We start from the raw sequence: 72,089 nt of genomic DNA on the forward strand, positions 1-72,089 counted from the left end.
CTTTCAACCACACTAGACAAATTGCGTCATGGTAAAGTCTTAGATTGGGCAGTTGCATTCCGCCTCTTTCTTTTGCATCTTGTAAAACTTTCATTTTCACTCGAGGCTTCTTGCCTGCCCATACAAAGTCTGATATTTTCCTCTGCCATTTTTCAAATTGCTTAGAGTCTCTGATGATTGGTATTGTCTGTAGCAAAAACATTACTCTTGGTAACACATTCATCTTCACTGCTGCAATCCTTCCCAACCATGACAAATTCAGTCTGTTCCATTTGATCAGATCTCTCTCTATCTGAGTCCATAGTTTTTCATAGTTGTTTTTAAATAAGTCTATGTTCTTTGCAGTCAGTTCAATTCCCAAATATTTCACCTTATTTGTTACTTCACATTCCGTTATTTCCATTAGCGATTGTTGTTTTTGCTTAGTCATGTTTTTGCATAATACCTTTGATTTCTTTTTATTGATATAAAAACCTGCCAGATCCCCAAACTCCTTAATCTTATCTATCACTTTTGGCATGTTCTCCATTGGGGCAAGATATATATATATCTTGCAGGCACAGGGCGGGTTCCATCAGTTAAAACGTCATACAAATTTATACATCACAAAAGCAATACAACATTTTTAAAAATTCAAACAACACATCATACAGTCTAATATAATAGATGGCAAGGTGTAGTCTACTCTGTTCTTCTCCCTGCAGGCACAGCTGTGACAGAAATAGAGAAGGCAGAGAAACAAACGGGGAAATAGAGGACAAGAGAGGGTAGGGAAGAAAACGGTGCTGCTTTTCTTCCTTCAAGTTTTATACAGGCACCCAGAGGTCCCCCCTCCCTTTTTACATTATTTCAGAAAAAAGGCTAAATGCTTTTGTTTTGGAAGAATGAATCTCATTTCATTCAAATGGCTTTCAGATCTGTAATAAGTAAGCTGAGAAATCACAACTGTTATTTAATAAGAAAGGGTACTTAATAGAATAATGACACAAAAGAGGACGTCTCCTGCGGTGATCGAAGTTGTTTCAAATAATCTTGACTGAAGACAGCAGATGAAGTCTGCATTCCTTATTGTTTGGCACTGAAATCTGCCAGGGAAAAAAAGAGCTTGGGAGCGGCGGTGCCAATTGGAAAAGCATTTCACTACACAAAGCAAAGCGGCAGCAGGTTTTGATATTATCTAGCCTGATCCTTTGTGAGGTTGAAATTGCTATCTATATGCTGGTGTGGCTAAGAGAGGAAGTGGCTGGTTCATGCCTTCTCTGAGGGCCAAGCTACAAGTGACGAATGACACTTGAACAGCAAGTGGATTGAGTGGAGGGCAAGTGAACAGGGAGAAATACACTTGCCGTTCAAGTGTCATTCGTCACTTGTAGCTTGACCCTGAGATGGCTCTGGGGACTTTTCTATCGAGCCCCAAAACACAGTAGAACATGTGAAGCTACCTTATATTGTATCAGACCCTTGGTTCTATCGAAGTCAGTATTGTCTAGCAACCATTCTCCAGGTAGAATTCTTTTCCACCTGGATGACCATTTTCACTGGTTTGAAACTGGGACGATCTGCACGCCAAGTAGAACAGATGACACTTTGTATTAGACTGTGCTTTTAAAAGGATGTGGACAAAATCGAGAGGGTACAGAAGAGAGCAATGAGGATGATCAGGGGACTGGAGACTGAGACCTAAGCTACAAGTGACGCCTTACACAGGTTGAACACTTGTCAGCTTCCCTCAAGTTTTGATGGGAAATGTAGGCGTCCTGGTTTACAGCTTGGCTCTCTATTACAGCTGCAAGACCAGGATGCCTACATTTCCCATCAAAACTTGAGGGAAGCTGACAAGTGTCCAACCTGTGTCAGGCGTCACTTGTAGCTTAGCTCTGAGCCCTACAAGGAAAGACTGAGAGCCAAGCTACAAGTGATGCCTTACCCAGGTTGGACATGTGTCAGCTTCCCTCAAGTTTTGATGGGAAATGTAGGCGTCCTGGTTTTACAGCTTGGCTCTCCATTACAGCTGCAAGACCAGGATGCCTACATTTCCCATCAAAACTTGACGGAAGCTGACAAGTGTCCAACCTGTGTCAGGCGTCACTTGTAGCTTGGCTTTGAGGACCTTGGGAATGTTTAGTTTGGAGAAGAGATTGAGGGGGGACATGATTGCTGTCTTTAAGTATTTGAAAGGCTGTCATTTGGAGGAGGGCAAGGAGCAGTTCCAGTTGGCAGCAGAGGATAGGACCCGAAGCAGCGGGCTTAAATTACATGCAGAAATGTACCGATTGGATATTAGGAAAAACTTTTTCATTGTCAGAGTAGTTCAAAAGTGGAATCAGCTGCCAAGGGAGGTGGTGAGCTCCCCTTCACTGGCAATTTTCAAGAAGAGGCTGGATGAATATTTGTCAGGGATGCTTTAGGCTGATCCTGCACTGGGCAGGGGGTTGGACTAGATGGTCTGTATGGCTCCTTCCAACTCTGTGATTCTGTGAAACCAACCTCTCTTCATCACATTCCCCCCAATTCATGCTGTTCTGTTGTGACTACTGGATAAATCATCAGCTTAATGGATGTGTACACTTGAATATACCTGAAGAAGGAAGCCCTGACTTACGAAACCTTACCTGAAATCAATCATGTTATCCATTAAAACTCCTATTTTAAAAGAAGAAGAAGAGTTGAAGAAGAAGAATGAAGTTGCATCAATCTAAATAATGAAGATTTGAAACAAATACTGATGAAGGTTAAAGGAGAAAGAGCCAAAGCAGGATTATAGCTGAACATCAAGAAGACAAAAATAACGACTACTGTGGAATGACACAATTTCAAAGTTGACAATGAGGATTGAAATTGTTCAAGATTTTCTATTTCTTGGCTCAATCATCAACCAAAAGAGAGACTGCAATGAAGAGATCAGAAGAAGACTGAGACTTGGAAGAGCAGCTGTGAAAGAGCTAGATAAGATCCTTAAAGATAAAGATGTCTCTCTGGGTACCAAGATCAAGATAATCCAAACTATGGTATTCCCCATTGTCACGTATGGATGTGAAAGTTGGACAGTGAAGAAAGCTGACAGGAAGAAGTTTGATTCATTTGAAATGTGGTGCTGGAGGACAGTTTTGCAGATACCATGGACGGCCAAAAAAATAAGCGGGTACTAGATCAAATTTCCCCTAGAAGCTAAAATGACAAGACTAAGGCTATCGTAATTTGGTCACATCATGAGAAGACAAGATTCTCTGGAAAAGTCAATAATGCTAGGAAAAGTGGAAGGCAGTAGGAAAAGAGGAAGACTCAAAATGAGATGGCTTGGCTCAATAAAAGAAGCCACGTCCTCCAGTTTGCAGGATCTGAACAAATCTGTTAATGATAGGACGTTTTGGAGATCTTTCATTCATAGGGTCGCCATAGGTTGGAGGCAACTTGACGGCACAGAACACACACAAATCAGACCATTGTTCTGTCTCCCTAAGACAGCAACTATTCAGGGCCTTGCTGAGATCTCTTTAACTGGGAGGGTTAAACACGGCTGGGCCTTCCTACATGCAAATCACATGTTCTGTCTCTGAACTGGAGCTCCTTCCTAGATGAAGCTGAGATTTTCCTGAGCTGGAGAATGGGCCTTGCTGTTCCTTGTCCCTGAATCAGGATGCCATGTCTCTCCCTGCAGCCAAGGACACAGTTATGATGGCTCCGCAAGACACGCCGATGCATCTGACTTGAGTGTGACCTGTGGGACCAAACCCATCAACAAGCGTTTTCTTTTCCTGCAATGCACAGCAAGTACTTAGCATCGAGAGTGGCTCTTGCGACACCGTGTGTGAGCGAGTCAGCAGTTGCCTGTAGACTTTTGGCATCCCAGTCTCTTTGCTTCTTCCCACAGGGCCAAATGATAAATGAGGAGATCTGACATAACATACTGCGCACAACTCCTCGGGCTATTGCAAGCTGGCTTTGTGACTGTCACGAGGCCCACTGCGTTTCCAGCTTTTTTCCTTTTTAATGCTGAATGTCCCTATCTGAGCCCCACAGAGTATTTGTTGGAGACGGCTAATCCTGATTAATGGAAAACCAGTGCCTACCAGAAAGAAAGCTTTTATTTAGGGCTATACTCCCCAGTAAAATGTGTGAGCAATTAAAGAGTGAAATGTGCAACTGTCTCTACCAAATACTGACATCACAGAAGATAATTTCTTCACACAGTATTTATCAGTTCTCTAATAAAGCCTCGCCAGTGTTGTTTTTAAAATATTAAACCCAGTTTGGTGTAGTAGAGCAGCAGGACTCTGATCTGGAGAACCGAGTTTGATTCCCCACTCCTCTGCATGAAGCCAGCTGGGTGGCCTTGGGTCAGTCACAGCTCTCTCTCAGCCCCACCCACCTCACAGGGTGATCATCAAGAGAATAATAATAACACACTTTGTAAACCACTCTGAGTGGGCATTAAATTGTCCTGAAGGGCAGTATATAAATCAAATGTTGTTGTTGTTAAAGATAGCACTGGGCTTTGTTTTTTCAGGCCTGAACTCAAGGAGACCCTCTTCTTCAGCCATTTTTTTTTACAGCGCATAACATTATTAGTGTAATCTGGCCATCAGCCAATACAAAACACCTTTGGGTTTATTACAAGGACCTGAGCCATTAGCAGTCCCATCTCTCTCAAATCTCAATTGGCCTCTGGCTTTTTAGTGTATTTACAGGAGACAATCAGTTTCTCCTAATATCCGTGGCTTGCTATGGGTGAAGTGGACATCCTAGAACATCCACCTTTTGTAGATGCTCTAGGATCTGTTTCTCTTAGATTCAGTGGTATGCCATAGAGACTACAAACTGCCATTTCCGCCAGGGGAACTGATCTGTGTAACGTAAAGGTCTGTTTCAGTTCCAGAATTCGAGACTACACCTGGAGGTTAGTTGCTCTTACTGCTCATTCTCCAAGAATTACTTTTAAAGCAAATTGTTACTTAATGTGCCCTGACCTGGATGGCCCAGGCTAGTCCAATCTGATCAGATCTTGAAAGCTAAGTAAGGTCGGCCTTTGGTTAGCAATTGGATGGGACAGCAACAAGGAAGAACAGGGTCGCTAGGCAGAGACAGGCAATGGCAAACCACCTCTCCCAAATACATTGAGGACAATATGGATCAATTGCAGTATTGGACCCAGTACTGCATTGTCCCGTGGCAGTCTCGGGTCCAGTATATGACCAAGTGCTACTGTGGCTAAAAGCATATTGTAGGTCAATTTTAATTGGGGAAATGGCACGGGGAAAAATAATTAACTGCTCCTTCCACAGTCCCATGATCACAATTTATTTGGCCTTCTCTGGAAGTCTGAATTATTCATCATGGATCGCCAGCATCCTGGTATATTTTGTCGCTCTCCTCGCACTCAGCGCTGGCTTGCAAATCCAGTGACAGGGTGTGGGCAGCAGACATGCTTTTCTTCTCCTTCATTATAACCTTAAAACAACCCTATGAGGAAAGAGCAAGAGTCCAGTAGCACCTGTAAGAGTAACAACATTTATTGTAGGGTGTGAGCTTTCGTGAGACCCAGCTCGCTTCTTCAGATACAGCTAGAATGACATCTGAAGAAGTGACCTGTGTCTCATGAAAGCTCATACCCTACAATAAATTTTGTTACTCTTACAGGTGCTGCTGGTCTCTTGCTCTTTTCTACTGCTACAGACAGAGAAACACGGCTACCCATCTTGATCTATCCCTAGGAGGAAAGTTAGACTGAGACAACATCACCCAGTCTGTTTTAAGGCTGTGATGATAGGTTTCAGTTTGGGGCTCCTGATCTAGTGCTCTAACCACTACACTACATTGGTTCATTTTAACCGCAGCCATTATCATCAAAACAGTGGTCCGGTGGGAGAGGTGTTCCAGGAATTCCAGTAGAATTCTAGAGACCTTTTCCTTTCCATTCCTTGTATCTCATTAGCAAGTTCAGCGTCTTATTTTCCATTGTGGTTTGCTGGTGAGTTTTAAATAATGTTTAAGCTGCACCTCTTTTATGCCGCTACAATTATTTTCCGAGCGCCCATATTTTAATCGGCGTTTCTCCTCCCGTTTCTTAACCAGCATTTCCAAACAGCTGTTCCTTCCTCTCTCAATTGCTCTTGTTTTATAATCATCACTAATGAGCCGACAAGATTCCCACTGTATCCCCCCCTAGCGATAATAAACAACGAAACAGAGATTTCACACTTACCTTCCCTTAGATGCCTTATAAAGCTTCAAACCAAGAACAGGTGCAGCTGCCTCCCTTGTCCCCTAAAGGAGGGAATTTGCTGCCATTTATGGACTGCAGTAACAATTGGCAGTTTATGAATGCCCAGGGAAAGGGGTGGAAGGAGGGCGACCATGCCTAGGAAACCCTATATTCCTCAAACACATCTGTTGCTTACATCGCCTTCTCTGCTGTGATCCTCGTAACTTTCTCATCATCTCTCTGCTCAAATGCTGCTGCAAAAGACCAGTTTTTAAAAATCTCTTTTAGAGATGTTAGTAAAGTTTGCTTCAGTCATTCTTGACATGCATGTGGTCACACATGAAACTGCCTGATATTGCATCAGACCATCAGTCCATCAAGGTTCGTATCACCTATTTGGACTGGCAACAGCTCTCCAGGGACTCAGGCCGACATCTTTCACGTCAGCTACTGCCTGGTTCTTTTTAACAGGAGATGCTGGAGATCGAACCTGGGACCTTCTGCGTGTAAAGCAGAAGCTCTTTCACTGGGCTGCAGCCCTCCTCTTGAGAAATGCTCAAACACCCATTGGTTTGGCTCATGTTTGCTGTCCAGTCATGGACAGGGAGCTGTTTTTTCATTGAGCAGTTTGGATGTTTGTAAGCAGCTCAAGCCTGTTCAGTAAGTTACTTTTTTTATTTGTTATTGATTTACATTATCTTTCCCAGGCATACAATAGATAATCAAGGTGAATTACATAGTGTAAGTCAATATGAACTATAGCTGAAACTTCCCATAAACAATGCAATAGGATACAGCAACAATCAGTATGCAGTAGTGTAGTCTGCAGTCCCTAACCCTTTTCCAAAGTTTCTCTATGAAACATTTTAGTACAGTACAGCCCTCCTACTTGTGTAAAAAAACCCTCCTGAATAATTCAGTAGAATAACACAGTAGAAAAGAGCAAGAGTCTAGTAGCACCTATAAGACTTCAGATATCTGAAGTGAGCTGTGACTCATACCCTACAACAAATTTTGTTAGTTTTACTTCTTAGAAATTTTTTATTAGGTGAGAATATTAATATACAACTTTCTAATAGCATCTCATTATCCTTTCCCCCACCCTTTCCCTCCCCCCCTTTTCCAAGACTTCCAACAGCTTTCCAACCCTATAGCCTAATCTATTCCCAATCTGTCCCCTTTTTCTGTAACTCCTTATCTCATGTTTACTTACTCTTTTGTTCAACTAAGCCCTATCTATTAACTTCAAAAATATCGTTATAAACTTAAAATCTATTATCTATTACTTTATATTAGCTCCACATATATTTACATTTAAACTAATTGTCGGATAAAATATCTACTTTAGTAATTCTAACAATATCTAAATTTGCTGCTCCCCTCCTTGGCACAAAACAAACCTTTCGCAGTTTGATTTATACAAGCCCACTTAATGCCAATGTCATTGCCCAGGACACACTGAAGAAAAAATGCACCCTTGCATGCCACGCACAGTCCCTTTCCACCAATGAGTGAGGGCTCAGCCTCTCCCCTTTGGATCCAATTGGTTGCATGATGAGAGCAGACAGACCTGCCATTATGGAAAACAGGATGCTGATGGATGCACTGCTTGGCCTGCCTGCGACACTGCTGCACAGGTAAGAACTGAAATGAAACACACAAACTTTTTGGTGGGGGACTCATTACAGCCTCGTTTTCCATAAAGTGTTCTGGAAGTCTCTTTAATGAGCAAAACCAGTGATTTCTGTGTGTATTTTCATGTCTTTTTTTCCATTATGCACACCCGTATTTGATATGGGGCCCAGACCTGGATAACCCAGATGAGCCTGATCTTGTCAGACCTCAGAAGCTAAGCAGGGTCAGCCTTGGTTACTAATTGGATGGGAGACCTCCAATGAAGACCAGGGTTACAGATGCAAACCACCTCAATTAGGGCCAAGCTACAAGTGATGAATGACACTTGAATGGCAAGTGGATCAAGTGAAGGGCAAGTGAACAGCGAGAAATACACTTGCCGTTCAAGTGTCATTCATCACTTGTAGCTTGGCTCTCAGTCTCTTGCCATAAAAACCCTACCAGGGGTCGCCATAAATCAAATCTGACTTGAGGGTACTCTCCATTTGATATGGTACAATTGAATTTTTTCCACACCAGAAAAGGATCCTGAGACCTGAACACACACAAACCATAATCAGTGCTTTAGTTAAGCCATAAGATGCCTTCCTCAAACCCTTGAATCCCTAATGTAAAATATAATGCAAACAAAATAATTTCCTTGGATGTTGTTCTGAATGAAGCTCATCAAGCCAAAGGGTGTGGAGACCCACAGGGAAATGTTTTTAATCTTACTGAATTTGTAAAGAGAAAATGCTTTCACTCACTTATAATGGCTTTTACCTGCTTGATATCTATATTATGTGATTTAATAATAAAAACAATAAAAACAGATCAAACATTACAATAAAGCAAACTTCAACAGCAAGTAAGTAAAAGTGTTTTATAAAAAGAGAGCTGGCAAGAATTCTGTTCACATATAGCTGATAGAGAAGAGGGTTTGTTGAAATTCCTTTGAAGTTCTGACAACCATTCCATCTGCCCAGCCTTCCACAACTGCTCCTAATTTCACCTGAGGCAAAATTCAGTGACAAGCTTGCAACATACAATTTCCAATCCTTCTGAAAAATACCGTTATTACATTTATTTCCCAACAAAATCCCCAGAGTGTTTTCATTGAACAAGGTTGTAAATAATATTTCAAGCTTCCGTGTTGGCAACATTCTTTAATGGCTTATGAATGCACACTTTTCCTCTCACTGAGAAATGTTGAAATAGAAAAGAGTCCAGTGGCACCTTTAAGACTAACCAACTTTACTGTAGCATAAGCTTTCGAGAATCACAGTTCTCTTCTTCAGATACATGGAGGCTAAGAAGAAACTGGTCAGATATATAGGTGCTACTACAGACTAACACAGCTAACTCCTCTGGATCTATATGAGAAATATTGTCCAGTCTCTTCAACAAAGAATGAATGGACAAAAGTCTGACATCAGAAAACAAAACATTCAAAAACCAGTGGGGGAACATTTTATAATCATAAATAACTTTCAATTTCTATACCACCCTTCAGGACAACTTAATGCCCACTCAGAGCTGTTTACAAAGGAGACTTCCGCTTGGGATTAATGGTGATCTGAAGTAGCCTAGGGAGCTGGTCTATCCGAGATACTGTTTTTGGGAAGTGAGGCGCTCGAATGCCTGCTACCCGCCCCCCCCTTCAGGGAGAAGGGGGTCCTGAATGCTATGCAGCCCCGAGAGTGGGTGATCTCGGTGATGGGGGGGGGGGCGTTGAATCAAGGATTCTCCCCACCACCTTGAGGTCCCCTCGGAGAAGGGCGAGCTACTAACTCTGCAGTACCTCTCAAGTCATTGAACTGGCATAATATCATCAGAAACCAAGCCTCAGTACAAAGTATGTTATTATTCTCCCCACAACAAAACACCCTGTGAGGTGGGTGGGGCTGAGAGAGCTCTAAGACAGCTGTGACTGGCCCAAGGTCACCCAGCTGGCTTCAAGTGGAGGAGTGGGGAATCAAACCCGGCTCTCCAGATTAGAGTCCCACCCTCTTAACCACTGGCTTATGCTACAATAAAGGTTAGTCTTAAAGGTGCTACTGGACTCTTTGCTATAGTCCTATTTTAACCTTCCAGGAAATTCAGTTGCTGACCTAAAAGTAGCAGTTATTCTATAGAGATCCAGAGGAGTTAGCTGTGTTTGTCTGCAGTAGCAAAATAGCAAAGAGTTCAGTAGCACCTTTAAGACTAACCAACTTTATTGTAGCATAAGCTTTCGAGAGCCACAGCTCTCTTCGTCAGAAAGCTTATGCTACAATAAAGTTGGTTAGTCTTAAAGGTGCTACTGGACTCTTTGCTATAGTCTACAGAGAAATTTCAAAGGGAGATTAGAGACTGTTGAATTGCAACTGATAACAAAACTCAAGAAATGAATTTACTGGGACTGAATTGAGACCTAGGCTTTCTATCTCATTACCAATACTAATTTCTCCACATCCCCACCCCTCTGCATTACAAGCCTATCCAATCACACCTGCTGTTGTCATTCACCCATTTTATTTTTCGGCTTCTATAATCACTCCAATCTTCAAGATATAAGGACAGATGGACTCATATTTTAGCTATATCTGAAGAAGGGGGCTGTGGCTCACGAAAGCTCATACCCTACCACAAATGTTGTTAGTCTTATAGGTGCTACTGGACTTTTGCTCTTTTCTACTGCTACAGACAGACTAACATAGCTACTCATTTTGATCTGTCCCCATTTCTTTATGTTTCTGTATGTAGCAATCATGAAGAGGGATGCTGAGAAGGTCACAATGAACATATTTCGCAAGTGACCATGTATAATCATTTCAAATGTGTGTGTGCATCTTTAAATGCTTGGTGTGGTACAGATGAAGAGTGGGGGTGAAAGAGAGGGGTGAGTGAGTGATTGGCTGATGATTCAGCGCCAAGCTACAAGAGACAAATTACACGAGGAGGAGCATGTGAAGGGAGTCTCAATGTTAGCTGGGAAGCTGAGTTTTAAAAGAGATCAGAAGGCTTTGTCAATTTCCCCTCTCTACAAGGCTGGGGAGATCCCTGCTCAGAGGGTTTGTTAATTTCCTCTTTGCCTACAAAGGCTCTGTCAATTTCACCTCCCCTTCTAAGAGGTGAAGAGGAAATAAAGAAACCCTCTGAGCAGCATCTCCCTGGCTCTGTAGAGAGGGGAAATTGACAAAGCCTTCCAATCTCTTTTAAAACTCAGCTTCCCGGCTAACATTGCAACTCCCTTCACATGCTCCTCCTCATGTAATTCATCTCTTGTAGCTTAGCTCTGAGAGTGTGGGCAGAGTGAAGTGTTGTTTCAGATACTGATTGGAGAAAAAAAAATCAGTCTGGTGAAAGCAGGCAAGCTTTCACAGCCTGAGCACATTTAAGCATTTCTGAGAGAAATATAGCCTGTGTGGAAGCCTGAACTGTGTATGTTTGCGAAAGAACATTCAGTCAGGGCAAGAGAGAGAAACTGTGTGCACACCTGAGAGAAAGTCTTATGTGTATTTGAGTGAGAAATTGATATCTGAAGCAGGCAAACTGTGTGTGCAGCCTGAGAGAAAATCTGAGTGATTGTGTCTATGAAAAGAAACTTTCAGAACAGATAATACTCTTTGAAACCATCAAGCTTAAGTACTATAGTGAAATCGATACGCTTCTTGTAAAAATAAACGTTTATTTTGTTTTTTCCCCCAGAGTATCTGTTATTCCCATATCCCGTTCCTATCCTCAGGGCCACAGAGTACCACGAAGGAGCCTGACGCTTGGGCACATTATTAAAATTTAAGTTATTTTGGAATATAGTTCCTGGTGGCAGCAATCTATCCAGAGGGGGCAAGAAGAAAAGGGTTAAAGGCAAAATTAACTGAGAGAAAGAAAGGGGCTCGTAATAACACCATGCTTCTGACAACTGTGATCATTTGTGTGCTGGGACTCAGATTGCCTCATCTCAGAGCCAAACTACAAGTGACGCCTGACACAGGTTGGACACTTGTCAGCTTCCCTCAAGTTTTGATGGGAAATGTAGGCATCCTGGTCTTGCAGCTGTAATGGAGAGCCAAGCTGTAAAACCAGGATGCCTACATTTCCCATCAAAACTTGAGGGAAGCTGACAAGTGTCCAACCTGTGTAAGGCATCACTTGTAGCTTGGCTCTCACTTGACAAAAGCAGTGTGCTGAACAGCTTCGCCAGTGTGGTGTCAGACTTTCATTTCTTTCTGCCTCCTGGAGCTCACAGTTAGACCTTTTCCCCACACCATAAGGGCAGTTTATGGATATGGAATATCACCAATCCCTTGCCATAAGCTCTAGGTGCTTCCTGGCCCAGGCAGAGAGGATGCCAGCTGGCCTGGAGACTGGCAAGTTACCAAGCCATGAGTCACAGGGGAAATGACTGACTGGCGGCCATCCATGCCCTGTAGAACAACAAGATAATGAGGCTTCCTGAGAGAAACTGCCCGCTTAATCTCATCAACGCCTTCCTCCATCTTTCCTCTCCCACTTATTCAGCACATCTGACAGCCTTTTTGTCCAGCAATCTCCAGGACATCAAGCAATATTTTTACCTATAGACCATCCCAGATCGTCATATCAAACCCTTCCCAAATTATTGTCATACCTCCAGAGAAGCCGTTAAGCTATTGATTTTGGGAGCAAGATGTCAGCATTACCCAGGGAACATTTTGCCCTATAACTGGGCGTCCAGCCACGTGATCAGTGTGTGTGTTCTGGGACCCATGCATGCACCTCCAAACTTGTTTGGGCTTCTGGTTGTTCTCGCTGCTTTCTCCACAGACCTCCTCCTCTCCGAAACTGATAATTATCACCCTACCCCAAATCACTTTCTTCCATTTTCCTCTGTTTTCTTAGCTAGCCTTATGTGTGTGCCGTGTGTGTTTTTAGCTTGTTTGATTGCCCTTTTTAGTTCTCTTCTTTACTGTAGCCAGTTTGATGTAGTAGTGATTAAGAGCAGCAGGACTCTAATCTGGACAGCTGGGTTTGATTCCCCGCTCCTCCACTTGTAGCCAGCTGAGTGACCTTGGGTCAGTCACAGCTCTCTCAGTGCTTTCTCATCCCCACCCACCTCACAGGGCGATTGTTGTGAGGATAATAATAACACACCTTGTAAACCATTCTGAGTTGCCATTAAGTTGTCCTGAAGGACGGTATATAAATTGACTGTTGTTGTTATCATTATTATTATTAAAAAACCTTTCTTGTTCAACATCTCCTTGTTTATTTCTCTAAGGGAATACATACATAGGTGTATACATAGGTGAAAAACCCCAGTTACTTTCTCTCACTGCCTCCTTAATGCTAATTCTGACAACTAATTAAGAAGATCTCCTATTTGGGTAACAATGTCCAGTTTGGTGTAGTGGTTAAGAGCGTGCAACTCTAATCTGGAGAACTGGGTTTTATTCCCTACACTTCCACTTGAAGCCAGCTGGGTGACCATGGGCTAGTCACAGCTCTTTCAGAGCTCTCTCAGCCCCACCCACCTCACAAGGTGATTGTTGTTGTGGCGATAATAATAGCATACTTTGTAAACCTGTCTGAGTGGGTGTTAAGTCATTCTGAAGGGCAGTATATAAATCGAATGTTGTTGTTATTGTTGTTGTTACTACTGATCCTGCAAATTGATTTCCTGAAATCACATCAGTGTTTGCACATTGATAATCTGAAATCTGCTTTTATTTCCCCTTGGGATCATGGATGCCTGGGTGAGGGAAGTAAATGATGAGAGCTGGAAAAGTATGACTCCTGTGCAATTGTGCCAACACGTACAAGTACAAAACGCTGCCGCATCAGATGTCTCTGTTGATCAGATAGACACAGATGGACACCAAATGGTAAGATTCTTTTAAAAAAAGAATAAAAATTGTTACAGAGTGTTTATATATAACTAACTGTTTTGGTTCATTTTTCATTTAAACCATTGGAGGTGGAGAACAAAAAGGCAACAACAATGGGTAGATGGAGTTTAATGTGCACTACCCACTGAAAGTCAGCTCTCTGGCCATGACCGGCAAGCAGGATGTGAGCCCCTCTACGTCGTAAGGCTTACCTGGTAATCTTGGGATAGCCACACTCTATCAGTCTAACCTACCTCCCATGGATGTTATCAGAAAGGCTCCATCACCCAACATTTCAGCTCAAATACTGCTCACCGGTTATGACCAAGGAGCCAGTTATTCCCTGAAATGTTCAGATGTATCCCAACAAATCTAGATGTGCCTTTCTGCATGATTATGCTGCTTTTTGCACAGCTGCTACCGCCGCCATTGTTTTAAAAATATATAGGTTTTGAAAAGGTTGTTTTGTAGTTGCCCCTTGCTACTCAGATGTCTCAGTGTGAGTTTGGTGTCTGTTCATGAAGCCAGATAATCTTGTGATCAGTTGTGATCAATGAACTGATGCTGCTGCTGGGCTGGTCCTAAAGACGATATCTTCAATAACTAGCAACAGAGCTCGTTGTAAAAATAAATACAACAGGATTTAACAGTGGGGCCAAGGCCCAGTTGCCACCGCGGGGGTGGTGGGAAGGTCACATGGCGGGATGGCTCTCTTGTGCTGTGCCTTTCTGCCATCTCCACAAGCAGGCCTCTGAGGGGCTGTGGAGTCAGTGGGGAAGAGTAGCATGACCCTGCAGCTGCCATATAGGTGGCGGGAAGCCTCACAGGGGGGCTCCTCTGCACTGTGCCTCCTGCTGGCTCCACAGGCAGGCTTCTGAGGGGCTGTGGAGCTGGGAGGAGGCACAACACAATCCCACAGCTGCCACCGAGGCTGTGGGAAGTCCATGCAGGGGGCTGCGCCTCCCCCCAGCTCTGCAGGCTGGCTTCTGAAGGTACATGGAGCCAATGGGGAGGTGTAGCACGGCTTCCCTGCACTGCACCTCTCTGCTGCTCCTCAGAATAACAACAACAACAACAACAACAACAACAACAACAACAACAACATTCGATTTATATACCGCCCTTCAGGACAACTTAATGCCCACTCAAAGCGGTTTACAAAGTATGCTATTATTATCCCCACAACAAAACACCCTGTGAGGTGGGTGAGGCTGAGGGCCAAGCTACACATGACGAATGACACTTGAACGGCAAGTGTATTTCTCCCTTTTCACTTGCCCTCCACTCAATCCACTTGCCTTTCAAGTGTCATTCGTCATGTGTAGCTTGGCCCTGAGAGAGCTCCAGAGAGCCGTGACTGACCAAAGGTCACCCAGCTGGCTACAAATGGAGGAGTGGGGAATCAAACCCGGCTCTCCAGATTAGAGTCCCGTGCTCTCAACCACTACACCAAACTGGCTCAGAGGCCTGCTACCAACGACTCAGGGCCAAGCTACACATGACGAATGACACTTGAACAGCAAGTGGATTGAGTGGAGATCAAGTGAACAGGGAGAAATACACTTGCCGTTCAAGTGTCATTCGTCATGTGTAGCTTGGCCCCCAGTGCAACATGTGGGGGGGGGGCTCACCCGCACTGTGCCTCCCTGCCAGCTCTGCAGGCAGGCCTGAATACCTTGGAAGTAGGAAGAAAATCTATTAGATAAAATACATGTTTAATGCAATGTGTATGTAGAATGTACATCATCTATCCATATATTAACGCACAATGAACACTGAAAACTGTTTATTTAATTTTTATTTTACTTCTTTTGTACCTCACCTTTGTCCCCAATGGGGACTTATGTACATGAAAAGTTTGGTGACAGGAAATAGAAAGTGGGATGCAAATAAGAAGACTGGTGGATTTGTCTGTGACAAGGGGCGGGGGGGGGGGGAACAAAATCCAAAAGAGGAAGTTTGACTCAAGGCACCAAATTGCAAAAGATTAATACACAATCACCCTTGCTTGCACGTTCCATGAAATTTGTGACTCTTCAATTGAATGCATCTAAGCTCTGTGGAAAACCCACCAATTTTGTTCAACTGGTGACACATAGTATAATAGCAATTTCCCCCCTTTTAGCAAAGGTGCTATAAATTGAGATAAAGATAGCATGAAACCTATCCTTGTCAAAGGGAAATACAATCCCTGATATGCGGAACTTTCTTTAAGGAAAGGTTGTTCTCGGTGCTTCTTTCCACTGTCAAATCCCATTGGCCTTGTTACAGGTGGTGGTTGACTGTCAACCGTCTCCAGCTGTTAAAAGAGTTAAGCAAGGCCGCAATGAGTTACCTCGAGAGGGAGAACAAAACAGAATGCTATCCCCCCTTCTTTAACACAAATTTCACAGGCAAACCTGTGAACTTTACAAGCTGTGATTTATATCAGCATTAAGAAAGGTCAACGAAAAGATTGAACAGGTTGCCTGTGAAAGGGAAGAACACGGAGCAGCTGAGAAAAGTGTCACTGTTGCAAACCAAGAAATGAGTAGCGAGAAGAGTTTAGAAATGTGAGTTAATGGGTCGAGATAATTATTTTATAAGATCTGACACGACAAATCAAAGGTTCATGGATGGGATTTTTAAATAGGGTTGCTGCCAAAGTTTGGAAACATGGAGATTTGGCTCAAAATTGCTGATCCCTAAAAGTGAATCATGTTTCAGACTGTGAGACAGCGTTAATAAATTTACATATTTTTTGTGGGGGGGAGTCTACTTCAAATCAACTAAAACAACAATAGGAAGCAGTATTATTAAAACCAAAGAAGGCCTGAAAAGATGCCTCCCTGCTACACACTGTTCTCTTCTCTAAGAGCTAAGCTAGAAGAGATGGAGGGGCAAGTTCTGGAGTGGAAGCTGATATGTGGGAGAGTCGGTTGGTGGAAGTCAGTTGGGGGAGTAGGTTGGAGCGGGAAAGAGTGGGAGTCCATTCTTTTTTTTTCTTTTTTTTAATATATATTTTTATTCAATTTTAGAACTGTAACAATAATTAAACAACAAACCAATATAATACATTGCATTTACAAATATTAACACAGTGCTTCAACTTAAATACATTAACAATGAGTGGTGTGAAGAGGGAGGTTGCAGATCTCTTGCTTCTATGAATTCATAAAATGGGATCCATTTTTCCCAGAAGTTTGATCCCGAAGACTGATATTCCATCTGATGTAGATTATCAGTTATTTTTTCCATTATCAAATGGTTCCAGATTTTTGTAAACCAAAGTTCTGTAGTAGGTGGAGATTGGTCTTTCCATTTGGTTGCTATTGCACTCCTAGTTGCCACCAGGAGAGAGTTGATAAGGTCTCTTCTAACATTTGGGATCGATGTCTGATCAAGTGGGAGTCCATTCTGAAGGGATACGTTTGTCCCGCTTAACCCCAAGTAACAAAGTAATTTGCCCGCCTTACATACCACCTGGGCAGGGCCTACGTTTAGAGAAGGGAGAGAGATGAGGCATTCTTTTCAATGTTATTTTTATTTCTTCCATTCACTTCTGAGATGCCTGTGTATAGCTGGGAATTTTAAATAAACCTTTTTGATTGTTGAAGGAGTGAAGTCCCTCTGTACCACGTAGAGCCAAGCTACAAGAGACGCCTGACACAGGTTGGACACTTGTCAGCTTCCCTCAAGTTTTGATGGGAAATGTAGGCATCCTGGTCTTGCAGCTGTAACGAAGAGCCAAGCTGTAAAACCAGGATGCCTACATTTCCCATCAAAACTTGAGGTAAGCTGACAAGTGTCCAATCTGTGTAAGGCGTCACTTATAGCTTGACTCATAGTTCCCAACCGCTTGGAAATGCTAGGAGAAAAGAGGGGTCAAGGAATCCCTAGGGAAATGAAAAGTGGTAAACTGGAAAGTTGCCAAGTCTCCAGGGGAGCCCCAAAGATTCCTAGGAAGCCCAGAGACAGGATCCTAATGACACCAGAGGGAGGTCAGGAGGCTGTCTCACCTAACTGGAGCCCAAGACAGGAACAGTGGTGGCAGCAATACCCGGAGGCAATTAAGTGAGACAGCCCCTTCAGGTGCCAGGATAGGTAATGCAGGGGTAGGCAGAGCGAGGTCTACCAGCTGACGGAGGCCCGATCCGACACACGTAGCAACACACTTTTTTATAAACTGTATTCAATATACTAAATGATTTTTTTAGCCTGTGTCTGAAGTCACTTGTTGCATCTGCGTACACCCTCAGAATGAACACAGAGACTGAAAAGTCTCACAAAAAGAATGAGGAGGTGCCTTCCTACTGCCTCGGGGCTCAGTGGTGGCTGTGACCAGCACCCAGAGGAGGAATTTGGGGCTCCCTGCTTCATATAATTCCTTCTTAGGAGATTAAGTGGGATTCCTCAAGAGTTCTGAGTGGCCTATACATCCATAGGATCAGATATACAAAACATTCAAGCTTCCTCTGAAAACCTCAATTCCTCTCTTCTTGTTTTTGAACCAAGTTCCCATTGAGCATCACACAATGTTTGCCTAAACTAAATTGCTCGGCATCTAACTGACGCAAAGTACCCTTTTCCCCGCATCGTCACAGACATGCAGCTTGGCCTTCATTTCCAAGGGATCATTAGTTGGTTGCTTGTAGTGAAGTAATCCTATGGACCAGAAGGATTACACCTGTGAAACCGGGCAAGATTTGTTATGCTTGCTTGCCAAGCTTCCGTTTGCATTCGGGACTTCCTCGCCTCATTTTCTGGTTTAAAGTGTTTGAAATGTCTTTTAAAATTAGACAATGAATATAAAGCCCAAATGCCTCATTTAAAAACAATTTAGAGCTAAACGTGATGAGCATAAATCATTTTAATAGAGCCATTTTGCATCAATTATGCCACCATTATTTTCAAACTCATTACGAGGTGCCCCCTCCCCAAATAAAACAGCAACCTTTTGTAAGCAAACCATCCGATGTTCACACTCCGCGCTTTCTTGTAACAGGGAATGACTGTCAACATTCACTCCAGAGATAGATATTTACGAAGTTATCTTTGTTCATGATTTAAAACACTTGTCAGTTCCATCCTTTTCAAGATAAGAATGCAAAATGCTGGGAACTGATGAATTATTCCTGAAAAGTTACGAGGGCTCGGGTGGGGATTCTTTCTGTTGAAGCTCATTTTACGCAGGAGAAACGAATGTAGGAAGTTGCCTTATAATGTCAGTCCAGTGACCCATTTCTCCCAGTACGCTGCAGTGATATTCCCAGATCTCAAGATCAACAGTACCTCAGGCAATATACCTCTGGAGCAGATTCCTGCTCCGAATACTGAATAAGCACCACTGAAGGCGGAGGGGGATGTGGTACCATTATAGGAGGACCTCAAGAGGAGGGGTGACAAGTGCTGGGCCCATGACAATAGTCCTGGTATGGCATGGACAGGGCTTCTAAACGGCTGCTGTTTGGCCACTGTGTGAGGCAGGATGCTGCACTCCATGGACCACTGTTCTTCTTATGTTCTTATGCCATAAAGTGTTAATTTGGTCCCACTTAAGCCAAAGACCTCTGATCCTACGGGGTTTTATCATCCCAGTGGGTACGTGATTACTGTGTCTAGCAGAGCCATAGTGTGCCCATTTGCCTATATTGGTTTAAGTTTCTAAGTTCTTACAGGCCCAGTTTGGCCCGACACCCTAGGAGTGGAGTGTGCAACTCAGTAATTAATTGTACCTGGAGCTGCACATGCTCCTTCTCAGCCTAGCAACACTGATTACAAGGCGCCTCTGATTGGCTGGCAATCTTAGAAAAGGATGGCTCCTCGCTGTTCATGGGAACTACGCCACACACACTCACTGGGATGTTCATGAACTATTCCATGCTGTGCTAGCATGTGAGAGACTTTGCTCCAGGTCAGGCCTGAGATGACGACCTGCCTGGCATGGGTTATGGATTTGTGAGTATGAGCCTCAAGCCTCTTCAGAAATGCACGTTGGCAAGCTTATGTTTTTAGTCAGTCTGCTGTAGTAAAGAGTAGTCTAGCTGTTTGTTGTTTTAATGCCTCTTGTTTGTGCCTTAAAGGGAGTGGTTCCTGCCGTTTGCATACTCTCCTCTGAGTTAATAAAACATCTGTTTGTATAAAGTCTTGTGTCTGAGCGCTTGACCATTCATGTGCAACATCCTCCAGACTGAGGGCCAAGCTACACATGACGAATGACACTTGAACAGCAAGTGTATTTCTCCCTGTTCACTTGCCCTTCACTCAATCCACTTGCCGTTCAAGTGTCATTCGTCATGTGTAGCTTGGCCCTGAGAACCCAAGCAAATAAGGGTGTTCAGCCTTCTCCAGGAGCTACCAGAGCTTGAGGGCCATGGTAACACTTGGAACTGTAGCTAAACGGGGGGTGAACCCCTTGATATACTGCTACAAAGACATAGTCTCCAAGGTGTATCGTGACACCAGAGTTTCACAATACATATAGTAAAGGAAGCTTGCCAACTCACCAGTGGGCAAAATTGCAGCTGGGGGGCAAGGGTGGGACACAGGCAAAGGAGCAGGTAGGGGGCACCGAGGAGGAGCTCAGGCAGAGCTGGGCTCCTCTCCTGCAGTGCGTGTGGCTGCTGCCATTTTTCGCAGTGGCAATGGAGGAGCCAGAGCAGCTTCCCTCTATCCCTCCCTCCTTGGGGATGCCAGCGGCATCAGGGGGTGTCTTGTCACAACATTGCTGATTTTGAGGCATTGGACCTGACACACTGGGGTGAGTGGTATGAACTGGGCAGCTCACCCCACATCTCTCAGGGGCCCCTTAAGGGGTCTGGGGCGAAGCCAAAGGGTATGCACTCTGGATGGCAGAGGCCGTCTGGTGATGCCGGGCAGCAATACATCGCCTGCCATCCTGAGGTGCCAACACCAGGATACTGCTAGACTGTGAGTCTATCTGTCCTTATATTTTGGAGAGTGGCGTGATTTCAGATGCTGAATGACAACAGCCAGAGAATGACAATAGCAGGTGTAATTGGATAGGGTGGGGTATGCAGAGGGGTGGGGTGTGTGGAGAAATCAGCATTGGTAATGAGACAGGAAGCCTAGGTCTTGATTCAGTCCTGGTGGACGCGTTGTCTTCCTCTGCAGGATAACTGAAATCACTCCACTCACCAAGATATAAGGATAGATGGACTCACATTCTAGCTGTATCTGAGGAAGTGAGCTGTGACTCACAAAAACCCATACCCTGCCACACATTTTGTTAGTCTTATAGGTGCTACTGGACTCTTGCTCTTTTCTACTGCTGCAGTTGAATGTGTGAGCAAACAGCATTCAAAAGCATAGCATCTGAGCTATTGCAGAGTGATAAGTTCTATATATAGTGTTAGATCTGAGATGGCACTTTCAGATGTGCACGTCCCCATTTGCTGTTGGATTTAGCCAGGGAAGCTTTGGCATGGTTGAATAGACCCAGTGAGAGACCATGGGGTGCAAACTTCATGCTCCCAAATTGTTACCAAACCAGCATGATAAAAACAGGAGACCCTGTTGCAATTTCACCTCTTCTCTGTGCTATCTTTGCCATCTTTCAGCTATATTATTTTAGAACACCATCACTTACTGCTTTCCAGGTAACTTGCTCTCCTCCCATTTTCCATATCATGATATTAATAGCTTGCTGGAGCAAGGATTGACTGCTGGGCATTTGTCAAAATACTGAGCTGCAGAGTGTTGGCAGCGATAGAATTCCGTGTGATTGAAGGGATTAATTGAAGTCCTGGTGTTCAGGAGTGGTATTATATTAGAAGGAAAACTAGAGTGAGAAGAGCGACATTCCTGCTATTCGAACACAGCTGTTTTGGAAGTATGTTTAAGTGAGTTCTAATAAGTGGGTTGTAGAGCAAATCAAGTCTGAATTCTCCCTAGAAGCTAAAATGGGAAAACTGAGGCTATTGTACTTCGGACTGCCAGCCTAATGGCACACAACTTTTTGGAAGTCTTTCATTCATAGTGCCACCATACATCAGAGGCAACATAACCCTATGCTTATATACTACTCTTCAGGGCAGATTAATACCACACTCAGAGTAGTTAACAAGTCAGTGTCATTATTATCCCCACAACAGAAACCCTGTGAGGTGGGTGGGGCTGAGAGAGCTCCGAGAAGTTGTGACTGACCCAAGGTAACCCAGCTGGCTTCAAGCGGAGGAGTGGTGAATCAAACCTGGTTCTCCAGATAAGAGTCCTGACTAGACATGGGCATGAACTGCATTACGAACAAAAAAAAACCACGAACTGCCCAATCTTCCATTCGCAATCCGGTGGTTTGTGAGCATCCATGGCCAATGAACCAGCGTTCATTAGAGGCGTGGTTCAGCGCATTCTTCTGTGGTTTGTGAAGCCAGACAGTCAGGCACCATCAATCAATTACCTTGGAAATGGAGCTGAGGGAATGCCTGAACTCTGTCTGCACTCCTTCTGTCGCCCTGGAAACCCGAATGGAATCCCAGCTTACCTTGATCGGCAGGTCTTCCTTCCAACCATGGAGCTGCAAAGTGGTTAAAACCTGGGAGAAGACACTCAGGGGAGGGAGGGGGTGTTCTGTAGCCATGGGCACTCCAATCTCATCCCTGCAAACCCTGATAGGCAGCTCTGATGGCCAACCACAGACCTCCTGTGTTGCTCAATGGGACCTCAGCTTATAAAAAGCACTGGGCTCCCAGGCTGGGTTTCACTTTCAGCAAGCAGTGGAGTGTGAAAGAGCTGTTGTTTGCTACTTGCTAGCCTTTGGGGAGAGAGACAGAGAGAGTTTAATTGGAGCTTGGATCCCTATTGCAATCTTGACCAAACTTGGGTAATGGCAGGAGGAGAGCTTGTGGGCTCTCTAATTCCAACAGGGGCCATTCTGATGCCCACGAACCTCGAACCAGTTCGGCAATGGGAAAAGTTCATTGCGGTTTGCTGGTTTGGGTTCGTCGTCAGCACCGAACCACGAACCGCCGGTTAGTTATTTTTTTTTGGTTCGTGCCCATGTCTACTCCTGATGCTCTTAACCACTACACCAAACTGATTTGATGGCACAAAACACACATATATATCTGAGCAAACATGTCTCCTTGAATGAATCCATGCAGCAGCATAAATATGCCCACCGGCTTCTCCCCCTCCACTCAGAGGGTTCTTGCCTTGAAAAAAAGTAATTATAACATCATAATAAAATTCAATTTATATACCACCCTTCAGGGCAACTTAACGCCCACTCTGAATGGTTTATAAAGTGTGTTATTATTATCCGCACACCAATCGCTCTGTGTAGTGAGTGGGGCTGAGAGAGCTCCTAGAAGCTGTGACTGACACAAGGTCACCCAGCTGGCTTCAAGCGGAGGAGTGAGGAATTGAACCTGGTTCTCCAGATTAGAGTCCTGCTGCTCTTAAGTGACTGGCCCAAGGTGACCCAGCTGGCTTCAAGCGGAGGAGTGGGGAATTGAACCTGGTTCTCCAGATTAGAGTCCCGTCCTCTACACCAAACTAGGTCTCTGTTTGGTATTTTCTCTGCGGAAGAATTTCACAGAAGATGTGTATAAGATCTCCTTTTATTGGCTTTTTGGAGAGCCTGTAAAATATGTAGGTTTCAAGAAGATGTTATTGATGGTTGAATTGCTATGGATTATAGTTTGGGGTAAGTTTTTATAGAACACATTTTTGCTTTTTTATTGCTTTTAATGCTCGTGTGTAAGCCACTTTAAATCTTGGACAAACGAGAGCTCGAAATTTGTTCATACAAATAAATAAATGAATTTGTTACTATGGTTGGGAAATGTGTATGTTATCAGATAGATAAAATCATGATAATGAACCTGTAGAAGCTTTTATTCATTTTTATTTCAGTCCTATAAAAACTCTTTCCCTCACTGAATCTGATGTTTGTTTGCCAACAAATCATTCTTTAGCAATGATAAATCATCGTTAAAACTCCTTGAGTATTTAGAAGCCAATTATGTAACAGCAAATTAATTTTCCAATGATTTTGCTCTTTAATTGAAATGACTTTACAACGGACATGAAATTGACTTTTAAAAAAAATCTTGATCAAAGTATAGAACAATGATTAATCTTTCTATGATTTTAAGCGAGAGTGGGATCTCAGGAGATTGTTCAGATTCAGGCTCCAGCTATGACAGGGTATTTTCATTCTGTGCAGGGAAAATGTGGAACAAAATTGCCACAAATCAAATTCCCAGATAATAGGATTGCAAAGGCCTAAGAGGATAGAATAAAATGAACTCCCTTTCTTGGTCGACTTAGAGGGGAATTTAGTTGAAATCCGTCAAATCTAATGCCATAATGAGAAATCCACAGATGTTGCATAGAAAGAGATAATCAAATGCACGCATATGACTGGGAAATTACTTTTTAAGGAATATGGCAGAATGGGAGAGCTTGGAGGTGACAGCTAATTACAGGCTACCCCCTTGCATTGACTATTCTCTTTTGTTGCACTGAATGCCAACATATTCCCACGTGAAAGCGATGAACATAATAGCCACTCACAGTCCCTGACCTTCATGCACTTGCTTATCCTATGGCCCCCACCACATCTACTGTCTGTAAATTCCACAAGTATTTTATTTTTCATGATGCTCCCTCCCACCCTTTTTCTTTGCAGCTGGGAGCAGGTCCAGTCCTACCAAACAGGTGAATAATCTGCACATATAAAACAGCTGCCCTTATATACCGATCTTCTAGACAAGTGGTTCCCAAAGTGGGCAATACTGCCCCCTGGGGGGCACTGGAATGATCCAGGTGGGTGGTAGGAGCCTGGGGTGCAATTGGGGGGCATTAAATAAAATTAAGGGGGTGGTGGAAGCATAAAGAAAGAAGAGTCCAGAACCTATCTAAAGCAGACGTTTCCTGCCTTCTCCTGGGCCGTTTCCAGATGGCTTACCTTCTGCTGCTCCATGCCGTAACGTCGCGGCTTGTGCCGGGGAAAATGCTAAATATCGCATTTTCTCGCGCGAGTTTCGTGCAACATCACACAAAACTCGTGCGATATTTCGCGTTCCCCCCAGGACGAGCCGCGACGTTGCGGCATGGAGCGGCAGAAGGTAAGCCATCTGGAAACGGCCCTGGTCTTCCCTGGGATCAGGGAGGGAGGGGGAGGTAGAGAGGGGTCCCCACAGCCAATCACAGCCAATGTGCACCCTTGTAAGGCTGGTGTTGCTGCTGGGCTATTGTGTGGTGGCAGCTGCTGGCCTCTGGCTGCAGGTCTCCAGCTGCTGCTGTTTTGTGTCTGCCGTGGCCTTCCTGGCTGTGTGGATCATGGTGGACTGTACCTGGACTGAAGATTTGGGGGAAATACATCTTTTTAAAAAGGAGGATATTAGTAAAAGGACCTTTTAAATTAGTGTCCCTTTACTTTAGGTTGGGCGGCCGCTTGAGGTGTGCAAATTTGTCACTGCATCTTTTTGTCCACTTCTTGAAGGTAGATTTCCAGGGGGGCACTGAGTAATTTTTTTTTTGAAAAGGGGGCGGTAGGCCAAATAAGTTTGGGAACCTCTGCACTAGACGGATTAGAAGCCTACACAGAGCAGTGAACAAATCCAGTGTATTCTTATCCCCACAATACAGCTGGGGAGCTGGGGCTGAGAGGAGTGACTTACATGAGGCCACCTGCTGAGCTCATAGCAGTAGTGGGATTCAAACTGGCAAAGTGCTGATTCGCAGCCCAACCACTTCACCACTATGCTACAGCAGCTCTTGGTATTATTATTGTCTCCAAAATACAGCTGGGGAGCTGGGGCTGAGAAGAGCGAATTATCCAATACCATCTGCTGAGCTCAGGGCAGTAGTGGGAGTCAAACCACCAGAGTGCTGCTTCACAGCCCAACCACTTCACCACTATGCTACAGCTGCAGGAGATTAATGGATTTCACAAATTATGCTGGAAACTAAGCTGTGTTAGTATTTATATTTTATTTTTTCTATTTTAATGACCATCCCAAACTCTAAACCCTGCCTGAAATATACCAGTCATATCTTATTGGTGGTGGAAATGCAGTAAGCCAGACATCAGCACTTCACCCCTAAGAAACTATCAGTACCATTCCTGTGAGTAAGCCCCATCGAGCAGACTTCATTGGGATTCAGAGTAGACCTACTTAAGAGGGATCTCTGTACATCCCATGTGAGCTTTTGGTTGGTTAGTTGTTTTTTAACAGAAAATATAGCAGAAAGCTTTCTAGAATATCACAAAGTTGAGGAGACGCTTTATGCCAATAGGGTCAAATCATTTCTATCAGTCCACCTTATTCACATTTTAAAACATGCATAATATCCCCCTCTGGCTATTTTTTCACCACCTCCAGCCCCGATAATCTGACAGATGTTTTAGCCTTTCTTTAGAGAGGCTCTCCTAATCATTTTGCTTACTATTCTCTGTGTCTTTGACAGTTCTGGGGGAATCTTTTTTAAAAATAGGATGGGATGGTAATGCCTTTTTTGGTGAACTTCTAGGACAGAAAAGTTTGCCCTTGAGAAAGAGCAAAAAGCTAGAGAGGCAGATATGTAAAGATGTTTTGACAGGGCTTCTTAAAGCATTCAAAAAATCACTGAATATGTTTCCTGATGTTTGGTGGCTGGTTTTGTTGTTTCGCTTCTGTCCCTGGTGATGGCGTCATCTGCAAAGTTCAAATTAGAAGTGTGCCAAATTCCATTCCCCCCCCCCCCGGGTTTCAATTTTTAGGGCAAAAACATCGAGGGGGGTGGAATGAGATGAAACATGGTTTCAATAGTCATTTTTTATTTAAAATTTTTAAATTGATCAATTGATTCGATTTTTAGCCCACCCTCCCTGCAATCAGGCTCATTTGTTTCCCCCTGTATGCATCTGGTTTTGCATCTTTTCCCCTTCTGTTTACTGTTTCTTTCTAGATCAGACAAATGGGAAATCCTGGCAGTCGGGGAAAAGATTGTGAATAGGATGACACTCTATCCGCAGAACCAGTGCGGTATAATTATTAGAATGTTGGACTAGGTTCTAGCCACACCACGTTCAAATCTTCACTATGCCATGGAAGTTCACTGGGAAAACTTGGGCCAATCGCATACTTGCAGGGTTGTTGTGAGGATAAAATGGAAGATGGAAGAATGATGAACGTCAAAGTGCAGTATGAATTGAACAAAATACATTTTAAAATGTAGCCAATCTGATATAACTGCGGTCAGCCGCAGATATAATTGAAGACAATTGCAGATATAATTGCAGATAATTGCTGATATAATTGAAGACAACTGAGATAGAGAGCAAACGAATGAACCAACGAATGAATGAGTGGGTGTTAAGTTGTCCTGAAGAGTGGTATATAAATTGAATGCTGTTGTTGTTATCATGATGATGATGATGATGATGATCAAAATGTAAAAGAAGAGCAAAGTGAAAATTTAAAAGATTTGGTGTCTGGACTTTTGGCGCCATTCGCAAAGGCAACTAAAGAAGAGATAAAAAACGATATTTTGGAAGTCCGGCAGACATCTTCAAAGTATGCAATGAAGCGGCAGCTGCCTCACGAGATTATTATTGACTTTTCATCTAAGAAGACTCGGGACACCATCTTAGACAATTCGTATAATGTGGACTTGGATTATTTGTGCAATAAGGTTAAAATATTGAAGGATGTTCCATTTTTGGCTCGTAAAAGAAGATTCAAGTATAAGGGACTTGCGGCTTTCTTGAGGAAATGTGATATAAAATATAAGTGGCTGTTTCCAGAAGGTGTCTGGTTCAGCTATAAAGATCAAATTTACAAGATTACATGCAGCTGACAGACTTTTTGTTCAACCATCAGGAGTTTCAGCAGGAAGAAAGTTTGAAGTCTGAAGGGGAAAGTGGGGGGGAGGAAAGAGCGGGCGCAGCTGCTCCAGCTGCGCAGAGAGAACTAAGACCGAGATGCAAGGGGGGGGAAGAAGTTCTGATCCTGAATATAATCTGTATTGTATAAGACCTACCAATCTGATAGCATATTAGAAAAAAAAATGATGATGATGATGATGATGACTTATTTATTTATCTATCTATTTATTTATTTATTAAATCACATTTCTAGACCGCCTTCCCCATCAGACGGGCTCAGGGCGGTTTAACAACAGTTTAAAACAGTAAAAACATTATATAAACATTAAAACATATCAAAACAATTAAACTTGGCGGGTATAAAATATTAAAATACAGCATTTTCCTGCATGGGTGGTGGAAGGTCTTCAGTGGTATGGCCGGCGAGAGGACAGCCTAGCCCCCACCAAATGCCAGGTGGAACATCTCCGTCTTGCAGGCCCGGCGGAAAGATAACAAATCCTGCCGGGCCCTAGTTTCCTCAGACAGAGTTTCACCAGGTCGGAGCCAGAACAGAGAAGGCCCTGGCTCTGGTAGAGGCCAGGCGGACCTCCCTGGGGCCAGGGACCATCAGCAAGTGCTTAGTGGCTGGTCGAAGCGACCTCCAGGGAACATATGGGGAGAGGCGGTCCCGAAGGTATGCTGGGCCCAGTCCACATAGGGCTTTATAGGTCAACACCAAAACCTTGAACCGGACCCGGTACTCAACCAGTAACCAGTGCAGCTGATGGAGGATAGGTGTTATATGAGCCATGATTGGTGCTCTGGCAACCACCTGTGCAGCTGCATTCTGAACCAGCTGCAGTTTCCGGATCAAGCCCAAGGGAAGCCCTGCGTAGAGTGATGATGATGATGATGATGATGACGACGACAACACAGTAGAAAGCAAAGCAAATCAATAGGTTACTTAATGTTGGGTGGGAGATCATCATAGAGTGGGAAGGGACCTTACAGACCATCTAGTCCAACCCCCTGCCCAATTCACGAACAACCTAACGCATGATAAAGGAGGGTAAAGTTTGACACTTCCAAAAAAGCCCCCCCGTTAGATTTTACCAATTACATGTGCCACACCTACCCTTATTGCAAACACTGCCCCACTTCAAATGCACTCAAACAGCCTGGCTAAAAAAGAGCAAGAAGAAATGTGCCCTGTCTGGAGAGATGACATTTCAAAAATGATCAGATTCTTTCCGAACCTCCATCCCGGCTCCTGATTGCATTTCTAAGAAGCAAAGGACTTTCAAGTCCTCGAGCGTCCCCCCTGCCTCCACCAACCTTCCACCTTTCACTTTTATGAACATAGCTGTATCTGACTACAAGATACAGAGTACAATGCCATCTTAGTAGAGTTGCACCCAAAGGGAGCCAAAGGGAATTCTGTCTCAACCCTCAGCTTGAAAGGGAATCTCACACATTTTCCCTTCCGTTCCAGGTACGGCTAAGAAAAATCTGTATTTGGAGGACACAGTCAGGGCCAAGCTACAAGTGACGAATGACACTTGAACAGCAAGTGGATTGAGTGGAGCGCAAGTGAACAGGGAGACATACACTTGCTGTTCAAGTGTCATTCGTCACTTGTAGGTTCGCCCTCAGTTAAACATTACTTCTTTTACGAGTTCTCCATGGAACCAACCCGTGCTCTATTCAGACACACATCACCTCGGGGATTGGCTTGTATAAAAATTTTAAAAAACAGCATGCAAATGGGGACAGGAAGCAGCCGCTGGGGAAGGGAAAGCACCTGCCTTTCTCCCAAGCTTTTTTTCCCTGTGCAAAAATGGTGCAGGGAAGGAGATTTTCCCCCTTTGTCCTGCTGCATGTGCACACAATACCTCCACAGGGAGCAGCAGAAATGGGGAAATGTCTCCCCTCTGCACTATTTTTGCACAGGGAAAAAATCTTGGGAGAAAGGCAAGAGCTTCCCCTCTCCCAGAGGCAGTTTTCTGATCCTATTTACATACTTCTTTAAATATACAGAAACCAATCCCCAAAATGATGTGTGTCTGTGCAGAGCACAGGTTGGCTCTGTGGTGAACTCATGAATGAAGTAACGTGTAGAGTGATGGTCATATAAAAGCCAAGCGTCGAGCTCTGCCATGCAGTGTTCACATTATTCCATCTTCTTCAGGCGCTTCCTGTCTCAGTAAATGCTTGAGCGATCTCAAGTGTAGAGTTTCAGATTGGTGGCCATGTTGGCCTGCAGTAAAACAGCAGGATTTGAGTCCAACAGCACCTTAGAGACCCACAAGATTTTCAGGGTAGAAGCTTCTGAGAGTCAAAGCTCCCTTTGAAAGCTTATGCCCTGAAATTCTTGCTGGTATCTAAGGTGCTATTGGACTCAAATCTCAGGAGTACAGATTACTCAGAAAATAAAGGGGTGACACATGTGACAGGATACCTTCATATATGCATTCCCCAACCCTGGATTTGGGCTCATAATAAAATAAGAATAACCCCACTGGATCAAGCTAGTGAACGACTAGTCGACCAGAGAACAGGCACTTGAGCTAGCTCTAGAAGAGTTAGCCATGTTAGTCTTTAGTAGACATGGACACGAACAGAAAAAAAAAAGAACATGAATAGAGATGGACATGAACAGAAAAAAACAAACATGGTATTCGTTTTTCGTTGCCATCCATGAACAATGAACACCGACAAACATGATTCTGTCACAAACATGATCATTGTTCGTGGGGGCCAGCAGGCTCTCCTCCAGCCATCAAGATCCCTACCGCACCACTCCCAGAAACCCTACCTGAGCATACTGCAGGAAATGTACCAATAATAAATAATAAGTGTGGCCCCAGAGCCTGGCAGCAGCCCTGGAACTTGAAGGGGTAGATCCCTACCACACCACTACCAGAAACCCTACCTGAGCAGGCAGCATGAAAGGTACCAATAATAAATAATAGCTTAGCCCCAGAGCCTGGCAACAGCCCTGGAACCTGAAGGGGTAGATCCCTATCCCACCACACACAAAGAAAATTCAAGTTCCAATGCACTCACCCTGTCTCTCTAACAGCAGCTGTCTCTCCCTGAAAGCCAGAGCTGGGAGCCCCCCTCCCCCCTGGTCTTTCCCTCTTGTAACAAATTTGGAGCTCCAGTCCACACTTCGAAGGAAGACCTGCCTATCAAGCTAAATTAGGCTTAGATTGGGGTTTCCAGGGCAACAGCAGGAGTTCAGACAGAGTTCAGACAATCCCTGCCTAAGTTGCCAAGGGAATTGATTGCAGGTGCCAGATTGTCTGGCTTGACGAACAGCAACGAACAGCAACCAACGAGGCTTGCAATGACCACCTGTTTGTTTAGAATGGGGCCTCATGAATAGCTTGTTCGTGAACAACAGATTGGGCTGTTCGTGGTTTTTTTCAGTTCATATTGCTGTTCATGCCCATCTCTACTCTTTAGTAGCAAAATAGTAAAGAGTTCAGTAGCACCTTTAAGACTAACCAACATTATTGTAGTGCATTCTCTGAAGAAGAGAGCTGTGGCTCTCAAAAGCTTATGCTACAATATAGTTGGTTAGTCTTAAAGGTGCTACTGGACTCTTTACTATTGCATCTGACAAAGAGAGCTGTGGCTCTCAAAAGCTTATGCAACAATAAAGTTGATTAGTCTTAAAGGTGCTACTGGACTCTTTACTATTGAGCTAGCTCTGGAACTTGCCTCATGGAAGCTTCCTAGGTAAGGGAAGGGATTCCTGCTCAGTGAGTGTGAGTGGCTCTTCACATACACAACACACACATACAGAGAGAGAGCGAGAGAGCGACCAGCAGGTAATTTGGGACATGTGGGTCCCCTCCTCTTCTCTCTTAGTGACTGACTGGCTCACAGTTTCTTTAAAATTCATGAAAGGGGATTGTTTCCCTATCTCAGACCACATGTATTTTAAAGAAACGTAGTTGGATATGATGCATTAGCTTGTTGTGGGTGTCACAGCCAGTAACAAAAGGGCTACATTAGGATCATTCTAGTTTCTCCATCTCAAAAAGGGACCATGGTAGAAATGTGTAGAATTATGCACAGGGTGGAGAAAGTGGATAGAGGCAATACAGAAAGAGTGTTTTCTCCTTCTCCTATCTTACTAGTCTCTGAGAATAGGAAATTCAGGATAGAAAGAAAAGGAAGTTCCTCTTCACACCATACAAAACTAATGTATGGAATTCACTGCCAGAAGACCTAGTGGTGATGAAGTTTAGATAGAATTAAAAGAAAATTCCACAAATTTATATGGAAACTAGATCTATCAATAGCTGTTATTCATGATGGCTGTCAGGTCCACATCCAGGCGTGGCTGCACCTGATGCACTTGTGCCTGCTATGGGTCTTTGGATAGCCCCTTTGACCTCCTGAGGCTGAGGTCTCTCCGCTCCTGCCTTCTCACCACTTGTCAAAAGCTTATGGGCGGCAGCCTGCAGGCCCCAATCGGGCATTGGGTTTATGGCCGGAGGGGAGGATACATAACCCTTGCTCCCTCTTGTCCATTCCTCTGCTCTGCCTGCCTCTGGCTGGCTCTCCAACTCCCTTCCTGGTCTCTCCTCCTCCTCCTCCTCCTCCTCCTCCTCCTCCTCCTCCTCACACTTGTACCAACTCCTTCTCCATCTGTCTCTCTCTCCCTCATGCCTAACTCTTCACCCCTGCTTGTGTGTGTGCTTCCCTTATATCCCGTCACCCATTCCCAGTTCCATCTGCCAGCCACGCCCCCAACACTCTAGCCAGGGCTCAGGCAGCCACACCTAGGATTGCTGTGCAGCTGCTCTGGGCAGCCCCACCTGTGCCTTCTTTGCTGGCTGCCGTGCTTCCTTTGCTGGTTGCCTCGGGCAGCCCCACCTGTGGTTGCTTTGCTTCCAGCATCTCCTGGTCTTTTCTAACCCCTTCTAGCCTGCCTGTCAGTTGGGGCGAGTCCAGGTGCTGCCTTGGATGCCTTTCCTCCACGGCTGGTAAGGTTGCTGGCTGGCTGTCCCTGACTCTTGTGCCTTCTCCCTTTGGTTGGGCCCCATCCTGATTACCCTCACTCTCTCTGCCTGGGCTCCTAGCCTCCCACTGGTAGGTGGGGCTGGCTGGCCTCCACCTGCCTCATTTGACTCTCTGAAACTTGGATGTCGCTTTACCTCCCTCTGTTGCTGGCAAGTTTGGGGCCTGGTCTGTCGGTGTGGCTGAGTAGCTGCCTCCCGGCTGTCCCCTGCCTATTCCTCCCAGCAAGTCCGGAGGCTGAGCCTCAGACCCTGGACAATGGCTACATGGATGCTTGATTTTCAGAGATAGTGTACCACTGAACACCCATTGCTAAGGGCAAAAATTAGGGAGAGCTGCAGTCAGTTACTGAGGGACGGGCCATCTTCTTGGCTACTATGTGAAACAAGCTTGATGGATTGATTAGATTTGTAGTCTGCTCAGCTCAGAGCAGATGATATCAGGATTACATTTACATTAAAAATTTACATTAAAATCATAATAAATAAACAGTTGAGTCATAAAAACAATACTAGAGGAAGAACAGCAGTGGTCCCACCGATGGAAACACTGTGATTCAGGAACAGGCTTGGGAAGGGGAGAAGTTAAGAAGCCAACTCATCTTCTCAATCCAAGGATATCACAGTCACCTTGCAAGACTAAGACTATGGTTACCAATCTCCAGCTGGGGCCTGGATTTCTCCTGGAATTACAACTAGGATTCCCAACGGGAATCCTACCCCCAACTACCCCCCAACAGGAGACCGGCAGGAAGCTCACCCATAGCTCAGGGCCAAGCTACAAGTGACGAATGACACTTGAACGGCAAGTGGATTGAGTGGAGGGCAAGTGAACAGGGAGAAATACACTTGCCGTTCAAGTGTCATTCGTCACTTGTAGCTTGGCCCTCAGTCTCAGCCATGTGCCTGGCAGAACATCTCTGTCTTAAAGGCCTGGTGAAAAGATAGCACATCTTGTTGGGCCTGAGTTTCAGCAGACAGAGAGTTCCACCAGGCTGGTTCCAGGACTGAGAAAGCCCTGGCTCTGGTTGAGGCCAGGCGAGCCTCCCTAGAGCCAGGGACCACCAGCAGGTTTTTATCGGCTGATTGGAGCACCCTCCGGGGCACTTATGGTGAGAGGGAGTCCCGCAGATGCTGGACTAAATAGGTAATTGTTAAGATTCAATGGTGTTATGCTTATAAAATAGATTCTGTACATGATGAAATCTGTAATCCTAAAATATAAAAGGTAAATTGTGTTGTTAACAACTCACTTTTGATCCCCGTGCAAATGTAGTTGGTGGCAACAAGGTTTGCCTTGCTGCTGCCTTCTCGGGGCCTCCAGAGGCCCAGGAAGGCCCAGTGCAACTGTGGGAAGGCCCTGCACCACTATCTTGGAGCTTCCAGAGGCCCAGGAAGGCCTGGTGCAGTGGCAGGGAGGGCCACACCACTGCACCGGCCTTCTCCGTCACAGCACCGGCCTCCTTGGGGCCTCCAGAGGGTTGTGCCGTCAAGGCCGCAAAGGCAAAGGCAGCAGTGAGGCCTGGAACACCAGCACATCCCTCCCAAGGCCTGGCAGCAGCAGTGGGAGGGCCTGATGCGAATGCAGCCCTGAACAGGCCGCAATGGAGCAATGGGCCTTGGGGTACTCCTGTACTCCACGGGGGGCCAATTTTGGCCCATTTGAGGCTGAATAGGGCCCGTTTGGGGGCGAAATCAGCCTGCTGTGGATTGCAGGAGTACTCCAGGGCCCGGCACTCTTCCCTAGCATCATTCCTGCACTCCATAGTTGGTGGATTTCAGCCCCAAACAGGCCCAATTTGGCCCCAAATGGGCCAAAATTGGCCAGCTGTGGAGTGCAAGAGCCATTTTTAGAGCCCGGGCTTGGTCACTAGTTTGACATAAAACACAAGTTCATAGCGATACTTAAATTGTAATTTGGTGTTTTTGCTAATGCACAATTTTCAAAGAAGCAAAATTGCAGAAACTTCATCATAGCTCTCAATACCAATGAGAAACTTTTAATTATCTGTGCTCAGGAGCTGTAAGGACAAAGCATTGGTCTGTATCTCTTGAATGTCTCTGGGCCAAGCTACAAGTGACGAATGACACTTGAACGGCAAGTGTATTTCTCCCTGTTCACTTGCCCTCCACTCAATCCACTTGCCGTTCAAGTGTCATTCGTCACTTGTAGCTTGGCCCTAGGTCAGCTATAAGATTGATTTGATCTCAATGGCCATTGTTTCCTTGGAATCAGAAAGCCTTTTGATGCTAACATGCAAAAGCCTTCATCATTTTTGTATATGCAGAAATCCAAAAAGTACTAAAGTACTTGGGGGGGGGGGCATAGGAAAGCATTTCATTGGACCTCTGGAAAACAAAAGATACTTTGAGCTCACGTATCTAATCATCATCATCATCATCATTATTGTAATATAATCTGCCAGAAGTCAAACTCCATTTACGGAATTTATCTCTATCACTACATTTTTCTTTATTTTCTTCAATTTCATGAAAGAAGGAGGCACTGTTCCCAAGCCCCTAACTGTAATGAATTTTGGGTTCCAAGATGCCGAGAATATTAAACTACCTCAGCAGCTTGGAGGATCTAAACTATCTTCACTGTAACGTCTCTATTGAAATATTCACCTTGCCAAAGATTCATATTCCTTTAAAACAGGCCATGTTATTTCATAGCGTTTGTTGATTCTTTTTTAAAGAGCGCTACAATAGAGAAGAGATAACAAATGGGTTTTGTGGAAGCATAACAGCGAGGCAACCAAAATATAGAGGTAAATTAGTATTTGAGTACAAGCCTACATTTCAAAGGGCAGTCAAAATTGAAAATTATGAATAACTTTGGGAGTACGGGAAGTAGGAAAACACAGATTGCTAGGGTAAAACTCTGCTTGTAAGCTGCTCCGTCAGTAGAGGGAAGTTGAAAAACGATCTGGTTGATAAGATACATATGCACTTAGGGCCAAACTACAAGTGACGAATGACACTTGAAAAGCAAGTGTATTCCTCCCTATTCACTTGCCCTTCACTTGCTTGCCGCTCGATCCACTTGCCATTCAAGTGTCATTTGTAGCTTGGCCCATAGGGGATGGAAAGGAGTTGTTTTGTGTTGCTTCACAGGGTCGGACCAGAAACAATGGGTTAAAATTAAAGCAAAAGAGTTTTCGGTTAAACATTAGGAAGAACTTCCTGACAGTTTGAGCAGTTCCTTGGTGGAACAGGCGTCCTCAGGAGGTGGGGGGGGCTCTCTTTTGTTGAAGTATTTAAGAATTTCCTACATTGTGCAGGGGGCTGGACTAGATGACCCTTGGTGTTTCTTCCAGCTCTATGTTTCTATGCAAAGAGGGTGCTAATTTCTCATCCTTTCAGGTATATTATAATGCTGGAAGGGTCCCTGTAGGCTGCTAGCCTACGGTTTCCCAGTCTGGTGCTTGTGGGCATCTTGGGGCTCACCAGTACTTCTCCTGGTGTCTGACAAGCTTTTCAGAATGTAGCTAGGGCTGGTAGGCAAAAGTATTAGTGAGCACTATGGTATACAAACAATGTATGACAGTAGTTGTATGATGACTCAAGGTGTACCCCAATTCACCCTACCTATAATGAGAAACCTGCCCTAGCTATGACCTAACCAGTCCAAAGAACGGGTCTACTTACCCAAACATGAAACATTTTTTTAAAAAATCTCCTCCTATCAGGTTAATCGTGGTAGAGGGGGATATTATCAATGGTGATGCTCTAGGAATTTGCCCTAGTTTCTATTGTCTTTACTATAGAGATTAGAGGAAATTCCTAGAATGTCACCCAGAATTGACATCACTTCCACCCCAAACTCCACCCTGCTCAGGCAATGCCCCCAGAATCTTCTGACATTTAGAGTGTTGGGAATCCTAGTTGTAATTCCAGGAGAAATCCAGGCCCCAGCTGGAGATTGGTAACCATAGTCTTAGTCTTGCAAGGTGACTGTGATATCCTTGGATTGAGAAGATGAATTGGCTTCTTAACTTCTCCCCTTCCCAAGCCTGTTCCTGAATCACAGGGTCACAGTGAAAACATTTGGTGGGAAGGGTAGGGAGATCAGATATTACCATCTTCTTAACTTTCCACTCTAGCAAGCTTCTTTATTAGTCTCAGCCATGACAGAAAGAGATCAGAAGTGAATTTGCACATCAAGATTTCGTTTTGCTCCGTGATTTAATAAATGCATATATAGAAAGTAATATAACACTGGCAGTAACCTGTATGAGGAAGCTATGAACTGAAAACTATGGTAAATGCCCATCGGCAACAGTCTAAACAAAGTCCATAAATCAAAACCTAAGAAAGGCATGCTCATTTCAACTGAAGTAATTTGCCATTGCATTGCACGGGTATGGGCTTAACAACGTAATCCAGTTATTGAATGCTACAGTATTTCCCCCCCTCTGATTATAAGAGCTTGTGCACAAAATCCCATGGATTTCATTGAAATTGGCAGCTGCTTCACAGCTGTAAATTGCAATTAAATTGTGTTCATATTCCAGCTCAGAGTGCAGAACAGTACACATAATGTGAAAGTTATACCTCGGTGAAAATGGTCACATGGCTGGTGGCCCCACCCCCGGATCTCCAGACAGAGAGGAGTTTAGATTGCCCTCCATGCTGCAGAGGGCAATCTAAGTTCCCCTCTGTCTGGAGATCGAGGTGGGGCCATCGGCCATGTGACCATTTTCAAGAGGTGCTGGAACTCCGTTCCACCGTGTTCCCACTGAAAAAAAGCCCTGGTTATACCTGTGAATTCCTTCTTAGCATATTCAGCACCTTATTAAGGTTGATATTGGATGGGGGGGGGGGATTCTTGTCCATGTTTCAACATGAAAAGTGTGTGGACATGCAGTTCAGCTCCAGTTTGAATTGGTTATGAACTCTTGAATCCGGGTCTGAGTTTGAAAGTAAATGCTTTACCTAAAGTTAGCATGTGTGGCTAAACCCAACCATACATTCCAAAAGAGCAAGAATCCAATAGCACCTATAAGACTAACAAAATTTGTGGTAGGGTATGAGCTTTCATGAGTCACAGCTCACTTCTTCAGATACAGCTAGAATGTGAGTCCATCTGTTCTTATATCTTAGACAATGGAGTGATTTCAGATGCTGAATGACAATAGCAGGCGTGATTGGATAAGGTGGGGTATGCAGAGGGGTAGTTGGTGTGGAGAAATCAGCATTGGTAATGAGACAGGAGCTCTGACCTGGATAGCCCAGGTGAGCCTGATCTTGTCTGATCTCAGAAGCTAGGCAGGGTCAACCTTAGTTAGTAATTGGATGGGAGACCTCCAACAAAGACCGGGGTTGCAGAGGCAGGCAATGGCAAACCACCTCTGTTGGTCTCTTGCCATGAAAACCCTGCCAAGGGGTCACCATAAGTCATCTATGGCTTGATAGCACTCTCCACCACCCCTGAGACAGGAAACCTAGGTCTCAGTTCAATCCAGTTGGCTGCATTGTCTTGACCTTCATTATCAGTTGCATCCCAAAGACGTAAGACACATGTTTTCTTTGGGGAAGGGGTCCCTGTGGTTGTAAACAATCTGGAGGAAAAAAATCTTACCTGTTTAATAGAGACTTGATAGGAGGAAATGGGCAATTGAAGCTTTTTATGGCACAGAGATAAATAACATCACCTGGTAAACAATGTCCCATTAAGCCTCTGATAAAGGGAAGGACATTTTTTCTCCAGGTTTTTCATCCTCCTCGGAGTCTCAGCTTCCAGTAATTCCCTTTTCCATTGCAAACCTCCTCTTTGCAACTTAGTAGTAGCTACAATGACTTGCAGCTATGACTAGATCTTCACTGCCTAAGTGTTGGCTAAGCTGCTTTCGTGAAAGGACAAGAAGCATCCGTGGCTCTATTGCCCAGAATAGCTGCAGCCATAACCCTGGGGTAACGTCACAGCATGTAGGCACTGCATCTTTCACTCAGAATGCCATTTTCTCTTCCACGGTATCACACATAATGATATTTTCTCGTGATAAAAGATTGATAGCTAATGAAGCAAAGGGGTGGAGGATGTTCGGTAAGGTGCTTGCCGCAGAGCTAATGTTTACTCTGACATTTCATTCCCGCCTGATTAGTCACAGATTCCTACCTACTTGAGAGGAAGATCAGAGTTGTTTATACTTCTAAGCCAAGACAAAAACAGACCTGACATTCAGTCCTGTCATGTGTTGCCTTTTCAGCCTTTGATGTGAGTATATATACATTCGCCTGTGAAGGAAGAGCCTGCTACTAAAGACAGAGAAAGCACGTTCATATACAACAGGATAGGGAACGTTTTCAGGCCTAACCACCTCCCTTCTTCGATTGTGAAATCATCTGCGTCAGCCATTTGAATAAGCGGACCCCAAAATAGGATCTAAAAGTTTAGAAGTTTAAAAAGGATCAGCAGGTGGCATTTTTCACAGTTTTACTAAATCTGTACAATAGGTTGTCCCAGACATTGAAAGACAAACAGATTTACTTAGAGCACCAGGTTTTATATCCTCAGATTCTACTAAATATATTGCTGCACCTGAAGCCTATTTTTACTTTCTTGAATCCAGTAACTCCAGAAGGGCATTTACTTTAGCTAGAAGTTCGACTCTACCCTCTGCCGTTCTGGAAGAAAAGTTTAAAGCTGTCCATTACTCTCTTAGGCTTTGCTCCTGTCCCCTAAGAGAAATGGACTCAATGGAGCACATCTTCTTTAACTTCCCAAGTCATAGTAAAATTAGAGCGGAAACCATCAGTCCATTAGTAGAAAGATTCCCTGGAAGTTCAAATAAAATCAAACTTGATTATCTTTTGTCTGATAGGAATCACCAGACAACACGTCAAGTAGCAAGATTCTGTGCCCAGGTCTACAAGCAACGTAAATCGCATAAGGCAGACTGAATGTATTTTAACCTTTTAAATAACTAATTTATGATCCTATTTTTTTACTATTATATTTATTCATCGTTCTTCCCCTGTATCCAGTCTCAACTGTTTTTAAACTGATCTGCAAATGGTTTTATATGTACTGGTCGCAGATTGTAATAATAAACTTGACTTGTACAATAGGTTAGTTGGGTTTATTCAGGATGAAGCTGAAATGAACTGGGAGTTTTGAAAGAATATTTTTCACAGTGAAAAAATAAAACCCCTCCCTTATTTGGCTTTTCTTTTTGTGTGTGTGTAGTCCTCTATGCAAAAATGTTCTCGCATAAAATTGCCTTTAGCTCTCGTTTGTCCTCAAGGACACCGTCACACAACCCACTATGACTGATCTGAAACATTCTATGCACAATGAAGTCCCTGAAGCAGTGGACTCACACAGATTAAATGTGATCTCAGGAGATCTGTGAAAGAACTAGTGTCGTTATGGGAAGGGAGATTTCTTTTTTCCCAAACCCACCTTTTTAGATGTAGCCATTGATGCTTCTTACTAGGGATGTGCGTTTCGGCATTCAGAATGCCGAAAGAATGCCGAAACAAAAGTGTTTCGGCTTCTTTCAGGGAATGCCGAAACGTTTCGGGGAATCCCGAAACGTTTCGGGTAGCCGAAAGAAAAAAGCCGAAACGTTTCGGGATTCTTTCGTCTTTCATTCGGCTTTTCAATGGGAAAATGCCTCCGTCTTCCCGGACGTCTGGGGGAGGCATCTTCCAACCGAATAAGCCCAAAATTGGTGGGGACCTTCCTCTAACCCTTCTCTAACAACCACCCAAGTTTCAGACAGATTGGACTTTGGGGGGCCATGTTATGGCCCCCCAAAGCAGGTCCCCCCATCCTCCCATAAAGGAGCATCTTCTTCATTATTTCCTATGGGGAAAAAATGAAGAAGCAGGCTTCCTTTGCCAGGGGTGGCATTTTGCATGCAAAATGCCCCCTTACCCTCAGGGGCCCTTCTCCCACCCCTCCTCCCACCCCCCACCAAGGCTCAGCCTGCTCCCACTTGGGGGGGCCATTTCATGGCCTCCCCAAGTAGGTGCTCTAATCTCTACCACTGACAGCTGGGGGAGGCTTGTGTTGCCAGGGGTGGCATTTTGCATGCAAAATGCCCCCCAACCCTCTGGGGCCCTTCTCCCACCCCTCCTCCCACCCCCCACCAAGGCTCAGCCTGCTCCCACTTGGGGGGGCCATTTCATGGCCTCCCCAAGTAGGTCCTCTCAGCCCCTAAATTCCACCCCTTACAGCTCCACACAAACCCAATTCCCCCCAGCTGCCACACACAGACCCAAATCCCCACATTAGCCCCTCACAGACCCAAATCCACCCCCACCTGCCCCACACCCATAACCCCAGGAACAGGCTGGCAAAGGCCAGCCCTCTCCCTTTGTTCCCTATGCTGGGAACTTCTAAACTCTCTTTCCCTGGGCAATTCTGCACAGCCCAGGGGTGCCACAATGGTGGGCACACTTCTGAGTGCCAGCTGGTCCCTGTGAAAGAGCACCTGAACCACAGACACCCTCCCTCAAATTCCCCCACCACCTACAGAGATGGCTGGCCAGCCAGCCCCATTGTTCCCTATGATGGGAACCAACTGCACAACAAAGAATAAAACAAGAACAACACAAAATAAAGTTTTTTAAAAATTATTTTCTCCCTTCCAAAGTACAAGTAGGCAAAGCATTATGACACATAACACCAGCAGTCCCCCACACAGAAAAATAACACAACTCACTTAACATCAGAGAATCACAAAGCACGATTCCTGTCAAAAACACTTTATTTCTTGAACAGCTTTAGGCTACACAGCAGGGGGGGAACACCAAAGGGCATGGCAGCAGTATCTTACACAAAAATAACACAACTCACTTAACATCAGAGAATCACAAAAGCACAATTCCTGTCAAAAACACTTTATTTCTTGAACAGCTTTAGGCTACACAGCAGGGGGGGAACACCAAAGGGCATGGAAGCAGTATCTTACACAAAAATAACACAACTCACTTAACATCAGAGAATCACAAAAACACAATTCCTGGCAAAAACACTTTATTTCTTGAACAGCTTTAGGCTACACAGCAGGGGGGGAACACCAAAGGGCATGGAAGCAGTATCTTACACAAAAATAACACAACTCACTTAACATCAGAGAATCACAAAAACACAATTCCTGGCAAAAACACTTTATTTCTTGAACAGCTTTAGGTTACACAGTAGGAGGGCACAAAAGGGCATGATAGCAATGTACTACAAAAAATAATACAACCCACTTCACCGTTTTTGACAGCAATTGTGTTTGTGTGATTCTCTGATGTGAAGTGAGTTGTGTTATTTTTGTGTAGTACACTGCTTTCCTGCTCTGTGGTGCCTTCCTACTGTGTAACCTAAAGCAGTTACAGAAATAAAGTGCTTTTGACAGCAATTTTTTGGGGTGATTCTTTAATGTGAAGTGAGTTGTGTTATTTTTGTGTAAGATACTGCTTCCATGCCCTTTGGTGTCCCCCCCCTGCTGTGTAGCCTAAAGCTGTTCAAGAAATAAAGTGTTTTTGACAGGAATTGTGCTTTTGTGATTCTCTGATGTTAAGTGAGTTGTGTTATTTTTGTGTAAGATACTGCTGCCAAGCCCTTTGGTGTTCCCCCCTGCTGTGTAACCTAAAGCTGTTCAAGAAATAAAGTGTTTTTGACAGGAATCGTGCTTTGTGATTCTCTGATGTTAAGTGAGTTGTGTTATTTTTCTGTGTGGGGGACTGCTGGTGTAATGTGTCATAATGCTTTGCCTACTTGTACTTTGGAAGGGAGAAAATAATTTTTTAAAAACTTTATTTTGTGTTGTTCTTGTTTTATTCTTTGTTGTGCAGTTGGTTCCCATCATAGGGAACAATGGGGCTGGCTGGCCAGCTATCTCTGTAGGTGGTGGGGGAATTTGAGGGAGGGTGTCTGTGGTTCAGGTGTTCTTTCACAGGGACCAGCTGGCACTCAGAAGTGTGCCCACCATTGTGGCACCCCTGGGCTGTGCAGAATTGCCCAGGGAAAGAGAGTTTAGAAGTTCCCAGCATAGGGAACAAAGGGAGAGGGCTGGCCTTTGCCAGCCTGTTCCTGGGGTTATGGGTGTGGGGCAGGTGGGGGTGGATTTGGGTCTGTGAGGGGCTAATGTGGGGATTTGGGTCTGTGTGCGGCAGCTGGGGGGGAATTGGGTTTGTGTGGGGCTGTAAGGGGTGGACTTTAGGGGCTGAGAGGACCTACTTGGGGAGGCCATGAAATGGCCCCCCCAAGTGGGAGCAGTCTGAGCCTTGGTGTGGGGTGGGAGGAAGGGTGGGAGAAGGGCCCCAGAGGGCTGGGGGGCATTTTGCATGCAAAATGCCACCCCTGGCAACACAAGCCTCCCCCAGCTGTCAGTGGTAGAGATTAGAGCACCTACTTGGGGAGGCCATGAAATGGCCCCCCCAAGTGGGAGCAGGCTGAGCCTTGGTGGGGGGTGGGAGGAGGGGTGGGAGAAGGGCCCCAGAGGGTTGGGGGGCATTTTGCATGCAAAATGCCACCCCTGGCAACACAAGCCTCCCCCAGCTGTCAGTGGTAGAGATTAGAGCACCTACTTGGGGAGGCCATGAAATGGCCCCCCCAAGTGGGAGCAGGCTGAGCCTTGGTGGGGGGTGGGAGGAGGGGTGGGAGAAGGGCCCCTGAGGGTAAGGGGGCATTTTGCATGCAAAATGCCACCCCTGGCAAAGGAAGCCTGCTTCTTCATTTTTTCCCCATAGGAAATAATGAAGAAGATGCTCCTTTATGGGAGGATGGGGGGACCTGCTTTGGGGGGCCATAACATGGCCCCCCAAAGTCCAATCTGTCTGAAACTTGGGTGGTTGTTAGAGAAGGGTTAGAGGAAGGTCCCCACCAATTTTGGGCTTATTCGGTGGGAAAATGCCTCCTCCAGGCGTCCTGGAAGACGGAGGCATTTTCCCATAGAAAAAAGCCGAAAGAATGCCGAAATAATGCCGAAAGAATCCCGAATCCCGAATCCCGAAAGAGATTCTTGTTTCGGCTTTCAGCTTTAACGATAGAGAATTTTCTTTCGGCTTTCTACTTTCGGCTATAGCCGAAAATTTTTGGCTTGCACACCCCTACTTCTTACTCTCTTCTTCTCCCTTTTTAAAGAGGGAGTTCACTTTCATTTCTTTTTTATTTGAAATCAAATCAATGCACCTTTGTGTAACTTCAGCCCATGCAGTTAGTCTGTGTTACACACCACAGGGCGGTGCTCGAGCAGGAGGGCAGGAAGGTTTGGGACGAGAGAGCCCCTGCTTCTAAATATTTATTATTTATTTATTTTGTTAGATTTATATCCCACCCTCCCTGCAAATGGCCTCAGGGTGGGTCACATCATCACAAAAACCACAATTTAAAATACAATAAATAGCAGTTAAAATTAGAGGTGGGCACGATCCCCCCCCCAAAAAACGATCAAACTGATCGTGGATCAGTGCCGGCGACGATCCCGAATTAATGATCCACACCGGTCATCTCCCGTTTCTGATCCGTGGATCGTGGAGGCAAAAGCGGAGGCGCGCCCCGCTGTTCCCAGCGATACAGGAATGGTGGCTGATGCCGGCGGCATCTGTGTTTGTGTTTGGCTGTCTGTGTTTGGCTGTCAGAGCTGCCTATCAGGGTTTGCAGGGATGAGATTGGAGTGCCCATGGCTACAGAACACCCCCTTCCCCCTCCCTCCCTTGGGTGTCTTCTCCCAGCTGGTGACTGCTTTGCTGCTCCATGGTTGGAAGGAAGCTCTGCTCATCAAGGAAAGCTGGGCTTCCATTTGGGTTTCCAGGGCGACAGAAGGAGGGCAAACACAGCTCAGGCATTCCCCTGGCTCCATTGCCAGGGGAATAGATTGCTGGTGCCTGAGTGTCTGGCTTCCTGATCCAAGCACGATCACCCCAATCAAGCCCCAATCCAGCCCCCCTCCCAACCGCTGGATCATTGGCCATGCCCGAGCACGATCCACCGGGTCCCGATCATGCGATCGCCATTATCGTGGGTTTTTCCGATTGTAATGTGGATTGTGCCCATCTCTAGTTAAAATCATTTTTAAAAAAGTAAAATCAACATATATCTTTAAAAACAGGAGCGGAACAAAGCAAAACAGGCAACATACCAGAAGGATAGATTGCCAGCTCCTCAGCCACTCTCATAGGTGAAACATCTCAATTTTATAGGCCCAGTAGAACTGTAATAAGTCCCACATGGCCCGAGTCTCAACTGGGAGAGCATTCCACCAGGCTGGAACCAGAGCCAAAAAGGTTCTGGCCTTGGTTGAGGTCAAGCTAACATCTTTGGGGGGCTCTGGCCCCGGTCAAGGTCAAGTGAACATCCTTGGGGCCAGGGACCACCAGCAGATATTGATCTACAGAGCATAATGCCCTCTATGGAACATAAAGGGAGAGACAGTCCCGAAGATATGCATGTCCCAGTCCATTAAGGGCCTTAAAGGTTAACCTCAAAACCTTGAACTTGACCTAGAATTCAACTGGGAGCCAGCTCAGCTGCTGCAGTACAAGTTGAATATGTGTCCTAAACAGGGTTCCCATGAGGATACGCACCACCTCATTCTGGACCAGTTGCAATTCCTGGGTCAGTTTCAAGCTTAGCCCTTGAAATAAATGTCCAGAGAGTAAAATTCTGAAATTTCACAGAATCTCCTTTCCTGCCCCTTTTAAGTTCTCCTTGGTTAAAACAGAAATGATTAGAAACTAACTCCAAATTCCCACCCACCCCCCAAAAAGGAAAAGAAATGGATTGTTGGATTTCACGGCAAAATTGGGTAAAGAGAAATTAAGACATTTATCTTAACCTTAGAATGGGTCTCGTGCATCTTTCAAAACTGCAGATTGGGTGGGAGCATCAGATTGAGGTCATGGCATGAAGGGGTTAACATTTCCAGGTTCATGTAGTTTTGCGCAATCTGGAGGAAGCAGAGAATATGGCAATTTGCTGGGCACTTAGACCTATGTATTTTCTCCACTGCAGATCTGACAGTGGGATTCTCCGTAATGGCCTCTGCAAAATTTTTCTAATGCCAATTTTGGTTCTCTCTTAATCATCATTAGTGGATTTTTTTAAAACTTAAGTCTTGAGTAAAATGTATGTTTCTCATTAGGCAGGAGCAATGCCTTTAGCTGGGTTGCAGAATCATGACAAAGCACTCGCTCAGCAACCTTCTGGCAAATTGGGCTCGTAGCAATATGTCATTCGGAAAAGAAGGAAAATGGACACCATTAAAGCTGAGACTAAATAACAGTGGGTCTTGTGGGGGGGGGGGGAACTGTGCCTTGCAAAATGTGCTTCTGACAAAATGCAAGTTGGTAACTAAACCCTCTAGCCACTGCTCTGGGTGCTGCTAACAGCCACACCGAGTCCCAGCAGCCTTCTTAGAGGGATGTGCCCTATCTACTTCATATGAGACTCCCCGGTCTCTGGGTTCTTAGTCTGGAGGGCCTTGCACACACTCGAGACACAGGCATGAAACAAAGATAGTTATTAAGTTAAGAGAGTGCTTGGAAGATAGCAGTAGCCACTCTCAAGGCAGACACAATGGCAAACAAAACAAAAGGACAACTTCATTCTAATCTGGCTAAAGGCTAACTAACTAGACAAATGCGTACTCCGGTGGTTTAGGTGCTCATACTCACGGCCTATCCCTGGGCCTGGCTGTGTCAGGAGGAGGCAAAAAAACCCAAAACACATGAAGAGCTAGCTTTTAAAACATAATCAACCAATTAGAGCTCGGTGTGATATCAGATAGCTGGTCAGAGAACTAAGACAGAGGACATGCAGGAAGCGAATCTTTCTCTCTCTCAAGGCCTCCTAGTCTGAGCGCAAGCGCCAGGCACACTTAATTAGCTAAGCTGTTCTAGACAATGCACCACCTTCAGCAATTGTGGGCAGGAAGAACTGTGAAATGTGTCTGGGGAGTAGGGGTGCCATTCCCCCACTGGGGGCAGGGGATCCCCCCACTCCCACCCTCCACCCCGCCTCTACTCACCCGGCCAGCAGGGGAGGAAAGGTAGGGGAACTGGCCTCCTGGGCATGCTCCGAGTCAGCATGATGACATCACCACTGAGAGTGATGTCATCGCGCCACCCTGAGAGCGCTCGTGCACTTCTCAGTGGACCTCAAACAGGCCGAATTGGATCAGTTTGAGGCCCAAATCACTGCTGAGAAGTGTGTGCACTCCCAGGCCTGCATGATGACATCACTTCCTGGAGATGCACTTGGGAATGCAGAAAAGGTAAGTGCCAGGTCCCTCCTCTTGCTGCGAGGCTAGGGAAACCTGGCATCCCTAGTGGAGGGGGGACTTATGTCCATTCATAGTAAGTGCAAGCAGCTCTGGAATCATTCTGAATTGGATTCATGATGTAACTGTAACCTCCATGAGCTAGTTGGTTTAGCCCAGGAAGGAGAAGTGAGTGCCTGGGGCTGAGCAGCCAAGGAGAAGGCTGGTTGCTTGTGGGGCTTGCTGGCGATTTATGAGCTCTTATCACCTTGAATAAAGCAACCAGAAAGACATTGTATGTGAAAACTAATAAGTAAAAAGAGCAGGGAGGGAGTTAAATTTCATTTGCTATTATTATGGGAATCATGTTATTATTGCAGGGCTGTAATTCCTAAGCTGAAGACAAAAGCCTGGGTTCCAGTTTGTTTCCAAAATCAAGAGGGCTGTGGCAAGGGACTCCGGCACTTGGTGGGCCTGAAAGTTGTACTTTTTTCACCCTGAAATGGTTCCAAGAGACAACTAGTTACTTGGCTTAACTCAAAGACATTATTGGCTGCACGTTTCTGTTCGTCGTCGTTCCTATGTGTGTGGTTGTTAAAAAAAAATCTAGTTGTATTGTTCTGACTATTGAAATTTTTAGATTTAAGGGAATTTCTTAATTTACATTCATCTTGCAAGTTTGGTTTCTAATTTATCCCCATAGAACCCATATAAAAAGAGTTTACATAATCACAAAACCGAATCTGATTGGCTAGAGGACATTGGCAGGAAATCTATTTTGAGCAAGGGCAATACTTCTTGCCCTTCCTCTCGTCTGGCTGTGTTACTCTGTTATGTCACTAAATATGATTGTGTGTGTGTTATGTGCCATCAAGTAACTTCTGACTTATGGCAACCCTATGAATTAATGACCTCCAAAGCTTCCTATCATTAACTGGCTTGCTTAGGTCTTACAGACTGAAGGTAGCGGCTTCATGAAAATATGACATTACTACATTGCCTATGTAAACCCTACCTTGACCTGGATGGCCCAAGGTAGTCCTCTCTTCTGATCTTGCATGGTCTGAAGCTAAGCAGGGTTAGTCCTGGTTAGTACTTTCTCCTCAACATACTAGTTTTCTGCATGCAGGGACTGCGTGTCCTGATTGGTTTTAAAAAACAGTTAAAGTGGCTGTTGTCTGGAGGTGAATAAGATATATGAGCTATAGTAGTGAAGGGGGAGTCAATTCCTCCCCCCTACATCATTTTCCTACTCTAATATTTGAATGTGCAAGTATCGCAACATCGGGACCCTGATCCAATCCCCTCCTCCAGTTGGTTTTATTTACAGAATATTCCATTACCATTTTTTCCAGTTGGGCCCTAAGAATTAGACCTAACTTTGTGTCAAATTGATGAAGAATATGCAAAGTTGGGCTTATTGTGTTTTAAGCTGACCCTTCTATATTCATTACTCCATATCATAATTGGTCCATTTGGGGCACCTTACAGATATGACTGAGATTAACCTGTCTGGCTTTCAGTCCTGCAATGTGTTATTCCAAAAGCCACTCAAGCTATTTAAAACACCATAATGACTGCTGGATGCCCAACGCATGTGAAATCATTTTGTGCGTTATTATTTTTTCAAAAACACCAAAAAGGCCCACAAAATTGGCTGGGTGGGCCAGATGGAGATCCCAGACTCTGCACTCATCACAGCGGGTCTCCCGGTAATGACTGCAAGCAGGTATGTCTTCTAAATGATCTCTGATTGCAGTAATTTCTCCCAAGTGCATTCAAGATTCAGGAATAGTCTTAGGAAAAAGGGGGGAGATAAAAAAGAGAGAGAAAAGGGAACACACTCCAAGGGGCAAGAAGATACGGGATTTTCAGCAGTACATAGGGGTAAAAAAATCTCCCCCCGCCCAGACACTTATTATGTTTTCTCATTTCAAGATGACATAGTCAATAACTCTGAGAATGACCTCATTTACAGAGACAATCTCTATAACAAGAAAACACAGGAAAATCAATCTTTTCCCTGTTCCACACACGTAGGGTGGAATAAGTGCCGGCGGAAGAGGGGTGGGGCAGCACTTACCTATTTGATGCACTCACATTCCAAGACTAGCGCAATGACATCACTTCCAGGAACTGACATAATCATGTAGGGACGGGCACGCTCCTAATGCTTAGAGGGACTTGGAAAAGCTTATCATTGTCCTGCAATCTGCTAGGGACCGTTCAAAATGAACCTCGGCAGCCTGAGAAATGTCTGGCTGAGCTTTACAGGGCATCTTCAGTTCATTCATCTACATACGTGGGCATTACAGACAAGATGCGCCCAGCTGAGTTCCAGAGAACCTTGGAGTTGAGCCTAGAAGATTGACTTGAGCTTCACACACCAGAAACATTTTAACAAGACATCCCTCAAAGGCAAACACTGCGACACTTTTACAAGAGACAGTAGCCAGAAATCTGTCACTATTGGGGACAATTGATGCATAGGCAGCTCCAGCTTGCCCTAAGCATCTCTGGAACTGGGGTGGACACAGCTTGGGTTAGATTTCTGTGCATACAACAGTATTAAAATCACTCCTTGCTACCGGCTGGTACTAAAGGATTGTATCCCTGCTATCTTTGCTGTGTGAGCAGGGCACAGGAGAAGGTATATCTTCTGATACAGTTTTAAAAGCAGATTAGATGGAATCATGCGAGCCCTCTGTTGTGCATTCCATTACTCTGTATAAGCATTATTTCACTAAAGATGGCATTGTGTGTTGTACGAATGGAACATCACTCAGTACTATGAGCACTCAGTACTGCTCATGCAAAACCGGATTTAACTGCATGTCTGTAATGCATATGTATATAAATACCCTTGAAGATGTTGTGCAGTTTGCAGCCTGCAAATATGACCCAAGAACTAGGCTTCAGGGGCAAATCCTCAGAGCTCTTTCAGCTCTCACCTTTAAGACTAACCCACCTTACTGTAGCATAAGCTTTCGAGAATCACAGTTCTCTTCATCAGATGCATCTGTGAACTGTGATTCTCAAAAGCTTATGCTACAGTAAGGTGGGTTAGTCTTAAAGGTGCTACTGGACTCTTTTCGATTTTGCTACTACAGACTAACATGGCTAACTCCTCTGGATCTTTCAGCTCTCAGTGCATTTAATTGTCTTGATGTGCTCCCATTAATTATTGTCCCCCCTTCTTGAACAATCAGCAGTCCCAATTTTGAGCTCCCTCGCTATGACAAAACTAAGATGCTACTGTTTGCTGAGCAGTATCACTTACAATCAATCACTATTTTGTTGGGGAACACTGCAATTCTTTTGCATTTGGGATCATAGCATAACTTTTAAAAGATCTCATGGTGCGGGGGGGGGGGAGGCTGAAAGTGAAATCATTCATCGTGGATTTCATTGACACATGCTAAATGTACTTTGTTGGAAATGAAACACGGGTGAATTTACCTTCCCATTCCTGTGCTGAAAGGTCTCCTATTAACATATCTTCTTGTTCTGTGAGCAGTCAGACCACTTCTCATAATGAGAGGGCAGTTTATAAATGGAAATGTAAGGTTCTGCCAGGTAGATCTCAAAGACTTCACTGCATGAGTCCAGAACTGCATGAGTTAAAGCTTTATTGATAATCTACTAGTTCAGCAATCCGCTAAAGGTTCATTGCCAGAAATGAAGCTCTGTGCCAAGCCCCCAAATCTATATTGAATTCTAAGTACAGCCCAGTTCCCACCCCACTTAGCTGCCAGCCTAGTCTAGGTTCCCACTTCCCATTCTCATCAAAGCAAAGCAACTAAGGATGAGAGCAAAGAGGATGTTTTAGAAAGTTCATGAGTTCCAAGGTTATGTATCCATGACAGCGGTTCTTCTTCTCAGGAGACAGCCAGAAAAGCTCAGGAGGGGCCCCCTCCTCTGTACACTTTCACAGGATAGAGACAGAGGAGACAGCCACTGCTGTCTCTATTGTAAGAGCACGATGTCCATTAGAGTCTATTAGGTTGTGAAGCCCCTGAAGTATGGCAGAGGATGCCAAGACCCTGATGGGAATATCATAACCCCTCCTTCCTCATATTCCATAAGGATAAGGCACTGCCTGGCCCAAGGCAGAATGGATACCAACCAGACAGGAGCCTGGAAGATAGTCAGAAAGTGAGTCATAGCGGCTGGCTGACGAACAGCCCACTCCACACCCCAGAGATACGTAACTTAGAACAATAAGTCTCTCAAGAAACTCCTGACTCATCCCAACTTTCCTTCCCCTCACCTATCTATCCTAATCAAGCAACACCCAAACTATTCAGCAAACCAGGGAGCTTTCCCCGTCCAGTGCTAAAAGAGTCATAAAGCACCTTTTATGGCTATAGTCCACCTTAGGATGCCTCTCCTAACTCCGTTGTCCATCTTCAGAGACAGCCATTAAGATGTTAGTTTGCCTGGGAGAGCATTTCACCCTATAACGGGGCTCCCCAGCCATGTGCTCTGTGTGTGTGTCTTGGGACCTGCCATACACCCCCAAATTAATTTGGGCCTCCTCTTCTCATGAATAACTGGTCATTTTGCTGAAACAGGTGACTCAATGCATAAATATTAACATGGTGCATTAAACAATGTCAAAATTACAGAGTAGGAATCAACTTATAGCAACAAATAGTATGAAATATATAGAGTGGTTCAGTCCACAGGGACAAAAGCAGGGTATAAATAAAGTACATAAAATAAATGCTACAGAACTCATGAACATTAGCCCTTTATGTACCAAGACCTTCTATAAAGGTTATTCCCCCCAATAAAAAGGATTAGTTTCAAAGTGATTTCTTTTCTGTCCCTTTTGTTGAATTTGTTTTAATGTTGTAACTAGAGATGGGCACGAACCAGAAAAAAATGAACCGTGTGGTTCGTCACATTTCATGAACCACGAAGAACAAACTTCACGAACCTGCCCTGGTTCGTGAACTGGTCCATTTTGTTCATGAAAACATCACATCCAGGTCAGCAAATTGTCACTTCTGCGTCAGCAGGTCACTTCTGAGCCAGCAGAAGGCCACTTCTGGGTCAGCAGGAAGTCCATCCCCTGTTGCCTAGGACACTGATTGATCAGTGCCAGGCTGTCTGCAGTGACGAACCAAAAAATGAACCAAACGAACCAACGTAAAGTTCACAAACCATGAACCAGCCTGGTTGGTCACAAACTTTGGTTCATATTTCAGTTCGTCCCCATCTCTAGTTGTAACCCATGGGTGTGCTTTTCACAGGATTTCCAGTCGGGACCACAAAAATGCATACATATGAGACTTTTAAAAAATTCCCCGTGTTCACGACTTCTGCAGGTGAGTGTGTGTAAATCCATCCTTATACTGCCTATCACATCTCCCACGTATCAGGTTTCAATTGGAAGAGCAATCTAAAAGGGTGGAGGGGGGAGGGGAGATAACCAATACCCAGTCACAAAAACTACCCAGATAAGATATTTCACTATCATCCCTAACCAAGACCTTATAGGAAGGCACTTCCTGTGTCAGGCTAGGATTAAGCACTGGCTCATTTGCTTCTTAATACTTCCACACTCTCCCTATGTGAAATGCCCCCCATCACCATATAGAAATAACGTATGAGTAGGGTTGCCATTCTCCAGGTGGCGATTATTTTTGTGTGGCCCAGCTCCTACGTTTCTGAACTCCCATCTGGCTTAAGATGCTGCTTACATGATGAGGCCAATCTCAAGGGAAGAAAAAAAAAAGACTACATTTTTATAAACTGGATAATGGAAACAAAGATTGGAGAGGGGGAAAATATCCACCGGAGTTCCCATTGCATGATGGGTAGGGTCTGTGATGAACAAGTTTGTTTATTTTCATTTTCGGGATTTTATTGTCGCTTACCCATGACAAATCTACTTTGCCCCGCGGAATCTATTTTCCTGCCACCACAAATGCTCTGGAAGTTCACGCAGCATCTTTCATTTCCTCGGCCGTCCCTTCAGAGACCAAATATGCAATGTTCCCTATAATGAAACTATATAACACTGTTTTGCAGGCCTTTCACCAATACATTCTGTCTACACAGCCGAGCTCTAAAGATGCCTTTTCATTTATCATCCTTGATTGCAGGCAGAGCTTCCATACAAATTTCCAAAACCATGGGTAGAAAGGATGTTCTCGGTGTATAATTTGGTTCTTTTCCAGCTTTCCTGCAGCTAAAGAGTAATTGACACCTTCCTGGAGTATCTAGGAATTTTCTTGGAAATCTGGACTGGCCTTGATAACTTCAAGCTATCCAAGATGCCAAGCGTTCTACATTTTTGAACATTGACCCATTCCATAATAAACTTGGATTATATGTTATTAAGTTGGTCACCTGTTCATATGTTTATCTGGAAGCATGTTGCAACCAATCATAAGCAGCTCACAGCTGAGGACCTGTCACCTTGGAACAGCGTCCATCAATTTATCATTGACAGCTCAGGCGAGCCTGACCTCATCAGGTCTCAGAAGCTAAGCAGGGTCAGCCTTAGTTAGTAATTGGATGGGAGACCTCCAACGAAGACCAGGGTCACAGAGGCAGGCAACGGCACACCACCTCTGTTAGTCTCTTGCCATGAAAACCCCACCAGGGGTTGCCAAAAGTCAGCTATGACTTGAGGGCACTCTCTACCACCACCACCCAATGACCACAGTTTCTGGTGCCTTCTTCTGATGTACCAATGTCTGTGCCTATTCCACTACTCTGAAGCTGCTGGGTAATATTTGAAATGTAGGAACTGTACTGGTTGGCTAGAATTTGAGTTGCCAGCAGGCAGGCAGATACATTTGTTTTCCTGCAGATATCCACAGAGGCTAACATCTCCTTGTTCTCTGATGCTTTGTGCAAACTTCTTTCCCAAAGTATGGCCAATTTTGCTCCCCAATTGACTTCTTTCCCAGCGCCTTTTGAACACAACATAGGTATTGCCAGTGTATGAACTGTAGCTGTTCCAACTTCCTAATTCAAAGCCCCTGTAACAAACAGAGCTCTTATTGTCCATACAACTCGGCAGGACTGAAGACTTCCTCCAGACTAAAGAGACTTCCTCCAAGCAAAGGCAAGATAAGTGTCTCTTAAGCTATGCAAAGCCTCTTTGGGAGGGAAGATTTTAGCTTTTGTTGTGCAAAGTAGTAGGATACAGGACACTAGACTCAGAAAAAAGTCAATAAAAGAGACAATGTCAAACACTGGTCTACAATTGACGCTGTTCAACTTGGACTGATTTCTGTTTTAACTGAGCTACGTCGGCTGAATCCCAGTGCAATACTACGCACGTATACTCAGAAGTAAATCCAGCTGAGACCAAGAGGACTTATGGGTGCAACCCTAAGCAGAGTTGCTCCAGCATAAGCCCATTGATTTTGGTGGGCTTAGATTGGAAAAACTCTGTTTAGGATTGCACTTATTCCCTCATAAGCGTGCTTAGCATTGCAGGTTTCATCTTTAAGCTGCTAAACTACTTTGATTAACTGTGACTACAAGCTTTCAACACCCTGTTTAAAATAATAAAATTAATCATTTTGTTTGTTGTATTTTGTATGTTTGAGATCAACTCTGTCTTCTTTGTCTTTTTTTTTTTTAAATCTAATTTCTTTTGCAAAGTTACACCTGTTTTGCCCGGCAAGCTCAAAGGACAACACCATCCTACTATTCGTTCCTCATTTTAAAACAAGTTTCATGCTCGTATAAGCAACTGTTTCTCCCTTTAGATTGCTGACTTATTCATCTAAATTGAATCCTGTAACAGAGTCTTAAAGCGTAGGGGGAAATAATATTTGCTTGATTTAAGGAAGGTCATACAAGGACAGTTTTGCTGTTTAGTCGAAAAATCTTTTCGGAAAAAAAAGTTATAATGAAGACTAATGCGTTTCTCTTGCATAGAATGAGAAAGCAGATGAGCAGTTTTATTTAGAAAGTGTAATATCTGGTCTATAGAGACATTTATTTACAAACTTGCAAACTACCCATCATTCTGACAAGTGGATACGGGTGTACGGAGGGCTTATATATTCCAGGGGGAGGCTGGTCTCTTGCTAGAGAGGAAGACCTTCCAGCCTAAGCCCCCTATTCCCTGACCCTGCTTGACAGGTTGAGGGGGGATTAGGGGGACCATTTGACATTGTCCATTTTTACATGCCCTTAAAGGGACAGTATACTAACAGAACGCTGGCAACATCTCGATGCAGGCTATTTGGCTTCCATTTCTGGGACCTTTTCTGGGACCACGGAAAGTACGTTTCCAATAAAGGTGCTGAAAAAATGGAAGCCAGGTGGCCTGCAACTATTTTACAAATGAAGACATCTGGATTCATGAGGAAAAGCCACCAGCATTCAGTGAGTGGGCCGTCCCTTTAACAGTGTGTGGAAATGGCCATTGTGTTGATGTGCAGTGTCATTCTGGCACAAAACCAGAAGTGAAATTGTCATGTTGGTACACTGCTCTAGAATTCACCCCAAACTCTATGGTTTGTCAGGTCTAACATATATTTTAACTATACTGACTCCATTTTCTAATGCTTTTAGTGTTTAAGTATTTTCTCCTCAGGTGCACCAGTTCCCAAGCAGCATTCCCACCAGAGGAGACTGTTTTGTCTAACACCGTTCCACTAGGCATTGGCCTTGAAGGAGAGCAGCTTCCCAGGACTGAAAGATGTTGTTTTGAGAACTGTGGGGGGAGGCTGTTCCAGATGGGTATTGTTACTCTGTATTCTATGCTTGCTCTTCATTGGTAACAATGATCATGTACCATCCTGAGTCTCCTATTCAGGACAGTGGACTATAATGGACCTTTTCTGCAATAAAGCTTCCTTTGCCAGACATTGGACTTATTCTTGCTTCTAAAGGGAATCTTGCAGAGAGTACCTTATTTAGCCACAGTCTGACATTTTGTTACCAATCATGTCTGAGTCGGGCCCAGCGGAATCCAAGGTTGTCCCGGACAGGGATCCTTTGTTTGATCCGTATGCGTCTCCCGACAATCAACCGGTGCAAACCCAAGACTCCCAGGAGCTGGGAGCAACCGGGAACGGAACCGGAGCCTCCACTTCTACCCTGCCTCTCATCGACTTCAGTACTCGGAACGAGACCGAAAGCAATCTCGGGGCAAGGCCGAAAGCAACCGCTCTCCCCTTGATCTCGGTACCCACCCCGTCGGAGTGGGGAGCCAGACCCCGAGAAACCAGAGAGCGCCGGGCAGGTGGACTCCATCCACGAGTCTCGATGGACGGGCGCCGAAGCCTAGAAACCGTCCCGGAACTAGATAGCAGCCAACCATGGCGATATTGGAACAGGACGTTTGAGCAGATGGAGGGGGACACGTCTCGCCGAGGCGCCCTGAGTTGGGATTATTCCGAACTTGCCCCGTGGAAGGAGCCAACGGAAGTCCCTGAACAAAGTTGGGAGCAGATACGAGGTCGCACCTATGCGGTAGATACCAGCATCTCGGCCGTGACGGGTATGGCCAAGGGAATTCTAGCCGCGAGGTCGCGAATAGTCCAAGGGGACCCTCCTCCGTGGGGCCCTTTCTCCCCGGTGAGTACAGCGAATGAAGGTTCCCTGAGCGAACAACCAGGGCCAAGTCGTATACAACAATTAGAAGCTAAGCTGATGGATATGGAAGAAAGTTTGGCTCACGCCATTCATTTAATCTCCTCAATGGGGGCCGGGGAAAGACTGTCTCCTGAAGAGATGGCGATACAGATAGCTACCCTTCAAAGTGTCATCTCCTATCCGATGGAGGAAGTTCAGCAGCGGTCGTCGCCTACCGGCGAGGGGGGCACCTATCCTGGCGAATCGGGAGAACAACCCAAGGAATTTCCCACTCAGCGAGAAACTCCACCGAGAAGGGACCACCCGGTTGTGCCATCCGGTGAGACTCCCATCGAACCTCCTATCACGGGAGGGGATGTGCCGCCAGACGAAACCCCCGTTGAAAGGCCTACGGAAGGGGAGGAAAAGCCAAGTGATACACCGGTGATACCCCCCCATACTTCCCCTAAAACGGTCCGGCCGGACCAAGCGGGAGCACCCGTGGCTCCATCAGGGGAGGGAGCCCCTGGTCAACCGCGCGAAACTGTTCCCGTCGGGCAACCTCCGGGAGATGGTCTACCAGCGCCAAAAGGCCAGCCGACGCTTCCCAGAACAACAACGCCTGGAGGGGCAAGCCCGCGCGGCCTTCCACCCATTCGGCCTTCGCCGCTGCGGCCCCTTCCGCTTCGACCACAACTAACCCCGCCGCTGCAGCCGATACGTTTGCCACTGGAACAGCCCGTAAGACCACCTCCGAACCAACCGATGGGGCCTACACCACTACGACCCCACCAACCCACCCCTCAGCGGCCGATTATTACTCCGCCGCACCGCCCTCAACCGCAAGCACCTCAACCGCTACGGCCAGCACCTCCGGCATTGCCACCAGCCCCGCCGAGAGCACCACCGCCAGCCCAACCGAGGCCGCCACCCCCGGCTCAACCGGTGAGGCCACCGCCAGCACAACCGGGTCCCCTCATGCCTCAAGTGCCATTGAGGCTTCCGGCGGACTTCTACCCAGCACCGGCTCCGAGGCAAGACCTCCCAATGGGTTGGGTGAAACTGGACGCCACTTTTGATGGGGATCCCTCCAAACTGGGCTTTTTTCTAGTGCAAGTCGTGCAATTCTTCAACCGGTGGGGACACCTCTTCGGCAGCGAAGCCAGCCAAATTGAACATCTCGGCTCCCGCTTACAAGGGAAAGCAGCGGACTGGTACGTAGGACTATATAATATCGGGGCCCCAGAACTCGATACTCTCCAGGGGTTGGTAGATGCTATTAGAGCACAATATGAAGACCCCTTAGAGGAAACCAGGGCCCGAACAGAATTGCAGGCCATTAAGCAGGGCAGCATGGCAGCGAGAGACTATATCACGAAATTCCGACAATTGGCTGCCAAGTGCCCCAGGTGTGAGGAGTCCACAAAAATTATTCTGTTCAAACAAGGACTTAATCCGAGACTTTTGGACAGAGCCCTCATGCAAGACAATCCCCCTACGCTGTTAGGTTGGATTCAACTTGTTTGCGAAGTGGAGAATCGCATTTTAGAAGTCCGTTTGGTTGAGCAACAACAACAAACGGGACAAAGAAGACCATTGACCTTACAGAAGGGAGCTCGGGGAGCTGGCTACGCCACCCGTGGAGCGAGAGATGCTAGATGGCAACAAGGGCTGTGTTTGCAATGCGGACAGGCTGGTCACTTTGCAGCACAATGCCCCTACCGGCCTGTGCAAAGACCTCCGCTCCAATTACGGCGTCCAACCCTTGCTCCGTTCCCTACGCTCCAACGCCCGACTCCAGCTCCACGAGCAAACAGAGGCCGCGGCGCTTCCCAAAGGCCAGCCTCAGAAAGAGGGCTGGAAGCGGAAGAAGTTATGGAATACGATCCCGCTTCCCCATCTGCAGAAGTCAATCCAGAAAGTCCCCAGTCGGGAAACGAGATGGATCTGTCGTAAAAGGGCCCAAACGACAGATCCGCCCCAAGCCCGTCCCTGCACGGAACCGGCCACCTGGGTCCATTTTATTCATGCCAGTGACTTTAATCAACCCAGAGAGAAAAATGCACATTCGGGTGCAAGCTCTTATTGACTCGGGTTGCTCAAGAGATATCATAGCCCCAGCTCTAGTCAATGGACTAGTCTTACCGACTCGGGAATTACAAAATCCAGTAATTTTTGAACAAATGGATGGTACCAACATGAATCCGGTCACAACTGAAACCATCCCGGTGATCACAGGCATGGGACAACATTGGGAAAAGAGGTCCTTTGTCATCAGCTCTACTGCCAAGTACCCGTTAATTCTAGGCAGCAAATGGCTATGTGATCACAATCCCTACATAGACTGGGCTCAAGGATGTATTACCTTCAATCATGCCAACTGTAAAATTCACCGTTGGAATCAAAACTGGGGCGAGGACCCAACTTACAAAGAAAAGGCCCTCCTCACCCAAGAAGAAGTCAACCAAATACCCGAACCGTACTGGCCTTTCCTAAATGCTTTCTCGGAGGAGGAAGCTGATACTCTACCCCCGCACCGACGAACGGACTGTGCGGTGGAAATTTTACCCGGAGCCTCATTGCCTAAAGGACGACTCTATCCCATGAGTCTCCATGAACGTGAAGAGCTCCGGAAATTCATCGACACCAACCTCCAACGAGGGTTCATCCGCCCAGCCTCTAGCTCCCACGCCGCTCCAGTTCTCTTTGTGAAAAAGAAGGACGGGGGACTCAGACTGTGCACGGATTTCCGAGGACTAAATGCAGTGTCCACCAACAACGCCTATCCTATACCGCTCATCCGAGACCTTCTCAACGTCGTGGCCCAAGGTAAGATCTTTACGAAATTAGATCTAAAAGATGCTTACTTCCACGTTCGTATCAAGGCAGGGGATGAGTGGAAAACCGCGTTTAATACGCCCCTCGGACAATATGAATACTTAGTCATGCCTTTTGGATTGACGGGAGCCCCGTCTGTATTCATGTCCATGATAAACGAAGTTTTACATGAATTTTTGTACAAAGGGGTGGTGGTGTACCTTGATGATGTTTTAATTTATTCTGACACCGAGGAAGAACATGTTCAAATGGTACAAAAGGTCCTGGCCACCTTGATGAAGAATAAACTGCCCATCAAATTGTCCAAATGTGAATTCCATAAAACCGAACTCACTTACCTTGGGTATTGTATCTCACAAGAGGGGTTGAAAATGGATCCAGCCAAAATACAGGCGATCCAGGATTGGCAAACACCCACCACCCGCAAAGAACTGCAATCCTTCCTGGGTTTTGCCAACTTCTATAGAGACTTCATAGCAAATTTCGCCCAAATCACACTCCCCTTAACAGAATTGCTGAAAACCAAAGATAAAGGGGACCAAGCCAAAAAACCCTCTGCTAAACTACAATGGACCCCCGATTGCCAAACGGCCTTCGAATGTCTTAAAAAGCAATTTGTAACGGAACCCATCCTCTCCCACCCCAACGAACAGTCCCCCTTCATAGTGCAGGTCGACGCCAGCGATACGGCGATAGGGGGGGTTTTGCTGCAGAAGGGGGAGGATGGAAAATTGCGGCCTTGTGCATTCTTGTCTAGAAAGTTCTCAGAGGCAGAAAGGAATTGGAATGTGTGGGAGAAGGAGGCCTTTGCAGTGAAAGCAGCTCTCACAAATTGGAGGCATTGGCTGGAGGGGGCGAGATACCCTTTTGAGGTCTGGACAGATCATAAAAATTTGGAGGCCCTCCGAAGCCCACGCAGACTGAATGCCAAGCAATTGCGGTGGGCGGAATTCTTTTCCAAGTTCAACTTCACCCTCAATTATCTCCCGGGCAAAACTAACTTTTTAGCGGACGCCCTGTCGCGCATGCCCCAACATAAGAGCAAACGGGCGGAGACTGTCGACACGGTCTTCTCGCCTAAGCAACTTGGGGGCGTGGTGACTACTCGCAGCCGTGCTAAGCAGCCCCTCCCGGCCGACCAAGAATGGAAATCGAAACTTAAAACTGAAGTGGAGAAGGAGGGGGATAAAGCTCCGCGAAACAAACTAACCCAATCCCCACAGGGGGATTGGCTAGCTGGGAGCAAGTTCTATATCCCGGACAGCCTTAAGCTGGAAGTGTTGCGGCGCTGTCATGATGCTCCCACTGCTGGACATTATGGGTATCTGAAAACTTTACACCTCGTTCAAAGACAATTCTGGTGGCCGGGCATGCGCAAAGACATTTCCCAATACGTTAGTTCCTGCCCTGTTTGCCTCAGCGCAAAGACCAGGAAAGGGAAACCTCCGGGTCTCCTGCAACCATTAGAGACGCCGAACAGGCCCTGGGAAGTAATCTCCATGGACTTTATCACTGATCTACCTCTTTCAAAAGGACATAATTGTATTTTAGTTGTGGTAGATCTGTTCTCCAAACAAGCCCATTTTATCCCCTGTACTGCTATACCCTCCGCTCGAAAACTAGCGGATCTGTTTCTAAAACACATCGTAAAATTACATTCTTTTCCGTCCAAGGTGATTTCGGATCGCGGCGGACAGTTCGTTGCCAACTTCTGGCGGGAGCTTTTGAAAATGTTGAATATTGAACAAGGTATCAGTTCAAGCCACCACCCACAAACCGACGGGCAATCCGAAAAAACAAACCAAATATTAGAACAGTTCCTTCGTTGCTACATCAATTTCCAACAAGACAACTGGGTGGATCTTCTCCCTCTAGCCGAATTCTCCTATAACAACAGTGTACACGCTTCAACGGGAGAAGCCCCCTTCAAAATTGTATATGGGACTCACTTCAATCCCTTCCCATTGGACGCACCCCCTCTCCATTCCTCTAAATTGCCAGATGTATCCTCATGGTGGGGGGAGGCGGTGCAGCAATGGACTATCATTAAGAAACACCTCGAAAAAGCCAAACTGGATTACAAAAAGTACGCAGATCGCCATCGTGTGGCCGAATGGGAATTACAACCAGGGGACCATGTGTATATTTCCACAAAGAACCTAAAGCTAGCTCAAACAAGCCGCAAACTCGCTCTGAAATTCTTAGGACCTTTTCCTGTGCGCAAGGTAATAAATAAAGTGACTGTTGCTGTAACATTGCCCAAGAACCTTCGCCATGTGCATGATACGTTCCATGTCAGCCTTTTGAAGAAAGCTCCCACCGACAACAAATGGCATATCAAAGCTCCACCCATTCCAACTTTAATTGACGACCAAATACACTATGAGGTACAACAAATTTTGGACTCTAAAATCAAGAGAAATCAGCTTTTTTACCTCATTAGATGGAAGGACTTTGATTCTGGTTACGATGAATGGGTGAACTCTGCACATGTTCATGCTCCTAGATTAACCAAAGCTTTTCATACTCGCTACCCATATAAACCAGGGGGGGATTTATTTTAAGGGGGGCAGAAATGTCAGGTCTAACATATATTTTAACTATACTGACTCCATTTTCTAATGCTTTTAGTGTTTAAGTATTTTCTCCTCAGGTGCACCAGTTCCCAAGCAGCATTCCCACCAGAGGAGACTGTTTTGTCTAACACCGTTCCACTAGGCATTGGCCTTGAAGGAGAGCAGCTTCCCAGGACTGAAAGATGTTGTTTTGAGAACTGTGGGGGGAGGCTGTTCCAGATGGGTATTGTTACTCTGTATTCTATGCTTGCTCTTCATTGGTAACAATGATCATGTACCATCCTGAGTCTCCTATTCAGGACAGTGGACTATAATGGACCTTTTCTGCAATAAAGCTTCCTTTGCCAGACATTGGACTTATTCTTGCTTCTAAAGGGAATCTTGCAGAGAGTACCTTATTTAGCCACAGTCTGACATGGTTTTACCATAGAGTTTAGAGTGAATCCTAAACCATCGCCCTGATGTGATGACATCACTTCCAATGCTGAAAAAATTGTCCTTGCCCCCCAAATGCTCCCTAATTCCAAGGGCCCCTGAGGGGCAGGCTACATGCTATTGAAGGAAAGGGAAATTTATCACAGTTGTATTGCTGCCTCCAATTTCGATGTTACTATGTTTCCGTAGAAATCTATGTAAAACAGAACTTTCTACTGCGCCAGGACAGAAGGCCCTACTTTAAGCAAAGGTGGGTTAATGATAGGTTGCTGACTTCTGCTTGGGAGATATCTCGAGATTTGGGGACAGTTCCTGGGGACAGCAGAGTTTGGAAAAGGGAAGAAACTCAATGGGGACGTGTGACACCATAGACTCTGCCATCTGAAGTTGCCATTTCCTTCAGGAGAACCAATTTGCCTGTACAAGATCTTGACAACTGGTTCTCTTTTATTGTTTATTTGATATTGACATTATTTTGGGGTGTAGTATGTCTGTTAGCTGTCTTGAGTGTTCTTTTCATAGAGAAAGGAAGGATATAAATAAAACAAAATTACAAATAAATCTCCTAAGCTGGGCTCCCATTTATATGCCCATGGTGGGGAATTACCGGCCTCCAGACCAGAGTTGGTTCCAGGACAGAGAAAGCTCAGGACTGCCCTTGCCCACTACAAGGCTTTCCTTCTTGCTGTCCCACCCACATGCCCTCACTTTTCTGTGTATTTTCCCTTTATCCACTTGCAAATCCTCCCACCATCTGCAACCACAGCTGCCCAGACTTCTTGCCTGTCCTTTCTCCAGTGGTGGTGGGTATAGCTAGGAGTGCCATGGCCACCAGCTGATACTTTGTGCACCATCCACATGCCCTTCTCCAGCAGCGCCAGGCAGCATATGCAGCTGGAAGCAGAAGTGACAAAGCACTCACGAACGGGCAGTGGACGGGTGTGAATGCAGGCATCAGAAGAGACGTGTGAGTAGAGACTCAGCAGCAGTGGGCCCCACTAGAATCCATGGGCCCTGGCTGCTGCCCACCCACCCTGTACCTCCTAGAAGGGGAGGTGAAACTGACAGAGCCTACGGGAGGCAAAGAAGAAATTAGCAAACCTTTTGAGGAGAGATCTTTGCTGGCTCTGTAGAGAGGGGAAATTGACAAAGCCGATCTCTTTTAAAACTCAGCTCCCTGGCTAACATTGTGACTCCCTTCACGTGCGCGTCCTCGTGTAATTTGTCTCTTGTAGCTTAGCTCTAAGTCAGTAGTACCACAAAGGTGTACTTTGTTAAAACCAGCTCATTTTCTTTTTTTCTCTTGTTTGGAGCCTTTGAACAACACATTATCAATAACAGTACAACAGTCACACAGCCTCTATCTTCATTGAGTTCTCAAGGAGCTCAGCTACCTCCTTGACCAGATGGGAAACAGCCCAATGTTACATCCAGTGATCCCATAAACCATGAAGCAGTGATATGCCATTAACTCAGAGTATATCTTCCCGCTGGTGCTATTTATGGAATGAAGCAACTTAAAAACATACATACACACATCGCTTCTCGGCCTTTTGGCTAAGATCAAGTGTGTGTGATCACATTAGTTCCTTTCCATCAAACTTGCTGGATTTCTTTTTCCCTGTGTTTTTGTGTGCATCATCAGAGTAGTACCATATGTAAAATTCACAAAGGCTTTTTAAAAATCCTGCTGGAAACTAGAATTAAACTGTTACTCAAAACTGAGATTAAATAGGTTTACAATCCAAATTTGTAAGATTTGGGTCCCATAGCACCTTAAAGACCGACTAGATTTCCAGGGTATGAGCTTTTGAGAGTCAGAGCTCCCTTCACCAGATACTGGTGAAAGCTATCTGTCATATATGCCTGTCTGCATATCTCCCATGAATGTATTCTGTGTTATGTATTGGTCTTCTGAGGGCATGAGAAGTTTCTTATTGATGTTAAGGCAGTAGGTTCTCTTGCAAGTATTTACTTTCTCTTTCCCCGCTGCCTCCAGCAAGTGTCCTTGAAGGCCAGCTGTGGCCGACTTGAAATGTATCCTTCTTGGGAACTGAGATGATTTCATTCTTTGTTCTGTCTAGCCTAAACCTAGCTTCTCCTCTTCACTCCCCTGGCTCCTTCGTGCCCAAACTTTAACATTCCCTATTCTGATGGCAGGAACCTTCCCTATAACTAACACTACCGACCCCATCTACGTCACTTCTGCCAATTCAGTAGTCTGAGCACCTTGAACACCTTCAACCAATACACCTGCGTGTTTGCTGTGGAGAACTTGGGGAATCTACCTGCCAAGGACTGACAGTATCTAGGGTTGCCTGGTCCCCCTACAGTCCTGGCAGAAGGCCCTGTTTTTGGGCCCCAGCATGCTTCATTCTGGTGATGCCACTTATGCATGATGTCATGGCGTGGGTGCAGGAGCATGCACGCACTTCACAATTGGCCTGCTGCAAAGCTCGTGTGTTCCTGAGATAGTACAATGATGACACTCCTGGGAGTGACACCGTTGTGCTGCTCCCAGGAGCATGCCCAGGAGGCCCGTTACCATACCTTGCTGGCCAGGTGAGTGATGAGTGTGGGGGGGAGGTGAAAGTGGGGGATCCCCCACCCCCACCAGGAGAATAGGATCCCTAAAGGTATCTTACAAAGGGAGTTCTGACTCTCAAAATCTCATTCCCTGGAAATCTAGTTGGTCTTTAAGGTGCTCCTGGACCAGAACCTTGTTCTTCTGTCACAGACCAATATGGCTACCCACCTGAAACACTCCGCATTTGTGGGAGATAAACTCCAGTTCACCCAGGCACTTGTATTCCAAACTGAAATTGGTTACAACAAGGCTTCTCAAACATGTAAGCATTCATCGTGCTCTATGTAGGGTTACTAGCTCCATGTTTGGAGTCCCTAGAGATTTAAGAGTGGAGTTTGGAGAGGACAGGTCTGGGTAGGGGATGGAATGCATAGGCTATAATGCCCTAGACTCTAGGGCTTAGAGTCTACTCTTTAAAGCATAAGTCTCAATATGCACTCCCAGCCTCAGTGGCCAGGATGAGACAGAGAGTAGCTTTCAGGAAGATAGTCAACAACATAAATAAGCAGAAGCAAGAAGTGTTATCTATGGCAGTCAAGCTAGGATAGGAAGGCAGTGGTACTAAGTTTGGTCTGGGACAAGTTCTCGCAGACTAAAGTTGCCAACTGGGTTGAGGTATTTCCTGGAGATTTGGGGGGGTTGGAGTTTGGGAGGGCAAGATTTGGGGAACAGAAGGACCTCAGAGTATGATGCCATAGAGTTCACCATCCAAGCAGCCATTTTCTCTAGGGGAACTGGTCCCTGTAGTCTGCAGATCTGTTGTACTTCTGGGAGATCTCCAGGACCCACCCAAAGGCTGGCATCCTCTAGAAACAAAGGGGGAGTTGAAAGGAACAAGGAAAACTCACAAATACGGTTCATGCCCATCACAACAAATCTCAGCTTGATTGCCATTTGTCCTGAAGTTTGGATGCAACCGATGTTCCCGGCTCTTGAAGCCCTGTAACCCACAATTTTGGGCCTCCAGTACACAATTGGTATGCAAACCAGAAACAAGCCTGAGGCATGTAAATTAACATCTCTGCCAGTGGCTAGTATTTGCATGAATATAGAACCTCATTATTTAAATAGTTTTCTCAACCAAGACATGGTCTTTTACATTCTTAGAACCTCTGTTTCAACCAGGGCAGTCCAAACCTGAGGGGAGAAAAAACCCAGTAATGAACAAAATGTTATCAGTTTGAAAAAAAATGTGATTTAAATGATTTATATGCACCTTGAACAGTCTCAGCAAGATGGAAATCAAATTTGAACAGGACTAGCATTTTATTCTGAACAGCATTCAGGGTATTGTCTATGAAGCAGTGACTGGAAATGACTTCAGGAAGTAGGTTGCTCACAGCAAAGAAATTGCAAGCAAGTATATACTGTTTACCTTTTTTTAGGGAGCCTATATTGACCGTTACTCCTTTTAGGTGGTGAAACATCCATTACTAATGGGATACCAGCAGCATGAGGATGCAGCTAGGAAGCATTTTGGAGTGGTTAGAGTGCCAGACTAAATCTGAGAGACCCAGGTTCGAATCCCCACTCTGCCATGCAAGCTCACTGGGTGACCTTGGGCCAGTCATACATTCTCAGCCTAACCTACCTGATGGGGTATTTTGAGGATAAAATGGAAAGGAGAACAATACAAGCTTCTTGGGGTCCCCATGGCAGAGAAAAGTGAGGTATAAATGAAGTGATGGACTCTATGATGGACTCTATGGGCCAAGCTACACATAATGAATGACACTTGAACAGCAAGTGTATTTCTCCCTGTTCACTTGCCCTCCAGTCAATCCACTTGCCGTTCAAGTGTCATTCGTCATGTGTAGCTTGGCTCTATGACATTATACCCTGATGAGGTCCCTCCTCTCCCTAAACCCCACCCTCTCCAGACTCCGCCCTCAGATCTCCAGGAATATCCCAACCTGAAGCTGGCAACCCTAATCAGTCTCAGTCAGTCTGTTCAATATTTGTGAGGGGGTGTAACTTAAGAACAGGGCCCCCAGTGGAGACATCTGTAGAAAAAGGTATTGTGTGTCAATCAGAAGCAGGAATTAGTCTGAAACTGTCCTGTAGTATGATGAGTTTACCTCAGAGGATAAAGGGCAGCCTGTGGCCCATAAGTCCATAGGGCTGAAAAGAACCAGCTCTGGAGGCATAATTTGCTCTTGACTCCGGTGACCAGGAGACAGGCCCCATCTCCACAGTGGACGAGGAGCCACTGAGGGCCAAGATACAAGTGACAAATGACACTTGAACGGCAAGTGGATTGAGTGGAGAGCAAGTGGAGGGCAAGTGAACAGGGAGGAATACACTTGCCGTTTAAGTGTCATTCGTTACTCGTAGTTTGGCCCTGAGAGCTCCCCCCTCAAACCCCTGCTACGCTGTACAGGCTGTCACCTGGGTTATGAGGACAATAGTAATCTCTTTATCCCGCACCTCTATGGTGCCTATTTCACATAATACTGTAAGGTGGTGGTGGGGAGGTTAATTATGAGTATGTATCATTACTTTGCAGAAAAAGTTTTAAAGTTGCAATTGGATTAAATGGGAACAACAACAATAACAACATTCAATTTATACACTGCCCTTTAGGACAACTTAATGCCTACTCAGAGTGGTTTACAAAGTATGTCATAATTATCCCCACAACAAACACCTTGTGAGGTGGGTGGGGCTGAGAGAGCTCCAGAGAGCTGTGACTAGCCAAGGTCACCCAGCTGGCTTCAAGTGGAGGAGTGGGGAATAGAGGTGGGCATGATCCCCCCAAAAATACTGATCAAGCTGATCGTGGATCGGTGCCGGCGACGATCCTGAATTAACGATCCACATCGGTCATCTCCCGTTTCCGATCCGTGGATCGTGGATCATGGAGGCAAAAGCGGAGGGGCGCCCTGCTGTTCCCAGCGATACAGGAACAGGGGCTGAAGCCGGCAGCATCTGTGTTTGGCTGTCTGTGTTTGGTCATCAGAACTGCCTATCAGGGTTTGTAGGGATGAGAGTGGAGTGCCCATGGCTACAGAACACCCCCTTCCCCCTCCCTCCCTTGGGTGTCTTCTCCCAGCTGGTGACTGCTTTGCTGCTCTGTGGTTGGAAGGAAGCCCTGCTGATCAAGGAAAGCTGGGCTTCCATTTGGGTTTCCAGGGTGACAGAAGGAGGGCAAACACAGCTCAGGCATTCCCCTGGCTCTGTTGCCAGGGGAATAGATTGCTGGCGCCTGAGTGTCTGGCTTCCTGATCCGAGCACGATCCAGCCCCGATCAAGCCCCCCTCCTGACCACTGGATCGTTCGCCGTGCCCGAGCACAATCTGCCGGGTCCCGATCGTGCAATCGCCATTATCGTGGGGTTTTTTTTTATCGTAATGCGGATCGTGCCCATCTCTAGTGGGGAATCAAACCCGGTTCTCCAGATCAGAGTCCTGCACTCTTAACCACTACACCAAACTGGCTTTTGCCATTGGGATAGCTCATTGGAAGCTCTGGAATCTGCAAAAATGATTGGCTCAGACAGCAACCTGTTACAAAACAAGGATCATGAACGGCTTCCTGACTGCATTAAATATAATATCTACTCCCATTTCACTTTATTGGTCTCCCCTCTTCTAGCTGCTAGGCTCCCGCAGGACATGTTGAAATGTTTACAGTCAGACCTTTCCCTCGCACTAAGAGGGCAGTTTACGGACAGAATATCATAAATGCCCCTCATAAGTTCAAGGCACTGACTGGTCCAGAGCAGATGTCAGCTGGCTGAGAGCCTGAAAAACTACCCAAACATGAGTCAGAAGGCCTTTTCCAACCACAATAGGATGGCCAGTCTCCGGGTGACCACGGAGCTCTTGATGCTTTATTAATGCAAACTGAGACTTAGTGCATGGTGGTGACTATTCAACTGACCAGGCATCCAAGGTTTCTTAGATAAATTGACTCCATAACAGAATGCTTAATTTTTTTAAATCAATGAAACCCGTGTCAATTGCCATGGAATATGCAACTAGATGACCTGCAGTAGAATCTTAAACAGATTTACGCCTTCTAAGACAACTGGTTCTCATAAGTGGTGTTTTTTTTTAAATAACATCAACAGCAACAACAATATTTTTTTTGCAGGGGAGGGTTTGCCCATGGCATGCTGGCCCAGACGCTTATGGTGAATTAAGAAAACTGCATTTTTTCTGTTAATATGGCTACCAACTAAATCAAAATTGCTAGCTCAGCCAAAGTGTAAATTTTGAAATGAGAGTGGAAAATCACAAACATTTGCTACAGCCCTGACAACAATAAGCCTGTTTGTTCACTTCAAGAAGCAGCACTGAGACATAACATAAAGGTGCCCACACTTTCTAAGCCTGTAGGTACCTTTGGAATGCTGAGAAATATCAGACCCATGAACTGGGGTTATGAGAGATGGGGCCAATTATTGGTTGCCATAGGGGAGAGGTGGGGGAGAGTGCCCATAAGTCTTAGTTGACTTATGGTGACCTCTGCTGAGGTTTTCATGATAAGAGACTAACAGAGGTGGTTAACCATTGCCTGTCTCTGCAACCCTGGTCTTCGTCGGAGGTCTCCCATCCAATTACTAAGCAAGGTTGACCCTGTTTAGCTTCTGAGATCTAACAAGATCAGGCTCACCTGAGCTATCCAAGTCAGGACACCGTAAGGGAGGGGTAGTTGGAAGTGTTGGAAGGTTATAAGCAAGTGATGGAGACAGCCGTTTCTGAATGGGTACTCCCTACAGACCCAAGAGTTATACTTCTTGGGGTCTTCTAAAACACCCACTGCTTCAACAAGGGAGACGAAAGTCTGGATTAGAGATGGGTACAAACAGCAATACGAACTTTAAAAAAAGCCACAAACAGCCCAATCAACTATTTGTGAACAAGCTGTTCGTGAGGCCCATTCTAAATGAACAGGTGGTCGTTGCAAGCCTCGTTCATTGCTGTTCGTCAAGCCAGACAATCTGGCACCTGCAATCAATCTGGCACCTGCAAGGAAACTAGGGTTTCTAGGTCCCTATACCCTCCCAGCAGGAGTGGGGGGGGGGGCTGGAACTTACCTCTTGCTGTCCGCATGCCCTCCCTCTGGTTCCTGTGAGATGATGTCACTTCCGTAAGTGATATTGTCATGCCAATCAAGGGAGTGCTCTCTCACTCCATGCAGGGAGAATTCAGCCCATTTGGGCCAAAATTGGCCCGAAACAAAGTGCAGGAGCACTCCTACGGTCAGTGTGACAACGTCACTTCTGAAAGTGATGTGCCATGCTGTGTGTTCCCAGGGTGCCTGCTGGTAGCAGGTGACCTCCAGGGGCTTTGCCATCTCCCGCCGCTTGCTGGGGGATCAGCAGGCAAGGGGACAAACCCTCAAGAGTTTTCCCACCACTGACAGGCACCTGGGAACCCAAGGAGAACCCACATGTAAGATGTGACCTATGGTCCAGTGGACTAAAGGAAAAGAAGCCAACTTGGAGCTGGACTTTGCCATGAGTTGTGGCATCACCATGGAAATGATCATAGAATGATGAAGTAACCTCCTATCTTACAATTTTAAGCCTGAGCTACCATTAGCATGCCTCCATCATAGATGAAGTGAAGGATAAGACTCAAAGGCTTGTTTAAGGATGGAAGAAATTAGACTTTCTGACTACCAGCTCATTCCTCCAAACCTTATACTAACTCTGTCGTTAATCCAAATTGATCCTGTTTCCATTGATCTTGCTTATCCAGTATAGTAATGGGATTCCTAGGTTCTCTCTACCCATTAAGGGGATGGTAAGCAACTTCGTTGGTTAGCATCCCTAATTTCATTTGTTCCAGATGGACAGCAAAGTGGTAAATCCCTTGAATGTGCAATTAACTTGCTAGGTTTCACATTTTTTCACATCTTCCCTCCCCCCAGCTGAAAAACAGACGGAGAATGATGAGGGAAACAGAATTAAGAAATAGTAGATACAATTCTGCAAGCATATTTCAGTGAGGAGAATAGTCCCTATTTGGTTCATTTCAGAAGGTTTGCCATTCAAAAGAGTAAAGAGTCCAGTAGCACCTTTAAGACTAACCAACTTTACTCTAGCATAAGCTTTCGAGAACCACAGTTCTCTTCGTCAGACGCATGGAGGGTATGGAGAAACTGGCCAGATATATATAGGTAGTGAGGGGAGTGAGGATTCAAAAGAGCAAGGTGATTGTTTTGCTGTATTATTAAAAAGCCAGTTATAGATAAAGAGAGACAGATCGAGATCGAGATCGAGATCGAGATCGAGATAGAGATAGAGATAGAGATAGAGATATCGGTCTGTCTGTCTATATTTCCCGTTGGTGTGCTTGAGGGGTGGAGGGGGGGATTGGTTGCAATTTGGATTTTCCATCTGTATGTAACACATATGAACATATGTAGCTGCCTCATACTGAATCAGACCCTTGGTCTTCCGTGGTCAATATTTTCTACTCTACCCTCTCTAGGGTCTTGGAAGGTCTTTTCACATCACCTACTATGTAATACTTTTAACTCGAGATGCTGGGTATTGAACCTGTGATACACTGCACACAAAGCAGATACTCTACCTCTGAGCAATGGGTAGGCTTCCCTTTTGTGGGCTTAAGGTGGGGTATTACCTGCCCATAGCCCCAATTCTGTGCCAATGAGAAACTTGAGGAGCAGGAGAAAAAAATAGCTCCTACATAGTGACGCTCTAAGCATTCCTCCTCAGTCTCCGTGGTAAAGACCACAGATTCTAAGGGAGGTAGCCTATAGCATCTGAACATGACATCACAGCTTCTCCAAACTCTGCCCTCCCCTGGCACTGCTCTTCAAATCTCCAGGCATTTTGCATTAGGCAGTGTTGGGGACTTCTCCTTGGAATGCAGGTTATGGACCCCATTTCATTTTCCCTCTTGGATCCATCCATGCCACCTTGCTTTGCTGTTTCCTTTCTCTCGGAGATGGGTGCTTCCTACAGGCCTGGAACCCTTACCTTTTCCCAATGGGCAGATTGGGCATTACTTCTGCAGCATCTCCATACACAGTATTTTAAAAAACAGTATTTAAAAAAAGAGACAGATTTTCTACTTGGCAAGCAGAAATGTGTGTAAACGAGAGCCTGTTGCTTAATCAAATTTCAAAGGCTGGTTACTGTGCCGTACTTTATTATAAGTTTTTGTTGTACTTGATGAGTTGATGGGTGGAGGTTTGTAAAAAGACAATGCAAGAGACAGAAGTGCTCAGAGGGAATCATTACCTCTCTGCAGTTGCCTGATGCATCTTTTATGGCACCTGTGCTTTAAATCAGTCCTGGGTGCCTGTAGTTAATAGGGCTGCACAGCATTTCTGACAGGCACAACAGACAATCGGAAAACAAAGGAGGGGGGATGATTTTCGACTTCTGTGCCATGTTAACTAGGAAGGTGCCAGTTCTCC

Source organism: Eublepharis macularius, chromosome 10, assembly GCF_028583425.1.
Source record: "Eublepharis macularius isolate TG4126 chromosome 10, MPM_Emac_v1.0, whole genome shotgun sequence".
Classification (NCBI taxonomy): Eukaryota; Metazoa; Chordata; class Lepidosauria; order Squamata; family Eublepharidae; genus Eublepharis; species Eublepharis macularius.